Source organism: Rhinoderma darwinii, chromosome 3 (genome assembly GCF_050947455.1).
Source record: "Rhinoderma darwinii isolate aRhiDar2 chromosome 3, aRhiDar2.hap1, whole genome shotgun sequence".
Classification (NCBI taxonomy): Eukaryota; Metazoa; Chordata; class Amphibia; order Anura; family Rhinodermatidae; genus Rhinoderma; species Rhinoderma darwinii.
This window is the reverse complement of record NC_134689.1, coordinates 9,509,534-9,581,622: the sequence shown is the minus strand read 5'-3', so window position 1 is coordinate 9,581,622 and position 72,089 is coordinate 9,509,534. Positions and strand designations below refer to the sequence as shown.

The 72,089-nt window shown below is 45.8% G+C and overlaps 1 protein-coding gene across 1 annotated transcript; it reads left to right on the top strand.

The window, feature by feature from the left end:
- Positions 1–20,274: 20,274 nt before the first annotated feature.
- MTPN (myotrophin) lies at positions 20,275–49,451 on the top strand. The gene is made up of 4 exons (XM_075855853.1): positions 20,275–20,500; positions 30,782–30,895; positions 31,586–31,669; positions 47,004–49,451. Exons 1-4 carry the CDS (start codon positions 20,429–20,431, stop codon positions 47,088–47,090), a joined length of 357 nt encoding a protein of 118 aa, XP_075711968.1. The 5' UTR covers positions 20,275–20,428; the 3' UTR covers positions 47,091–49,451.
- The last annotated feature ends 22,638 nt before the right edge of the window (positions 49,452–72,089 follow it).

Genomic DNA, 72,089 nt, shown 5'->3' with positions numbered 1-72,089 from the left:
TTCTTGTATATAGGAGCAGTATTATAGTAGTTATATTCTTGTATATAGGGAACAGTATTATAGTAGTTATATTCTTGTATATAGGGGGCAGTATTATAGTAGTTATATTCTTGTATATAGGGGCAGTATTATAGTAGTTATATTCTTGTATATAGGGGGCAGTAATATAGTAGTTATATTCTTCTATATAGGGGGCAGTATTATAGTAGTTATATTCTTGTATAACGGGGGCGGTATTATAGTAGTTAAATTCTTGTATATGGGGGCAGTATTATAGTAGTTATATTCTTGTATATAGAGGGCAGTATTATAGTAGTTATATTCTTGTATATAGGAGCAGTATTATAGTAGTTATATTCTTGTATAAAGGGGGCAGTATTATAGTAGTTATAGTCTTGTACATAGTGGGCATACAAAATCCTATACTTACTCAGAATTCAGTTGTTTTTTTTCGTCCATGCCAGCTCCTGGGATGACGTTTTATCCCATATGACTGCTGCAGCCAATCACAGGCTGCAGCGGTCACATGGGATGAAACGCCATCCCAGGAGGCTGGCCTGCAGGACGGCAGAAAGACACGACGCTATGCCTACGTAAGTATGAATTATTATTCTTTTAGGTACAGTTTTCCGCAGCGAACATTCTGTCCAAAAATCTGCACCACAATTTTGTGTTGTGCTACGGCTGGAATTCCCTGCGGGGCCCAGGGCGGATTTGCTGTGTGCTTTTACGTAGCATATTGCCTGTGTGAACATACCCTCATAGTAAATACATTCGTGTCAAAAGAGGGCAGTATTATAATAGTTAGTTCTCATTGTGTGTCAGACCAATAGTTAATTGAGTTGAATGTGGCTCTGTCACTAGTTTAGTATTGCCCTATCTCCCAGCTAATCTGATAGACGCTGCCACACTGATAATACTAGTGAAAATTGTGTCCCAAAAATTTTATTATTTTAAAAGTTATGAGCTTATTTCTAAATATCTAAATGAGGCTACACTAGACAAGAGCTCCTCCCAGCCTCTGACACTGTCCAATCAGCATGAAGCTGCTTCACACAGTGTGAGAGACTGAGGCTGGAAGAAAGGGGGATCACTTCAAGTAGCCACATCTCCGGTTGTGGACCACCTAGAACAGCGGTTATGGTGGCATATGAAAGAGGAGATTCCAGTCTTTCATATGACACCAGGATCACACTAGCTGTGAAATAATCAGAGATATCACCAGTTGAATAGATAGTTGGGAATAGAAGCTGTATACTTACTATGTGATCACGCTGTGTTGCTGGGCAGGGAAGAGGAGAACTGTATGAAGTTGATTGGACAGCGTCCAATTACACCGCCCAGAGTAAAAAGAAAGAGTCACTTCCAATTTGGCTATTAGAGCCAAATTATTATACTTTTTTAAAAAGGCTTTCATCATCCAGATCATACGTGAAACGCCAGTGACAATTCTGCGTAACATGTTCCAGATGAGGACACATGACCTTGTATGTAAATGTTTTATACTGCGATCAAAGCCGGGAATGTGGGCTGATTATTTGCTTTCAGAACAAGGCTGACGGTATTTCTCACACAGCGCAGTTTGTGAACTGTTCGCGTGCTGCTGTAGTGAAAGTGAATCGTGAGTGGACAAATGGCACCATTGGGAATTACCGACGTGGAAACTGCGGAGCACCACACGCCATTGGTGTGAGAGATGAACGTCGGCTACGAAAGTGGGCGAGGGCCGAACATGTGTAGCGTGTTGCTACAGTGGAGCAGTTTAACGTGAAAATCAACCGGGGGCTACCGGACGTGTGTCTAAAACAACAGTTCAGCGAACCTACTGAGTATGGGGCTCCGGAGCAGACGGATGGTCACTGCTCCTATGTAACAAAGGTGCATAGGAAAAAAAGGCTTCAATTTGCCCTGAAGTATCGGAATTGGACCACCGATGATTGGCACAGGTTGTCTTCTCCGATGAGTCCCGTTTTCTGTCAAGCGAGAAACATCAGAGTACAGACACCCGGCAACAATTGCTGGAAGAACACGAGCCGGTGGCAGCAGTGTTATGGTCTGGGGTATTTTTTCATGGCGTTCTCTGGGCCACTCATCCATGTGGAGGGCACTATGAACCGATTTGGGCAGGAATCAATGGTTGCAGATCACGTCCCCCCCTACATGCTGATTGTCTTCCCTGGGACAGATGGCATTTTCCAGCAAGACAATGCGACACGTCACACGGCTAGAAATATCCGACAGTGGTTGGAAGAGCCCGACCAAGACTTCCAAGTACTTCCCTGGCCCGATAATTCACCAGACTGGAACCCAATTGAGCATCTGTGGGACCTCGATCATCTTGTTTGCTCTATGGATCCTCCCCCATGCACCTTCCAGCAAATGTGGGATGTTCTGCAGTTAGCGAGGCGCCAGATACCGGAGACCCCCGACCAGCACCTTATTGATCACTCCCCGTCCGTCTACTGCTGTCCGTGCTGCACACGGCGGTTACTCTGGATATTAGCTGGTGGTCATAATAACGTGACTCGACTGTGTATATGTAGACATATGTAGAAAATGGACCATGTTGTAAAAATGCTCCTAAGTAGAGTTCCCCTTTAAGTGACAACTTATGAGACTGCAGCTGTATGGATGGACTACACGTAAAGTCTTCAATGCCTGATTATCTGCAAAGTTCCAACTTCTTCAGTTTTCTAAGTTTGCCCTCACCCGTCTTCACGTCTCATGAGAGCTGGCAGAAATTTCATCTGTTTCTTGTAATCTTTTTTTATTTTTACTTTTTCATTCTCTAAAGACTGGTTGTGATCTTTAAAGTAATCTGCAATTTCAAAAGGTACTTCAAATATATTAGTGTGTTTTCTCATGTGTCTCATCTATCATCTCATCCATCATTTTTTTGTATCCAGTAAAAAAAAAAAAAAATACAATTCAAAAAGGCTAGTTATAAAAATACTGTCAGGAAGATACAAAGTCCCCTGTGCCCCCCTCCCGTCTCCCTCACTATGCCGCAGCTTTAAGAAAAATAAAATTAAATGGATTTTGATTTTCAGTTACAAATGTGCTGCTTAGTATTATCCACCCCCCCCCCCCCCCCCCACGGATCTCAAGATTAGCGGTACCCACGGAGAACTGGCAACGCATGTGTAATCAATCTCTATTAAAGTCAACAGGAGCTTTAAGGGAACGCTCTGGGCAAAACGATTGCACTGTGTTATGCCCAGTGCAGGGCGTGGCTGGAGGTGCTGACCCAGGCATGTTTTTGGTGTTTTTAGAATCCCTGTGTCATGCTCCGCCCCCTCAGGCCCCGCACTGGGCATTACACAGTGTATCACCAATCAGACGCTTATCTAAATGTCCAAACTTTCAATTATCCGGAAGAGAGCCAACACGTGCGGCACACATAGCGCACCATCACAATTTTTTTTAACAATAAGCCACACCTCTAACCCCGACCAATCTGTCCATACACACCCAGTTCACTTTGTGCCCCCACACATTATCATGCCCCCCATACACAGTATCATACCCCTATAGTACCCCAACACACAATATCATGCCCCCATATGGACACACACAATATCATGCCCCTGTAGTGCCCCCACATAGTATGAACCCACCATTGTGCCCCTGCACAGTACAATGCCCCAATAGTGCCCTCTCACACAGTATAATGCTCCAATAGTGCCCCCACAAAGTATGAATCCCCATTGTGTCCCTGCACAAAATATAATGCCCCAGTAGTGCCCCTTCACACAGTATAATGCTCCCATAGTGCCCCACACATTATAATGCCTTTATAGTGCCCCCCACAGTATAATGCCCCCATAGTACCCCCACACAAAGTATAATGCTCCCATAGTGCCTCCCCACAAAGTATAACGACCCCATAACGCCTACATACAGAGCATTATGCTCCTAAGTTCCCACCACACAGTATAATGCCCTCATAGTGCCTCCCAACACAGTATAATGACCCCATAGTGCCCCCTCCACAGTATAATGACCAAATAGTGCATCAACACACACCATAATTCCCCCATAGTGCCTCCCCACACAGTATAATTCCCCCATAGTGCCTCCTAAAAATAATAAAACTAATTCTCACCAAGCCCCTTTCCCACAATGAATGGAGGAGATTCTTCTGCAGGTCTACTCCGATCTGTGCTGTGCGTGGCTCGGTGCAGGCAGGCGTGATGACGTCACTGCATCGCACCTTCTGTACCAAGCTGCTCACTGTCAAGCTGACGGCTCCCTGCTCCACTATTTTATTCAACTTTATTTGTATCCTGGAATCTACAACTGTTCCAATGGAGCTGGGACGGATGGAAAGTGGAAAGGCATGCTTATTGCTTCTCCTGTTAATATCAGAACAATCCCTTTTTAGATTAAAGGTGTTGTCTAGAATTAGAAAAACAGTGCCGCACATGTCAACAGGTTGTGTGTGGCATTGCAGCTTACTCTCATTCCCTTCAATGGAGCCGAGCTGCAATACCGGACGTAACAAATGAAACAAAAGAGAAAAAAAAAAACACCTTCCAGGACACGTGGATGTAGATGACTGTTTTTTATTTAAAAAAAGCACAAGTCTCAAAAAACACAACGCGTTTCGCTGAATTTTTGGCCATAAATGTTTTCCTCTGTTCTTTTTTTTTTTTTATTGATTTCTAGTCGTAATGCCCCTTTTAGCTCCTCGTGAACTAAATGTTCTTCTATAGAAATCAGTATGTCCCTCGTCAATGCGCTCCGTCACGTACTCTTCTAAACAGCGACTGAGATAAGTGACTGCCAGAAGCGGCGACGATTTGATACTTGTCATGGAGAGAAAGAAAAAAGTAGAACGTCTTGAATGTAAAGTAGTTTGTATTCTGAGAAATCTGCAGTCAGCATTCATCATTACCAGGGTCCCTGCGACACGAGGAGCCGATCGCCGCAATCTTTGTCTTGTAGAGTACACACGACTCAAGGTCACAGCTGAAGCCTACGCTTCTAAATGACTGGATTCCGGACACTTTTATACAAAAAAAAAACGGGAAAAACGCGGTAATTGACTTGTCGCTACAAACCGAGTGTTTCCATTCTACTTCTCTAATTTATCTGAGAGTCTTGAAATACCGTAGGCAGTGCAGAAGATCAAAGGTAATCAGTGGAAGAAAATTGCCTTTGAGAAAGGACATATTGTATTTACTTAAAGGGACACTCCATTAAAATTATTCCATTGTAATCATTCCCTAGGGACTCCTTCGGACACTCAATAAATCAATTCTGGGAGCACTGTTACTACCCAAATAAGCTTGGACGGCTGACAGGCATCAGGCGCTGGCGACACTGCTCGGTCTCCATAGAGAAAGACCAATGTGACTCTATACAGAGAAGCAGGTTTGGATTGGCCCACCAGAGCAGCAATGGATCCTCCGATGGGCCGAGGTGGGCAAAGAGGTTACTGAGACGTACCTGGCCTTGTTGACCACAGCAACCAATAACAGTGCAGCTTTCATTCAGAACGGTAAGCGGAGCTCTGGTTGCTATGGGCAACAAAGCCAGTTTTGATAAATAAGGCCCATTGTTCCTTTTAATGGGAAAAATAATATCCATCCTTTTGTTCAGGGGAGGGGAACCATTTTTCTGCCAAAGGCCATTTGGATATTTAGAACATCATTCACGGGCCATACGAAATGATCAACTCAAAAATTAGCCTGGTATATTTGGTCAAACATTTAATTACCCCCCCCCCCCTAATGTGATGACTGGAACGGCTTCTCTTTGGCGAGGCGTGTCCGAGTAGGGCGCGGCTCGCTGAAAATTAATTTAGGACAGGTCTTAACTCTACGTGAGGCCTCAGCTAAATTTTAGGAGCAGGAGGAGGGCGGACAGAGCCAAGTAGTGAATGACGCAGCGACGGTCTGAGTGAGGTCGGTGCGTGCCGGTCAGGGAGTGGACCAGTCCAGTCACCTGACCGAAGTCACTCAGACCGCCACCATACTTGGCTTCGTCCACCCTCTTCCTGCTCCTACAGGAGAGTGAGGAGGGCGGACGGAGCTAAGTAGTGAATGACGCAGCCGCGGTCTGAGTGAGGTCGTTGCGTGCCGTGCTGGGAGTGGACCAGTCCAATCACCTGACCTAAGTCATCTGACCAAACGTCACTGATGTAAGGTCAGGTGACTGGACTGGTCCACTCCTACGTGGCTCCATCCACCCTCCAAAATGTGAGTGAGGAGGGCATACATAGCGAAGTAGTGAATGACGCGGCGGCGGTCTGTGTGAGGTCTGGTCAGACAAAATGATTTTGCGGGCCTTATACCTCCCACGGACCAGATGGTTCCCACCCCTGCTTTAGTTGATGCTCAAGTAATATAGTTAGGCTGCTGTGTACATTACTACGGTTCAGTTTAATGGTGGGGGGGGGGCCATAACAGACTTTGCTACGAGATCCGATCAATGCTAGTAATGACCTTGCTGGCTAGTACTCATAAGGGCAACATGGCTGACATCGGTGGGTACTGAAGGGTATTTAAAAACATTTGTAGCGGCTAGGGGTTTTTTGTAGCCTTGATTTAAAAAAATCTCCAGCCTATGTGTCTCCATGGTTACAGACTACAAACAAACCCTGTGTAGTCAGATCCTGCAGTCATGTGTCGCCCTCTTCCATCTGCCTCCTCTTCTACTGTGGGTAGGTTATCAAGAGGGAGTAGAGTAAAACATGACTGCAGGATCAGACTACACAGGGTTTATTTGTAGTCTGTAACTATGGAGACACATAGGACTGCATTGAAGCTGTATACACAAAACGGTTGGACATTTTTAATTAAAACTATGTAAAAGGTTGCTTTATTTTTATTTTAGATGACTTTGAGCAATAAAATAATTGGATGCAAAAGTATACATACCCTCGTAGAACCCCTTCATTGTTCATTTCAGACTTTGAAATATTTTACGATGTGCTGTTCCCATGTCTCAAATTCAAGATACAATATCTTCGAGATCCAGATTTGCGCTGACTAGTATTCTAAGATCTCCAATGATAATGGAATTCCCCTTTAAATTTGTATTATGGATGAGGAAGCTCGAGATCTGACAAATCAAACCGTCCTATTCATGGTGAAACGTGCTCGCTTGTATTTTACCTGCTTTATATTCACACAAATTTTTTTTCAAGCGCATAAAAGTCAGTTTAGCAATGAAGCGTAACCCAATCTCCCGGTGTATCAGACCCCACTGAGCTGTTCTTTTATGGAGTGTGACTGCGCGGAAAGTTCTTACACAAATTGACCGATTTTCTCAATACCTTACAGTTTACCCTAAGTAATAATCGGATAAAGTGGATTTAGCAGAGACTGTTATCCTAACTATAGGGATTGTGATGACCGGGACCGCCGTGTTCTGCCTGCTCAGCGCCGTGGCCTGATGTCTGCGAGACACAATACAATCATTTTAATAAGGAAAAAACTAATAGCGGTGATTTTGGACCTCATTCGGTGGAGGGGTGTATAAAAAGGGACCGCAGCCATACACAGGGGCGTAGCTGAAGAATTCAGCTTGGGCCCCCTACCCCTCCCCAACACCACCAGACCCCTGCGCACACATCCCAGCTACCTTGCCCGACAGACCTCATGAATGCCGCCACAGTATAACGCCCACCATAGCTGCCCCCACAGTATCATACCACCACACAATATAATGCCCCCCAAAGCTGCCCCCATAGCAGCCCTCACAGTATAATGCCCCTATAGCTGCGCCCCAGTCTAATGCCCTCCATAGCTGCTACACAGTATAATGCCTCCATAGCTGCCCCCACAGTATCATACCACCACACAATATAATGCCCCCCAAAGCTGCCCCCACAGTATAATGCCCCCATAGCAGCCCTCACAGTATAATGCCCCTATAGCTGCGCCCCAGTCTAATGCCCTCCATAGCTGCTACACAGTATATTGCCACCCATAGATGCCACATACAGTATAATGCCTCCATAGCTGCCTCTACACAGTATAATGCCTCCATAGCTGCCCCCACAGTATCATACCACCACACAATATAATGCCCCCCAAAGCTGCCCCCACAGTATAATGCCCCCATAGCAGCCCTCACAGTATAATGCCCCTATAGCTGCCCCACAGTATAATTCCTCCATAGCTGCCACATACAGTATAATGCCCCTATAGCTGCCCCACAGTATAATGCCTTCATAGCTGCCACATACAGTATAATGCCTCCATAGCTGCCAAATACAGTATAATGCCTCCATAGCTGCCACATACAGTATAATGCCCCTATAGCTGCCCCACAGTATAATGCCTCCATAGCTGCCACATACAGTATAATGCCTCCATAGCTGCCACATACAGTATAATGCCTCCATAGCTGCCACATACAGTATAATGCCTCCATAGCTGCCCTACAGTATAATGCCTCCATAGTGGCCAAATACAGTATAATGCCTCCATAGCTGCCACATACAGTATAATGCCTCCATAGCTGCCCTACAGTATAATGCCTCCATAGCTGCCCTACTGTATAATGCCTCCATAGCTGCCCTACAGTATAATGCCTCTATAGCTGCCCCACAGTATCATACCACCACACAATATAATGTCCCCCAAAGCTGCCCCCACAGTATAATGCCCCCATAGCAGCCCTCACAGTATAATGCCTCCATAGCTGCCACATACAGTATAATGCCTCCATAGCTACCACATACAGTGTAATGTCCTCCATAGCTGCCACATACAGTATAATGCCGCCATAGCTGCCACATACAGTATAATGCCTCCATAGCTGCCACATACAGTATAATGCCTCCATAGCTGCCACATACAGTATAATGCCTCCATAGCTGCCACATACAGTATAATGCCTCCATAGCTGCCCTACAGTATAATGCCTCCATAGCTGCCCTACTGTATAATGCCTCCATAGCTGCCCTACAGTATAATGCCTCCATAGCTGCCACATACAGTATAATGCCTCCATAGCTGCCCCACATACAGTGTAATGTCCTCCATAGCTGCCACATACAGTATAATGCCTCCATAGCTGCCACATACAGTATAATGCCTCCATAGCTGCCCCACATACAGTGTAATGTCCTCCATAGCTGCCACATACAGTATAATGCCTCCATAGCTGCCACATACAGTATAATGCCTCCATAGCTGCCCCACAGTATAATGCCTCCATAGCTGCCACATACAGTATAATGCCTCCATAGCTGCCACATACAGTATAATGCCTCCATAGCTGCCCCACAGTATAATGCCTCCATAGCTGCCACATACAGTATAATGCCTCCATAGATGCCACATACACTATAATGCCTCCATAGATGCCACATACAGTATAATGCCTCCATAGATGCCCCACAGTATATTGCCACCCATAGATGCCACATACAGTATAATGCCTCCATAGCTGCCACATACAGTATAATACCTCCATAGCTGCCACATACAGTATAATGCCTCCATAGCTGCCACATACAGTATAATGCCTCCATAGCTGCCACATACAGTATAATGCCTCCATAGCTGCCACATACAGTATAATGCCTCCATAGCTGCCACATACAGTATAATGCCTCCATAGCTGCCCTACAGTATAATGCCTCCATAGCTGCCCCCACAGTATCATACCACCACACAATATAATGCCCCCCAAAGCTGCCCCCACAGTATAATGCCCCCATAGCAGCCCTCACAGTATAATGCCCCTATAGCTGCGCCCCAGTCTAATGCCCTCCATAGCTGCTACACAGTATATTGCCACCCATAGATGCCACATACAGTATAATGCCTCCATAGCTGCCTCTACACAGTATAATGCCTCCATAGCTGCCCCCACAGTATCATACCACCACACAATATAATGCCCCCCAAAGCTGCCCCCACAGTATAATGCCCCCATAGCAGCCCTCACAGTATAATGCCCCTATAGCTGCCCCACAGTATAATGCCTCCATAGCTGCCACATACAGTATAATGCCCCTATAGCTGCCCCACAGTATAATGCCTCCATAGCTGCCACATACAGTATAATGCCTTCATAGCTGCCACATACAGTATAATGCCTCCATAGCTGCCAAATACAGTATAATGCCTCCATAGCTGCCACATACAGTATAATGCCCCTATAGCTGCCCCACAGTATAATGCCTCCATAGCTGCCACATACAGTATAATGCCTCCATAGCTGCCACATACAGTATAATGCCTCCATAGCTGCCACATACAGTATAATGCCTCCATAGCTGCCCTACAGTATAATGCCTCCATAGCTGCCAAATACAGTATAATGCCTCCATAGCTGCCACATACAGTATAATGCCTCCATAGCTGCCCTACAGTATAATGCCTCCATAGCTGCCCTACTGTATAATGCCTCCATAGCTGCCCTACAGTATAATGCCTCTATAGCTGCCCCACAGTATCATACCACCACACAATATAATGTCCCCCAAAGCTGCCCCCACAGTATAATGCCCCCATAGCAGCCCTCACAGTATAATGCCTCCATAGCTGCCACATACAGTATAATGCCGCCATAGCTGCCACATACAGTATAATGCCTCCATAGCTGCCACATACAGTATAATGCCTCCATAGCTGCCACATACAGTATAATGCCTCCATAGCTGCCACATACAGTATAATGCCTCCATAGCTGCCCTACAGTATAATGCCTCCATAGCTGCCCTACTGTATAATGCCTCCATAGCTGCCCTACAGTATAATGCCTCCATAGCTGCCCCACATACAGTGTAATGTCCTCCATAGCTGCCACATACAGTATAATGCCTCCATAGCTGCCACATACAGTATAATGCCTCCATAGCTGCCCCACATACAGTGTAATGTCCTCCATAGCTGCCACATACAGTATAATGCCTCCATAGCTGCCACATACAGTATAATGCCTCCATAGCTGCCCCACAGTATAATGCCTCCATAGCTGCCACATACAGTATAATGCCTCCATAGCTGCCACATACAGTATAATGCCTCCATAGCTGCCCCACAGTATAATGCCTCCATAGCTGCCACATACAGTATAATGCCTCCATAGCTGCCACATACAGTATAATGCCTCCATAGCTGCCCCACAGTATAATGCCTCCATAGATGCCACATACAGTATAATGCCTCCATAGATGCCACATACAGTATAATGCCTCCATAGCTGCCCTACTGTATAATGCCTCCATAGCTGCCCTACAGTATAATGCCTCTATAGCTGCCCCACAGTATCATACCACCACACAATATAATGTCCCCCAAAGCTGCCCCCACAGTATAATGCCCCCATAGCAGCCCTCACAGTATAATGCCTCCATAGCTGCCACATACAGTATAATGCCGCCATAGCTGCCACATACAGTATAATGCCTCCATAGCTGCCACATACAGTATAATGCCTCCATAGCTGCCACATACAGTATAATGCCTCCATAGCTGCCACATACAGTATAATGCCTCCATAGCTGCCCTACAGTATAATGCCTCCATAGCTGCCCTACTGTATAATGCCTCCATAGCTGCCCTACAGTATAATGCCTCCATAGCTGCCACATACAGTATAATGCCTCCATAGCTGCCCCACATACAGTGTAATGTCCTCCATAGCTGCCACATACAGTATAATGCCTCCATAGCTGCCACATACAGTATAATGCCTCCATAGCTGCCCCACATACAGTGTAATGTCCTCCATAGCTGCCACATACAGTATAATGCCTCCATAGCTGCCACATACAGTATAATGCCTCCATAGCTGCCCCACAGTATAATGCCTCCATAGCTGCCACATACAGTATAATGCCTCCATAGCTGCCACATACAGTATAATGCCTCCATAGCTGCCCCACAGTATAATGCCTCCATAGCTGCCACATACAGTATAATGCCTCCATAGATGCCACATACAGTATAATGCCTCCATAGATGCCACATACAGTATAATGCCTCCATAGATGCCCCACAGTATATTGCCACCCATAGATGCCACATACAGTATAATGCCTCCATAGCTGCCACATACAGTATAATGCCTCCATAGCTGCCACATACAGTATAATGCCTCCATAGCTGCCACATACAGTATAATGCCTCCATAGCTGCCACATACAGTATAATGCCTCCATAGCTGCCACATACAGTATAATGCCTCCATAGCTGCCACATACAGTATAATGCCTCCATAGCTGCCACATACAGTATAATGCCTCCATAGCTGCCCTACAGTATAATGCCTCCATAGCTGCCCCCACAGTATCATACCACCACACAATATAATGCCCCCCAAAGCTGCCCCCACAGTATAATGCCCCCATAGCAGCCCTCACAGTATAATGCCCCTATAGCTGCGCCCCAGTCTAATGCCCTCCATAGCTGCTACACAGTATATTGCCACCCATAGATGCCACATACAGTATAATGCCTCCATAGCTGCCTCTACACAGTATAATGCCTCCATAGCTGCCCCCACAGTATCATACCACCACACAATATAATGCCCCCCAAAGCTGCCCCCACAGTATAATGCCCCCATAGCAGCCCTCACAGTATAATGCCCCTATAGCTGCCCCACAGTATAATGCCTCCATAGCTGCCACATATAGTATAATGCCCCTATAGCTGCCCCACAGTATAATGCCTCCATAGCTGCCACATACAGTATAATGCCTTCATAGCTGCCACATACAGTATAATGCCTCCATAGCTGCCAAATACAGTATAATGCCTCCATAGCTGCCACATACAGTATAATGCCCCTATAGCTGCCCCACAGTATAATGCCTCCATAGCTGCCACATACAGTATAATGCCTCCATAGCTGCCACATACAGTATAATGCCTCCATAGCTGCCACATACAGTATAATGCCTCCATAGCTGCCCTACAGTATAATGCCTCCATAGCTGCCAAATACAGTATAATGCCTCCATAGCTGCCACATACAGTATAATGCCTCCATAGCTGCCCTACAGTATAATGCCTCCATAGCTGCCCTACTGTATAATGCCTCCATAGCTGCCCTACAGTATAATGCCTCTATAGCTGCCCCACAGTATCATACCACCACACAATATAATGTCCCCCAAAGCTGCCCCCACAGTATAATGCCCCCATAGCAGCCCTCACAGTATAATGCCTCCATAGCTGCCACATACAGTATAATGCCTCCATAGCTGCCACATACAGTATAATGCCTCCATAGCTGCCACATACAGTATAATGCCTCCATAGCTGCCACATACAGTATAATGCCTCCATAGCTGCCCTACAGTATAATGCCTCCATAGCTGCCCTACTGTATAATGCCTCCATAGCTGCCCTACAGTATAATGCCTCCATAGCTGCCCCACATTCAGTGTAATGTCCTCCATAGCTGCCACATACAGTATAATGCCTCCATAGCTGCCACATACAGTATAATGCCTCCATAGCTGCCCCACATACAGTGTAATGTCCTCCATAGCTGCCACATACAGTATAATGCCTCCATAGCTGCCACATACAGTATAATGCCTCCATAGCTGCCCCACAGTATAATGCCTCCATAGCTGCCACATACAGTATAATGCCTCCATAGCTGCCACATACAGTATAATGCCTCCATAGCTGCCCCACAGTATAATGCCTCCATAGCTGCCACATACAGTATAATGCCTCCATAGCCGCCACATACAGTATAATGCCTCCATAGCTGCCCCACAGTATAATGCCTCCATAGCTGCCACATACAGCATAATACCTCCATAGCTGCCACATACAGTATAATGCCTCCATAGATGCCACATACAGTATAATGCCTCCATAGATGCCACATACAGTATAATGCCTCCATAGCTGCCACATACAGTATAATACCTCCATAGCTGTCCCATACAGTATAATGCCTCCATAGATGCCACATACAGTATAATGCCTCCATAGATGCCCCACAGTATATTGCCACCCATAGATGCCACATACAGTATAATGCCTCCATAGCTGCCACATACAGTATAATGCCTCCATAGCTGCCACATACAGTATAATGCCTCCATAGCTGCCACATACAGTATAATGCCTCCATAGCTGCCACATACAGTATAATGCCTCCATAGCTGCCACATACAGTATAATGCCTCCATAGCTGCCACATACAGTATAATGCCTCCATAGCTGCCTCTACACAGTATAATGCCTCCATAGCTGCCACATACAGTATAATGCCTCCATAGCTGCCCCACAGTATAATGCCTCCATAGATGCCACATACAGTATAATGCCTCCATAGCTGCCACATACAGTATAATGCCTCCATAGCTGCCACATACAGTGTAATGTCCTCCATAGCTGCCTCTACACAGTATAATGCCTCCATAGCTGCCACATACAGTATAATGCCTCCATAGCTGCCCCACAGTATAATGCCTCCATAGATACCACATACAGTATAATGCCTCCATAGCTGCCACATACAGTATGCCTCCATAGCTGCCCCACAGTATAATGCCTCCATAGATGCCACATACAGTATAATGCCTCCATAGCTGCCACATACAGTATAATGCCTTCATAGCTGCCCCACAGTATAATGCCTCCATAGCTGCCCTACTGTATAATGCCTCCATAGCTGCCACATACAGTATAATGCCTCCATAGCTGCCACATACAGTATAATGCCTCCATAGCTGCCACATACAGTATAATGCCTCCATAGCTGCCCCACATACAGTGTAATGTCCTCCATAGCTGCCACATACAGTATAATGCCCCCATAGCTGCCCCATACAGTATAATGCCTCCATAGCTGCCACATACAGTATAATGCCTCCATAGCTGCCCCATACAGTATAATGCCTCCATAGCTGCCACATACAGTATAATGCCTCCATAGCTGCCACATACAGTATAATGCCTCCATAGCTGCCACATACAGTATAATGCCTCCATAGCTGCCACATACAGTATAATGCCTCCATAGCTGCCACATACAGTATAATGCCTCCATAGCTGCCACATACAGTATAATGCCTCCATAGCTGCCACATACAGTATAATGCCTCCATAGCTGCCACATACAGTATAATGCCTCCATAGCTGCCCCACAGTATAATGCCTCCATAGATGCCACATACAGTATAATGCCTCCATAGCTGCCACATACAGTATAATGCCTCCATAGCTGCCACATACAGTATAATGCCTCCATAGCTGCCACATACAGTATAATGCCTCCATAGCTGCCACATACAGTATAATGCCTCCATAGCTGCCACATACAGTATAATGCCTCCATAGCTGCCACATACAGTATAATGCCTCCATAGCTGCCACATACAGTATAATGCCTCCATAGCTGCCACATACAGTATAATGCCTCCATAGCTGCCACATACAGTATAATGCCTCCATAGCTGCCCCACAGTATAATGCCTCCATAGCTGCCACATACAGTATAATGCCTTCATAGCTGCCCCACAGTATAATGCCTCCATAGCTGCCCTACTGTATAATGCCTCCATAGCTGCCACATACAGTATAATGCCTCCATAGCTGCCACATACAGTATAATGCCTCCATAGCTGCCACATACAGTATAATGCCTCCATAGCTGCCCCACATACAGTGTAATGTCCTCCATAGCTGCCACATACAGTATAATGCCCCCATAGCTGCCCCATACAGTATAATGCCTCCATAGCTGCCACATACAGTATAATGCCTCCATAGCTGCCCCATACAGTATAATGCCTCCATAGCTGCCACATACAGTATAATGCCTCCATAGCTGCCACATACAGTATAATGCCTCCATAGCTGCCACATACAGTATAATGCCTCCATAGCTGCCACATACAGTATAATGCCTCCATAGCTGCCACATACAGTATAATGCCTCCATAGCTGCCACATACAGTATAATGCCTCCATAGCTGCCACATACAGTATAATGCCTCCATAGCTGCCCCACAGTATAATGCCTCCATAGATGCCACATACAGTATAATGCCTCCATAGCTGCCACATACAGTATAATGCCTCCATAGCTGCCACATACAGTATAATGCCTCCATAGCTGCCACATACAGTGTAATGTCCTCCATAGCTGCCACATACAGTATAATGCCTCCATAGCTGCCCCACAGTATATTGCCACCCATAGATGCCACATACAGTATAATGCCCCCATAGCTGTCCTACAGTATAATGCCCCCATAGCTGCCCCACAGTATAATGCCTCCATAGCTGCCCTACAGTATAATGCCCCCATAGCTGTCCCATACAGTATAATGCCCCCATAGCTGCCACACAGTATAATGCCTCCATAGCTGCCACATACAGTATAATGCCTCCATAGCTGCCACATACAGTATAATGCCTCCATAGCTGTCCCATACAGTATAATGCCCCCATAGCTGTCCCATACAGTATAATGCCCCCATAGCTGTCCCATACAGTATAATGCCCCCATAGCTGCCCCCACACAGTATAATGCCTCCATAGCTGCCACATACAGTATAATGCCCCCATAGCTGCCCCACATACAGTGTAATGTCCTCCATAGCTGTCCCATACGGTATAATGCCCCCATATGTATGTACCTAATAGAAAAATAACATAATTACTTACCTATCCCCGTTCCCACGACAGGTGGAGGATCCTTCTCCTCCTCTGCACTGTGCTGTGCTGTGGGTGACTCAGACAGGCGCGATGACGGACCCCCCACCAATCAAAACTTCTGACATGTCACTATGACATGTCAAAAGTTTTTTGAAAGTTTATTTGCCCTTTAATGGTCGCCATGTAATACTACAAATGGTCTCATCACAGACATTGCTGGCATGTCATTAGGCTATCGCTGTGACGCTCGGTGATCTCTAGACCAAAGTGACAGCGGCACCAGGAAAGCCCCCGGCAACTTCCACTCTTGTTGGCTCCGGGCAGACGCATGGTCGGCCCTTCTGTAAAAAGGTCGACTATGCAGACGCCCAAAAAAAGCTGAGCAGAGCCGATAGGAAACTACATGGCAAAGCACCTTCCTAGTACGGCTGCTACTAAGTTCTAGCAATCTGTGGGGGTCACAGTGGCGGTAATCCCCCCGCAGGACCTGACGATCAGTACCGCTGGTGATGCCCTGGCAGCTGGTGATGCCTATAGTTTAAAATCAATGGAGTGGAAGACTTGTGCAAAGGTTCAGCGCCCGATACATCACTGCGGCCCATTCTGTTTCGGAGGTCAGATGCACGGTCTAGAGGGTGGAATTCCCCTTTAAACACTGACTATGTTCTTAAAGGGCACCTGTCATTTTCCGTTTACATTTTTCACATTTTGGGAACCTCTACATTTTAAAGGGTAATTCCCACCTTTGGCATTACCATCTCAACTAACGGACGGGGCGAGTGACCATCTCAACCAACCGGGACGGGGCGAGTGACCATCTCAACTAACAGGGACGGGGCGAGTGACCATCTCAACCAACCGGGACGGGGTGAGTGACCATCTCAACCAACCGGGACGGGGCGAGTGACCATCTCAGCCAACCGGGACAGGGCGAGTGACCATCTCAGCCAACCGGGACGGGGCGAGTGACCATCTCAACCAACCGGGACGGGGCGAGTGACCATCTCAGCCAACCGGGACGGGGCGAGTGACCATCTCAACCAACCGGGACGGGGCGAGTGACCATCTCAGCCAACCGGGACGGGGCGAGCAAAAGTTGCGCGCATGCCGTGCGTCACATTTATTAAGTGTTTTTGCGCCTCTCTAGACACCTTTGTAGAGTCTCTGGAAAAGAGGGTGTGGCTAAGCAGATTCGTAAAACGCGGCAGATTTATTAATGGCGTGCACTAAAATTTTGCCGCAAATATTGGTATAAAGTAAGCCAACCGATCGATGGCGTAACAAACTGAAAAGTGTCTAATCTGTAGCAGGATGCGCCAAATCTATCGCACACCGTGCGCCATAAGGATTCATTTGGCGCGTCTTCTGCCTGTCGCGTATTTTAAGCGGGAACAGGCAGAAGATGCGCCAAATTTATTTTAGTGACGCTCGCTGCGTGATAGATTTGGCGCAAGTTGCTGAACACGTTGACACTTTTCTCTAACTTACGCCTCCTCTTGACTTTAGACCAGTATTTTGCGCCAAAACTGAGGGGCACGTCGTTAATGAATTTGGCGCATTTTAGGACTCCACTTAAACACGCCGTATTTTTCAAAAAGTACCTAGTATGGCGTAACAAATCTGGCGCACGGCTTGTATGCCAGTTTTTTGGCGCATTTGCGTTTTAATTCCTCATTGTGTTCAAGATCTCTGCTTGCTGCCAAGGTAAACAAGGCTTCTAGGGTAGAATACGCGGGAGCACCCACCGTACAGCGGCGCACACGTCTGCCTGCAGCTCCGTAATACAGACCCATAGGGACTCCTTGTGCTGCCATACTGGTCAATACTGATTATGGCGCCTGAAGGGTTAAATGGCCACAATTTTGATAGTCGCCACTGAAGAGTTCCTGTTTATTTCTGCTGCCCCCTTTAAGGGCACAACTATCGTGCCTGTGTGTTCTCCAACGATGGGTTAAGTATAAAGAATTGCTGGTCAGCGTGGAAAAGTCCGGCAGATTCATAAATAATAGGAGGAAATAATCCACTAAAAGTCAAATAAAATACAACGCTGTCGAATTCTACAAAAATCCGGTCTCCTGCCGCCCTTTCTACAGTCCAATGTGATGACGCGTAGTCCTTAGTGACATCACGTGAGGCAGGCAGTTACTGGGCACCACGGTGATGTCACCACAGCAGCCGCCACCGTCATGTGACGTGACCCACTGGGAAAATACAACGTTTTATACTTTGGGCATTAAAGGGTTATTCCCACCTTAGACATTCATGGCATATCCCGTGTCTGATAGATGCGGGTCCCGAGCTCTAAGACTCGCCAATCTCCTGAACGGGCAGGTTTCCTCCGACCCCCGTCCCACCTGGCATAGAATGAATGGGGGAGGTGGTCGCGCTCTCTCTATTCTGTTCTATGGGTGTTACAGAAACGGCTGAGCAAGCGGGATCGGTTGTTTCGTTTCCGGCCATAGAAGTGAATGGGCAGCGCGGCCATCTCTCAATTCATTCTCCACCTGGATACGGTGGCCAGCGACCATCTCAACCAACCGGGACGGGGCGAGTGACCATCTCAACTAACGGATGGGGCGAGTGACCATCTCAACCAACCGGGACGGGGCGAGTGACCATCTCAACTAACGGACGGGGCGAGTGACCATCTCAACCAACCGGGACGGGGCGAGTGACCATCTCAACTAACAGGGACGGGGCGAGTGACCATCTCAACCAACCGGGACGGGGTGAGTGACCATCTCAACCAACCGGGACGGGGCGAGTGACCATCTCAGCCAACCGGGACAGGGCGAGTGACCATCTCAGCCAACCGGGACGGGGCGAGTGACCATCTCAGCCAACCGGGACGGGGCGAGTGACCATCTCAACCAACCGGGACGGGGCGAGCGACCATCTCAGCCAACCGGGACGGGGCGAGCGACCATCTCAACCAACCGGGACGGGGCGAGCGACCATCTCAACTAACAGGGACGGGGCGAGTGACCATCTCAACCAACCGGGACGGGGTGAGTGACCATCTCAACCAACCGGGACGGGGCGAGTGACCATCTTAACCAACCGGGACGAGTGACCATCTCAGCCAACCGGGACGGGGCGAGTGACCATCTCAGCCAACCGGGACGGGGCGAGTGACCATCTCAACCAACCGGGACGGGGCGAGTGACCATCTCAGCCATCCGGGACGGGGCGAGTGACCATCTCAACCAACCGGGACGGGGCGAGTGACCATCTCAGCCAACCGGGACGGGGCGAGCGACCATCTCAGCCAACCGGGACGGGGCGAGTGACCATCTCAACCAACCGGGACGGGGCGAGTGACCATCTCAACCAACCGGGACAGGGCGAGTGACCATCTCAACCAACCGGGGCGAGTGACCATCGCCCGTTCCGGTGTTACGTAAGAGTCCCAGAGCTGGGACCCGCATCTGTTAGACATTTATGGCATATCTCGTAGATTTCAGCCAGAATAAGATAAATGCTGCTGTTGCCCAAAGCAACCGACCTAATTCCGGCAGCCATTATTGGACTCAGGCTTGGAAAAGCTTCTATCAGGTCTCCAAGAGCTTCATGATCCTCCCGTCCCCAGTGCACCTCCGCCGTCAAATGCGGCTAAGCCGGTCGTTGCTAGGAGACGCGTTCTAGGCTGCGTCAGGCAGTCACGTGAGCCGTGCGCGGTGACGTCACGACGCAGCGAGAGGGCGGGGCTGAGCGGTCCTGTGTGTGGGAAGTGGATAGATAGAGGCCCCGGAGGCTGCTGTCACTGCCAGGCCCGCGCTGTGTGTCTTCTTCTCCCGCCTGTGACGCCGCCGCTTTCACCACCAGCCATGTGTGACAAAGAACTGATGTGGGCGCTGAAGAACGGGGACCTGGACGCGGTGAAGGAGTTTATTTCCGGGGTGAGGAGAAGTCCTGTCAGTCCCTGTGTATATAATATGTATGAGGGGGAGGGTTCTCTTTTGGGAGCGGGACAAGTTAGACCCTGAGGGGGGGGGGCAGAAAAGTCACAAGTCACGTGATGCAACATATCACCCAGTAAACTTTTTTTTTTGCAACTCTCATATATAAGGAATTGGGAATGTCACATGACTGTGACGGCCACGCCCACTTTACACTGACTTGTATGGAGGACGAAGTGGTGGATGGCGCAGAAGTCCCTATATAGTCCCACTACGCTGTCCGACACTCTCCAGAAAGGAGATGATGATTGTTGGGTGTCCCTTCTCCCTTCCCGCCTCCAAAGCAGATTCACTTAAAGGGGTTGTCCACCCAGCAGGACCCCCCCTTTTGTGAGGCAGCTCCCCCTAGTGTTGAGCTTGTCGCTGGGGAGCTTGTTTTAGGGACCACCTCTATGTACCCTCAGCCCCTTTTAGCCCTGCTGTGATATGACTTGGGATACTGGTGGAAATCCAGTGCGGTCGCCTCCATAAGTGGGGTCTTTTCCAAGATGGCTGCCTAATCTAGTCTAATTTTGGAGTAGTTTTCTGGCCCAGTGCTTGTAGTGATTATTTATTAGTACGTTTTGAGGACTTTCTGATAACTGTTTTTTTTTGTTTTTTTTTAATGGAGCTCCCCTTTAAATCTGGTGGGTTGTGTGGCCCAACTCAGTGGGTGCAATGTTCTGCAGAATAAGGGATGTCCATCGTTCAGCATTATTTACACACCCCATGAATCGACATTAAAAGTCTGTACTTATTATTGATTCAGTCTAAGCCCCCGTGCACACGACCATAAAACCGCGGACGACCCATTCGGTTCTGTTGGTTGCGGACACCTTTCCGTAGCGCTACGGATGGGAATTATGGAGCATGTCCTATTTCTCGTATTTTACGGGCCGTCCTTCTATACTTTGTAAAGGAGCACGGCCTAAAAAATGCGGGCGGCTGTGATTATGGGCACGGTCGTGTGCATGGGGCCTTAGTCTGTCCAGAGCTGCATTTAAAATTCTTCAGAGCTGAAATCTTCCTGTCCAACCTTTGACTCTCTTGCTGTTCTGAAACTACAACTCCCATCCTGTCCTGACCGTTCTGCTGTTAGTTGTAATTTTGCAACAACTGGAGAGCCACAGGTTGCTGCTGCCCAGCCCCCGACTCTGTAGCCCATGGGGCTTTTCTGGTCTTGTATTAGGGAATTTCTAGTTGTGCGATTACCTGGTACAATCATTAGTGACTCCCGCCCGAGGCTCCGCTATTATAGAGCGTTTATCTGTCTCCTCGCAGCTAATTTTACACATTACATCAATAAGGGAAGCGCTGGAGGATTATGTGATCACTTACTGCGGGAATCCCGGCATCCATAGGCTGTAAGTTTAGAAGGAGGAGGACGAAGCGTTTATTTATAATGTTCCAAGCTGTGGACAGGTTATACGATATCTGACTCAGACCAAACAATGAGCAGGAAAAGCACAGAGGTGGCTGCTGGGAGGTTTATAGATGTATATTATGTTGTCACTGTGTACATTACTGATCCTGAGTTATATCCTGTATTATACTCCAGAGCTGCACTCACTATTCTGCTGGTGGAGTCACTGTGTACATACATTACATTACTTATCCTGTACTGATCCTGAGTTATATCCTGTATTATACTCCAGAGCTGCACTCACTATTCTGCTGGCGGAGTCACTGTGTCCATACATTACATTACTTATCCTGTACTGATCCTGAGTTATATCCTGTATTATACTCCAGAGCTGCACTCACTATTCTGCTGGTGGAGTCACTGTATACATACATTACTTATCCTGTACTGATCCGGAGTTACATCCTGTATTATACTCCAGAGCTGCACTCACTATTCTGCTGGTGGAGTCACTGTGTACATACATTACATTACTTATCCTGTACTGATCCTGAGTTACATCCTGTATTATACTCCAGAGCTGCACTCACTATTCTGCTGGTGGAGTCACTGTGTACATACATTACATTACTTATCCTGTACTGATCCTGAGTTACATCCTGTATTATACTCCAGAGCTGCACTCACTATTCTGCTGGTGAAGTCACTGTGTACATACATTACTTATCCTGTACTGATCCTGAGTTACATCCTGTATTATACTCCTGAGCTGCACTCACTATTCTGCTGGTGGAGTCACTGTGTACATGCATTATATTACTTATCCTGTACTGATCCTGAGTTACATCCTGTATTATACTCCAGAGCTGCACTCACTATTCTGCTGGTGAAGTCACTGTGTACATACATTACATTACTTATCCTGTACTGATCCTGAGTTACATCCTGTATTATACTCCAGAGCTGCTCTCACTATTCTGCTGGTGGAGTCACTGTGTACATACATTACATTACTTATCCTGTACTGATCCTGAGTTACATCCTGTATTATACTCCAGAGCTGCACTCACTATTCTGCTGGTGGAGTCACTGTGTACATACATTACATTACTTATCCTGTACTGATCCTGAGTTATATCCTGTATTATACTCCAGAGCTGCACTCACTATTCTGCTGGTGGAGTCACTGTGTACATACATTACATTACTTATCCTGTACTGATCCTGAGTTACATACTGTATTATACTCCAGAGCTGCACTCACTATTCTGCTGGTGGAGTCACTGTGTACATACATTACATTACTTATCCTGTACTGATCCTGAGTTATATCCTGTATTATACTCCAGAGCTGCACTCACTATTCTGCTGGTGGAGTCACTGTGTACATACATTACATTACTTATCCTGTACTGATCCTGAGTTACATCCTGTATTATACTCCAGAGCTGCAGTCACTATTCTGCTGGTGGAGTCACTGTGTATATACATCACATTACTTATCCTGTACTGATCCTGAGTTACATCCTGTATTATACTCCAGAGCTGCACTCACTATTCTGCTGGTGGAGTCACTGTGTACATACATTACATTACTTATCCTGAGTTACAGAATAAATTAATCTTTATTTGCTGAATTGTGACAGATAAGTGGACAATTACCCTGTGAGTCACCCGGTCGGCTCTAAGAGCGGCCAATAGCTTTGAACCATCTATAGACGATCAGTTGGATGTTGAACCTTCGGAGATAACCGGCCGGATCCGTACGAACATCACGTCAGTCACCGTGTTTCCTTGTAAGGGCAGGTTCACATGTAGCAGATTTCTGTTGCCACGTGTGAACGCATCCTCAATTGGCTCTGGACAAGAAATGGTCATCAGGTTGACCAGTCGAGACTGTCTACTGGGTGTGTCACTAATGGAAAGTAGAAGGTCTGCTGTGACTACTGGGGGGGGTCACTAATGGAAAGTAGAAGGTGTGCGGTGACTACTCGGGGGGGGGGGGGTCACTAATGGAAAGGAAAAGGTCTGCAGTGACTACTGGGGGGAGTCACTAATGGAAAGTAGAAGGTCTCCAGTGACTACTGGGGGCCACTAATGGAAAGGAGAAGGCCTGCTGTGACTATGGGGGGGGGGTGTCACTAATGGAGAGGAGAAGGCCTGCTGTGACTACTGGGGGGTAGGGTTTAGTGCTTTGGCTTCCTAGAGACTGCGGGGGACACTATTTCAAGTTACACATCAGGCCAGGTTTTTTAGTTTGTCAGATTATCAAATTCCAGACTAAAGGAATTTCTCTGCACTGTGAATAAAACCCGCTATTCTGGGGAAACTCCTAAAACGTTCATTAGGGTTCCTTTTGGATATGCTAATGAATCATTTTATTCGCTTCTCTGTTTGGCCGTGCTGTTGCTTAGCGACAGAGGACACAGCCAGCAAGTGACTACATGGAATCTACACGCTCTTGCGGGGGTCCGGAGTTCTCACGCACAGTAAAAGGGAGGCTGGGGTGTAATCATTCACCGTCTCCTTGTAAAGCCTTCCCTGGAGGTTCAGTCCGTGAACCAGGATCCTCAGGATGAGCAGTCAGATTGGTGGGATGGGGCAGGGCATGGATCATCATCCGTAATACTTTTAGGACACATTAGACCTGATTCTTTAGCTTTTATGAATCACCGTCCAGCAAGAAGTCCCTGTCCTGCTTGTAGGATTAACCCGACGTCCGCGATGTCTCATCGGGTGTAGTTATCGCGGGTTTAGGAAGCTGAGATCTGGGCTGCTGTATGCAGGGGCTGTGTAATTGTCATTATCGGGGTCTTCCACGATTTGCTCACGACAGAGGATACGTGTGTGACCGGGGCCTAGAACCGCATCTCAATGCTCGGCTTCACTTATTTTGTACTGATTGAGTTACATTAAGTTTTCTTCTCTAATCACAACTAAAGCAAAATTGGCGATTCTATGGGTTACCAGACAGCAGGGCATTGTTGGACGGTAGAGGAGTTTGGACAGATAGAGATTAACTGATAGGTCACGTGTCTGAGAATTGGGAGGAGCTAAACGATGGCCAGCTTAGCAGCTTTGGATGTGACTGGAGAGCACATCATAGAATCGTGAAATGTCATTAAAGGAACACTTCAGGAAAAATATTGTTATGCCTAGTCCAGGGCCTGAATCTGAGGGGGAGGGGCATGACACAGATTCAAAGACATGCTCCGCCCCCTCAGGCCTTGCACTTGGCATATGTGTATTGGCTGGAGTGTCCCTTTAATAAGTGGTGTTAACAGGTCCGTGCTGGGGATGAATGTGACGAGATCTATATCATCCCCCTCCCCACAACTTTCTCAAGTATAACTTCCCCTCCGCTCTTTTATTCGGCGGTTTCGGTGTTTCGCTTGTGGTAGAATGTCGTTTGCGAATGTCACCCATTTATTGTGGGCAGGGATGGTACATGTTGTATCCAATCCCATCACAGGAGAAGGAGAGGACAGCACAGAGTATTTCAGGAGAGGAGTGTGTGAATGTGACAGGGGCAGTGTAATGATGTGGGGGGATGGGAGAAAAGTGGGACGTCACAGACAAACGGTGGAAGCAGCAGCAACCTTCAGCCGCACAGAGTATTTCAGGAGAATAATGTGCTGATTCTGAGCCAGTAACCTGCCCTCTTGTGGTAATGATGAGGAGGGGAGGGGAGACAAGTAGGGGGTTCACGGGCTGGAATAAACATGGTTTTCAGCAACACAGAGTATTTCAGGAGAGCAGTGTGCCGCTGTTTGCGGCAGTGACCTATCCACTCGTCTCGTCAGTGAGGACCGAGCTGCGTTTCTCAGAACTCTCATCCTGTCCCCCTACACAGGGAGGATGGTGGTTTTACTTTCTCACCGCCTCCATCTCTTACCGCGGACTTGTGGGTCTTGTGATACGTCTGAAAGTTTCTCCCATTTGATTGAATGGAATCCCTCAACTCCTCTGCATCTGCAGTACAATATAACACAACCTATTGCTTCCTGTTATCAGCCATTGCAGGCTGGAGAGACGTGTGACCGGCAGTGCAGACGTCCCCGCCGCTCGCTCCCTGCTGACGTCCCACAATCGTCTCCTGGACGTCATGTCAGTGCGGAGGGGTGAGGTGTGACCGGACAGGAGCGCGGTCAGTACAGTAAATATATCGCAGAGCTTAAAGGGGTCGCCCGGTCTCAGAAAATTAATGTTTTTGCTTTTTTTTTTTTTTATAATTAATTTATACAAGTTTCCAATATAATTTCTGTATTCCTCACGGTTTTCAAGATCTCTGCTTGTTGTCATTCAGTAGGTCTCTCTGAAAACCTGAAAATTGGGGCTGGATAATTTTTGGGTATTCTATTGAGGTCTGTAAAAGTCCTTATTGTGGGCCTCATAAAATCAGTGACCCAAGTGACTCCCTCCTTTTCTTTGCCTCGTTCGTTCGTTCGTTCGTTCGTTCGTTCGTTCGTTCGTTCGTTCGTTCGCTCTCTCCTTTTCTCGTGTGTTATGTGTCTCGGTCTCCTTTCCTCTCCTCTTACCTTTCCTCTCCTCTTACCTTTCCTCTCCTCTTACCTTTCCTCTCCTCTTACCTTTCCTCTACTCTTACCTTTCCTCTACTCTTACCTTTCCTCTCCTCTTTTTCCTTTCCTCTCCTCTTTTTCCTTTCCTCTCCTCTTTTTCCTTTCCTCTCCTCTTTTTCCTTTCCTTTCCTCTCCTCTTTTTCCTTTCCTTTCCTCTCCTCTTTTTCCTTTCCTTTCCTCTCCTCTTTTTCCTTTCCTCTCCTCCTCTTTTTCCTTTCCTCTCCTCCTCTTTTTCCTTTCCTCTCCTCCTCTTTTTCCTTTCCTCTCCTCCTCTTTTTCCTTTCCTCTCCTCCTCTTTTTCCTTTCCTCTCCTCCTCTTTTTCCTTTCCTCTCCTCCTCTTTTTCCTTTCCTCTCCTCCTCTTTTTCCTTTCCTCTCCTCCTCTTTTTCCTTTCCTCTCCTCCTCTTTTTCCTTTCCTCTCCTCCTCTTTTTCCTTTCCTCTCCTCCTCTTTTTCCTTTCCTCTCCTCCTCTTTTTCCTTTCCTCTCCTCCTCTTTTTCCTTTCCTCTCCTCCTCTTTTTCCTTTCCTCTCCTCCTCTTTTTCCTTTCCTCTCCTCCTCTTTTTCCTTTCCTCTCCTCCTCTTTTTCCTTTCCTCTCCTCCTCTTTTTCCTTTCCTCTCCTCCTCTTTTTCCTTTCCTCTCCTCCTCTTTTTCCTTTCCTCTCCTCCTCTTTTTCCTTTCCTCTCCTCCTCTTTTTCCTTTCCTCTCCTCCTCTTTTTCCTTTCCTCTCCTCCTCTTTTTCCTTTCCTCTCCTCCTCTTTTTCCTTTCCTCTCCTCCTCTTTTTCCTTTCCTCTCCTCCTCTTTTTCCTTTCCTCTCCTCCTCTTTTTCCTTTCCTCTCCTCCTCTTTCCTTTCCTCTCCTCCTCTTTCCTTTCCTCTCCTCCTCTTTCCTTTCCTTTCCTCTCCTCCTCTTTCCTTTCCTTTCCTCTCCTCCTCTTTCCTTTCCTTTCCTCTCCTCCTCTTTCCTTTCCTCTCCTCTCCTCCTCTTTCCTTTCCTCTCCTCCTCTTTCCTTTCCTCTCCTCCTCTTTCCTTTCCTTTCCTCTCCTCCTCTTTCCTTTCCTCTCCTCCTCTTTCCTTTCCTCTCCTCCTCTTTCCTTTCCTCTCCTCCTCTTTCCTTTCCTCTCCTCCTCTTTCCTTTCCTCTCCTCCTCTTTCCTTTCCTCTCCTCCTCTTTCCTTTCCTCTCCTCCTCTTTCCTTTCCTCTCCTCCTCTTTCCTTTCCTCTCCTCCTCTTTCCTTTCCTCTCCTCCTCTTTCCTTTCCTCTCCTCCTCTTTCCTTTCCTCTCCTCCTCTTTCCTTTCCTCTTTCCTTTCCTCTTTCCTTTCCTCTTTCCTTTCCTCTTTCCTTTCCTCTTTCCTTTCCTCTTTCCTTTCCTCTTTTCTCCCTCCACCCAGTCTGCAATTCTTTATTGCCGGTTCTCCATGTTGTCCTCTCATACCTCCACGTCCTGCAGCACCTACTGGAAGGGCATACCTCATAGCACTGTTCATCCTGAGACTCCTGGTGCATAAATAGAATACCAGCACTGCAATAAGGACAGACACCTGCGTAGGCAGAGCAGTAAGAAAGAGCAGAGGTAGGGGGGATAACTTAGGATGATCATTTAGATTTTAATGCCATTTGTGGTCCATGGAAAGCTGGGTGGTCGGAAGATAAGGAAAAATTCTTGTTTAGTAAACTGGGGGCGCTTGTCCCATGTTGTATCCTTCTGCTTTACTGCCTCGTTCCCTGTACTGCGCCCCCATCTCCTCCTCCACGGTAGTTATATGGTGCTCCGTTTAATACTCCTTCGTTCTTCCACTTTTTCTATCCATTTGTGGTTAGATTGCAACCAAATGGGAAACTGTATTGCTGCACAGGTTATTACATAACGGTTATTACGCTTCTCGTATTTATAACAACCCAGAGAAGCAACGGACAAAGAACAGCGACCAAGATACTGATCACCGTCCTGGATACTCTTCATATGCCGGATACCATGACGCACCACATTGACTTCTAACGGGTTCTGCAGGATTTCTGCCGTGGTATCCAGATATTTAGGGGAAAAATAACGCTTCATATCTAAATGGGTCCAAACGTTCTGTGCTGACATCTTAATATATATTTATAGCGGTCAGTTTTCCTGAAACAAAGCTCCAAATCCCCCTGTAGAGAGAAATAATTAAACTATTCTGCACTGCCTGCAGCCACCACTAGAGGGAGCTTACTGCATACTGGTTTATTATTGTGTTCAATGTATAATCGGTATGCAGTGAGCTCCCCCTAGTGGCGACTGCAGGCCGCCAGCATCATATCATTACCTAACACTGAGGTCTCATACAGAAGGCATAAACTAAAGTACTTTGGCGGAAAATGCGCCAAATTTATTAAGAAGCGCGAAGCTGGATCTGCACAATCATTTATTCCAATTTCTGGTATTAATAATGGTAAATCTGCCGATCTGCAAGAAGCCACTCCCAAATTCTGTTCATCCGTTTCTGGGAAAGCTGGGTGGCAGGCATTTAATGGCAAGAACGTAAATCAGTATTGGTGCTTAACAGTACAACAATATGTACCTCCAATATTTTGCCCTTCAGAAGCCCGGGAAAGTTGGGTAATATCCATTTTTGAAGCTAATGTGACTTCCATTTGGTTCTCACACAGCTCTCCCAGAATCGGATATAACTTATTTTTGTTTTTGCAGCTCTCGGGTTGTCATCCCGCTTTCCTAGGACTCTGAATGGGGAATTAATGCAGTAAAACGGTAGTAGGGAGTATATTCCTGCCGTCTCTGGTACAAGGCGCGGTTGCAACGCTGAACGAGGCAGATTTTAAAGTCTTCCGTTTTTTTCGTATTCGCGCCGCTCAGGTTTTATCTCTGCTCACAGCCTCTCGTCCTGCGTTGTGAACGGGCGAGTGCCCTTTGTGCTTGGCGGCAGGTCTGGACCTGGGGCGATAAGTGCAAATAATACAAACTGCCGATTCATGTAATGCAAATTCTGCTCCTCTGCTAATAATTACAACTTTATAGGTGGGGGATGGACCACCGCTCCTTGTATACTCCGTACAAGATCTTCAATGGGTTCTCACATTTATCATTTTTGCACCAATGGCAAATCTTAAATTACAGAAAAATTCCTTTAATCCGGCATCAATGTGACTAGACAGGTGCCGGATTATCAGGCCATAGAAAAGGGAATTAAACTTATATTTAGTGAATACATTTGTAGTTAAACTTCAGATCTGTGCTGGATAATCGCGCTTTCTGTGTTGTCTGATGCCGGATTAAAGGACTTTCACTACCGATTGCGCGTGTGCTTCCGTGATGTTTCGTGTCTCCTAAGATTCTTGTGTGTTTGTTTTTTTGCCTGGGTCTGCTACACAAATGATGGTTAAAGGAACACACTGGTTTACTTCTGTTATGATTCGTGCAGGGTCTGAGGGAGGCGGAGCTTGACACTAAATAGAATCCCTGTGTCATGCTCCGCCCCCTGAGACTTGCACTGGGTATGACACCGTGTAACCGTATGGTTTGGAGTGCACTGCAATGCTCACCCATGTTCTATCTTCAGGGCAGGCGCCGCCGCCGCTCATTAGTACAGCACCGGCCACCTCGCCTCATGCTGACCGCGTGCATACGCTTGTCAGAAGTGGGGCAATGGCTGTTATTACATCTGATCACTGCCGCTATTCCCTTGAATGCTGCGAGCAAAGCTGACCACAGCATTCAAGGGGAAAATGAGAAGGGAGGGATCCCTGTGACACGATCGAGGGCCATACCATATATGGGCAGGCAACCCATGGTCCATTGAAGGATCCCAGTGCCGTCTGACCATATTTCCTGTTAGGGCTGCAAACTCTCCTGTGCTGATCTTACATTTCGTTCTGTCTCCAATCACCTCCAGAGCTGCATTCCGAATACTGCACCTGCGGCTTGAAATCTGTTAGCCCTCTGGTTCTATAATATTGTAAATCCCACCGTGTAGTTTTATGCACCGTGCTCCTGCAGTGTAACTTTCTCTGTACAGACCCTGAACAAGCAGGTGGTGCCTAAGATATGTTAACTCTGATATTAAAAACCAGCAGAATGCAGCTCTGGAGGTGCCTGGGATCCCGATGTAACGAAGGGTCTTATGTAGAGAGTAGATTGCCTCAAGTAAACTGGAAAATACTGTTGTAATCTCAGGAATCTGTCGCAATCGCTGCTTTGTATGAGGCAGATTTGTATCTTAATTTTTTAGTGTAAGATAGAAATAGCATTTTTTTTTTATTTTATTTTTTTTACAGTTATATCAATTTCTGTGTTTTCTACATTTTAGGGTGTGGATGTCAACCGGATGCTGGAGGGGGGACGGAAGCCTCTACATTATGCCGCAGATTGCGGGCAGGATGAAGTCCTGGAATATCTCCTGGCAAAAGGAGCGGATATTAATGTAAGTCACTAGTATATGGACAAAAAAAAAATGGCTAAAGTCGTGGGGGAATAAAAAACATGACACAATATCCTCTTTCACCTCCTTCATGGTTTATCCCATAATCCAATGGAGGCGAAAACCAAGTCTTCTATATGTGTCCCAGGAGCTGACCATGCTAGTGCTGGTGAAGAAAGTGTAGAAAAAGGGGCGGGGTTCAGGCTGGGAGGCGGCTTGCTGCAGCAGAAATCTACTTCTCTGTCTGCAATGGACACTGAGGCTAATGCTCTGTTCACACTACATTTGGCCATACGTCTGACGCTTTGGAATAAATCTAAAAGGGGTGTTCTCATTTTGGGCGTCTATGGCTTCTCCACCTTTTGGGAGCCGCACCTATCAAGAGAACGGTGGTCTGGTGATCTGTCGCTTCCTGGTCGCTGCTTTCTCCATACACTTCAATGGAGCGGTGACCGTGCTCGCGTGTGACCCTCTCCATTGAAGCCTATGGAAGATTAGGAGGCTCACAGATATTGGATGTTTAAGGTGTTGTTGGAGTTCCTACGTTCCCTGAACATCTTTTAAGCTGAGCCGTCAATCGCCCTCCTTCTTCCCAGTATGGTCTACCCCACCGCGGTAGTCCAGCAGTAACGTTTGTGGCTTTTTATAACCGCTGATGGTGTTTTTGTTTCCGCTGTTTTTTTTTCTTTCTAGGCTGCAGATAAACACAGCATCACCCCTCTTCTGTCCGCCTGCTACGAGGGTCACTTCAAAACGGTCAAGCTGCTTCTAGAGAGGGTGAGAAATTCTACAACATTCACTGATGTAAAGGTGATCTTACAGGACGTGTATCCCCTAACCACAGGAAATGTGTGATCGCTGAGATCCCCTCGATCACTAGAACTGGATCACACTCGATCGAGTCAAACTCCTCCTCCTTGACACTCCCATTCTAGCGATAGGTGGGGCACCCGGCGACCATCCTATGTATCTCATAACCCCTTTAAAGGCCCTTAATAATTTTTGGGGGTTAATACAGGAACAGCACCACTCTTGTTCATAGGTTGTGCCTGGCATTGCAGCTCAGCTATAGTTACGCAGAAGGATCTGACCTGCAATACCAGGCACAGCCCATGAAAAAGAGTGGCGCTGTTCCAGGATAATAAGCTGACGCAGCTTTAATGTTTCTGAAAGTTACAAGTAACCCAGTGACCGTCTCTGATCTGGTAGGATTTAGATTTTTAACCCCTTAATGACCAGCTACATTTTTCCGTTTTTTACCTCTGCATTTCAGCAGCCATAACTTTTTTTTTTTTTTTATATATATATATATATATTTTTTTGTCATTGCCGTGGCCCTATAAGGCCTTGTTTGATGCGGGAGAAATGGAATTATTTGTCATAGTTTTGGAGGTAGAAAGAATTAATTTTTACGGCATGAATATAAGAAAAAGCGATTCTCCGCATCGTTTTTCTTTTATTTTTTAGCCCGTTCACCTTTCACGCTAAATAACCCGTTACATTTAACTCTTCAGGTTATTACGGTCGTTTACATACTGAATATGTGTAGGTTTTTATTTAGCGTAGGGACAATAAAATATATTTAATGCAAAATTATGACTTTTTTTTTTTTTTTTTTTTTAAATCCCATTAAGGGGTAACTTTTATTTATGACTATTTTTTACTTGTAATGTATTAGAATACTCCTGTATGCGAACAGCAGGCAAACTGAACAGACAGCCTTGGGGTCCTTTGTAGGTCCCCAGGGCTGACTGCAGAGGGATTCCCCGGTGTTTGATCGCGTCATTGGGTTTGCAGTGACGCGATCAAAGATGGAAGTTCCCTTTAATCATGCCGTGGTCACGGACTGCGGCGATCAAAGGGTTAAACAAATATTTTTTTACGCATTGATCACGTTTCCACCTCGGCCCGTTCTTCTTCGTTTCACGTGATTTTTGACTCATTTGTCTAATCCAATGTAAGCCTCTTCTGAGACGTCCCCGCTGTGCAGCCGGAGAGCTCACCGGTCCCACAAGTTAAAAGGCGTCTTAGAAAGCTGAACTCCCTCGGCGGCGACCTATGAGAAGGACGGGGTTAATGTGCTCAGGGGAGTTGCGGACCGCGCCGTCTGCTCGCGGCGTCCAGTGCGAGGAGTGCACAGATTATTTTTAATATCATTTTTTTTTCTCCCCCTCTATTAATAAAGATTAGGGCGCTCCTGGAAGTGATTTGCACCCGTCGTAGTGTTAAAGGATTAATTTATCCCGCACATTAATGTGACTCGTTTTATCCGATGACTCGAGTGTAAGAGATTAAAATCGTCATTCCCACGGCAGCCGGCGCCAAATGTGTAGGAAATGGAAATGCCTTCCCGAGAAAATCCGAAGTGTTCTTAGTGTCCCTCCGAGTCTGATCTCCCATCCTATTCATTCTAATAGGCCCCGTGCACAATACTCTCCGAGCGTCGTGCAGTTGTACCGCCCAGCGTGTGCTAACGTCTACACCGATGGGAGATCAGAATTGGACGCGTCGCTGTGGTTTATTTATTTGTTTTTTTAAATCTAAAGAAGTAAAAATTGTGTGCTGATTCATTTCATCATAATTTTCTAGGGGTCGGAAATGCCATCCAAATCCTCTGCTTCCTTTTACACAGTCATGCAATTACATACCGCCTCTGCCTCTCTTCCTCTCAGCTTCCACCTCTCGCCTTCTGCCTCTCTTCTTCCTCTTGCCTTCTGCCTCTCTTCTTCCTCTCGCCTTCTGCCTCTCTTCTTCCTCTCGCCTTCTGCATCTCTTCTTCCTCTCGCCTTCCCGCCTCTCTTCTTCCTCTCGCCTTCCCGCCTCTCTTCTTCCTCTCGCCTTCCCGCCTCTCTTCTTCCTCTCGCCTTCCCGCCTCTCTTCTTCCTCTCGCCTTCCCGCCTCTCTTCTTCCTCTCGCCTTCCCGCCTCTCTTCTTCCTCTCGCCGTCCCGCCTCTCTTCTTCCTCTCGCCGTCCCGCCTCTCTTCTTCCTCTCGCCTTCCCGCCTCTCTTCTTCCTCTCTCCCTCTCGCCCCCTCTCCCTCTCGCCCCCTCTCTCCCTCGCCCCCTCTCTCCCTCGCCCCTCTCTCTCCCTCTCTCCCTCGCCCCTCTCTCTCCCTCTCTCCCTCGCCCCTCTCTCTCCCTCTCTCCCTCGCCCCTCTCTCTCCCTCTCTCCCTCGCCCCTCTCTCCCTCTCTCTTTCGCCTCTCCCTCTCTCTCTCGCCCCTCTCCCTCTCTCTTTCGCCTCTCCCTCTCTCTCTCGCCCCTCTCCCTCTCTCTCTCGCCCCTCTCCCTCTCTCTCTCGCCCCTCTCCCTCCCTCTCTCGCCCCTCTCCCTCTCTCTCTCGCCCCTCTCTCTCTCTCGCCCCTCTCCCTCTCTCTCTCTCTCTCGCCCCTCTCCCTCTCTCTCTCTCTCTCGCCCCTCTATCTCTCCCTCTCTTTCGCCTCTCTCTCCCTCTTTCGCCCCTCTCTCTCGCCCCTCTCTCTCCCTCTCCCTCGTAAAAAATAAACTATTGAATATGTATATCTTGTCGGCTTTGCACCATTCCAGCGCCACTTGTCTCCTCAGTTCTCCGCTGCTCTCTATTAATAATCCTACATGGTCCCGTGTGGTCCATGTTGGTGTCACCGCAGCGATTGTCCGCTTTAGGCAGGTGACATGTCGTTATTTATTGATGCTACGTAACGACTGGATGGCGGGAGACCACGGAGACACGTACAATGCAAAGTGTTCCACCTCTGGAGTGACACCAGCAGAGCATCAACTGCACCTGACACTTTTTTTATTTCTTTTTTAACTTCTGCAGAAGTTTTTTCTCTTTTTTTTTTTTTTTTTTACTATTTCTGATTGAATTCATAAAGTTTTGTAACCCCCTTCCCCCCGGAGCTCCACTATTACACAATGTCTCTCCTTTTTTCTTCTTTTTTTTTTTTTGTATCTGCTTCTCTGTATTCTTCGTGCACCGCGCGTCCAAATCTAATTAGATTTTGGCGCATTTCCGTGGCGTTGGGGCTTTTGTCTTTCTTTTTGTTTTTTAGCCCACACAGATCCAATTCGTGTTAATACTTTGCTGCTTTTCTGAACGGGCCAGTGGAGCACAACGTGACCCTCGTTATAATTCTCTCTGCTCCATTGTAATACTGCGTCCGGGGTGCCAGCGTCCTCTGCCAGTTCTCACTCGCCGCTGTACGGCTATGTCTTTAATCTCCAATTGGCGGTGCTGGAATTAGTGGTTAGGCGTATTCCAGGATCTTACCGTAGGCAGCCTGGCGTCTGGCCGCCTTATCTTATTCATTTTATGCTTAGATAAAAGCGTAGAAGGGGCCGCAGTGTAACACGGTCGTTCTGCTATTATCAATCCCGGATTATAGGAGCCCCCTCCTCTCCATCGCAGCCACGGATTCTACATTGGCTACTGATTTTATACATTTGAAGCCCTGTCCTCTCGCCGATTCCATGTAACACTGTTCATCCTGAGCCTCCTGGTTCATGCCAGAACTACGGACACGTGAAGCAGATTCTGTATAATGGTGCAGGTTTTGTCATTCAGGGTCTGCGGAAAGCTGGGTGGTCATCAATTGCACTATTATAACCCACTGACTTCAGAGTTAGTGGCCCTTTAAGGCAAGCCGCCGGCGTAAGTCTAGGCTCCCTTGCGGCTCTACCGCCGCTTCTCACCCAATATTTCACTTCTTATGAGTAATTATGATTCTATGTAAATTTACTCGCCGCCCACGCTCGCTCCAGTGACAGATCTGTGTACGGAAGCGGGAGCTGCGGCGCTCAATCTGTTTAGTAGGAGACACATTATGGCAGCGTGAGGTTTACGCTAAAAAACTGTTGCGGCTCTAGAGACGGGCACCGGGGGTTTTGCATTGGCGTAGGAAAATCTGTGAACGGACGGCGACCTGCATGGTGTCCCCAGTGCAGAACACAGCTCCATCTATGTCCATGTGGCTATGTCTGGTACTGCAGCTCATTTAGAGCCCAGCCCCATTGATTGCGCTGCAATACCAAGCATAGCCATGCCCAGGCGCTGTGTCGGGAACTGCAGTAAACGGGCTGCGGCACATCATTCCCTTTGCTAGCCTCACCAGAGTGGATTCTGGGAGTCGGACCCCCACAGATTATACATTGATGGTCTATCCTAAGGATAAATGTTAGTGACTGTGCGAGCAGCCGCCTTTTTGCAAGCAAGGGCCAAACCTTTCTCTAGATCAGTCAATGTCTTTCTTGTTGAATTTGTCAGTGGTTGAAACTCCTGGCAGAATAACACCGCCAACAGATACCAGCTGGAGAGCTGCTGACCTCGTGCCAATGGTCCTTTTTAAGTTCTGCTAAACCATACAGTGAGAAAGACGCTAAAAAGCCCGTTTGCCGTTAATTACATGGGAGTCCCCGGAGCCCAGAACCATCTGTAACGTTGGATTGGGTTCGGGCTTAATCAAGAATATGTTTCCAAAGTGATTGGAGATATTGAAATGTGGCAATAAATATGGATTTTGTTTATAACTACAAAATTCAAGTGAGAAAATCACTGTGTACATACATTACATTACTTATCCTGTACTGATCCTGAGATACATCCTGTATTATACTCCAGAGCTGCACTCACTATTCTGCTGGTGGAGTCACTGTGTACATACATTACTTATCCTGTACTGATCCTGAGTTACATCCTGTATTATACTCCAGAGCTGCACTCACTATTCTGCTGGTGGAGTCACTGTGTACATACATTTCATTACTTATCCTGTACTGATCCTGAGATACATCCTGTATTATACTCCAGAGCTGCACTCACTATTCTGCTGGTGGAGTCACTGTGTACATACATTACTTATCCTGTACTGATCCTGAGTTACATCCTGTATTATACTCCAGAGCTGCACTCACTATTCTGCTGGTGGAGTCACTGTGTACATACATTTCATTACTTATCCTGTACTGATCCTGAGATACATCCTGTATTATACTCCAGAGCTGCACTCACTATTCTGCTGGTGGAGTCACTGTGTACATACATTACATTACTTATCCTGTACTGATCCTGAGTTACATCCTGTATTATACTCCAGAGCTGCACTCACTATTCTGCTGGTGGAGTCACGGTGTACATACATTACATTACTTATCCTTCACTGATCCTGAGTTACATCCTGTATTATACTCCAGAGCTGCACTCACTATTCTGCTGGTGCAGTCACTGTTTACATACATTACTTATCCTGTACTGATCCTGAGTTACATCCTGTATTATACTCCAGAGTTGCAGTCACTATTCTGCTGGTGGAGTCACTGTGTACTTACATTACATTACTTATCCTGTACAGATCCTGAGTTACATCCTGTATTATACTCCAGAGCTGCACTCACTATTCTGCTGGTAGAGTCACTGTGTACATACATTACTTATCCTGTACTGATCCTGAGTTACATCCTGTATTATACTCCAGAGCTGTACTCACTATTCTGCTGGTGGAGTCACGGTGTACATACATTACATTACTTATCCTGTACTGATCCTGAGTTATATCCTGTATTATACTCCAGAGCTCCACTCACTATTCTGCTGGTGGTGTCACTGTGTACATACATTACATTACTTATCCTGTACTGATCCTGAGATACATCCTGTATTATACTCCAGAGCTGCACTCACTATTCTGCTGGTGGAGTCACTGTGTACATACATTACTTATCCTGTACTGATCCTGAGTTACATCCTGTATTATACTCCAGAGCTGCACTCACTATTCTGCTGGTGGAGTCACTGTGTACATACATTTCATTACTTATCCTGTACTGATCCTGAGATACATCCTGTATTATACTCCAGAGCTGCACTCACTATTCTGCTGGTGGAGTCACTGTGTACATACATTACATTACTTATCCTGTACTGATCCTGAGTTACATCCTGTATTATACTCCAGAGCTGCACTCACTATTCTGCTGGTGGAGTCACGGTGTACATACATTACATTACTTATCCTTCACTGATCCTGAGTTACATCCTGTATTATACTCCAGAGCTGCACTCACTATTCTGCTGGTGCAGTCACTGTTTACATACATTACTTATCCTGTACTGATCCTGAGTTACATCCTGTATTATACTCCAGAGCTGCAGTCACTATTCTGCTGGTGGAGTCACTGTGTACTTACATTACATTACTTATCCTGTACAGATCCTGAGTTACATCCTGTATTATACTCCAGAGCTGCACTCACTATTCTGCTGGTAGTCACTGTGTACATACATTACTTATCCTGTACTGATCCTGAGTTACATCCTGTATTATACTCCAGAGCTGTACTCACTATTCTGCTGGTGGAGTCACGGTGTACATACATTACATTACTTATCCTGTACTGATCCTGAGTTATATCCTGTATTATACTCCAGAGCTCCACTCACTATTCTGCTGGTGGTGTCACTGTGTACATACATTACATTACATTACATTACTTATCCTGTACTGATCCTGAGTTATATCCTGTATTATACTCCAGAGCTGCACTCACTATTCTGCTGGTGGAGTCACTGTGTACATACATTACATTACTTATCCTTCACTGATCCTGAGTTACATCCTGTATTATACTCCAGAGCTGCACTCACTATTCTGCTGGTGGAGTCACTGTGTACATACATTACTTATCCTGTACTGATCCTGAGTTACATCCTGTATTATACTCCAGAGCTACACTCACTATTCTGCTGGTGGAGTCACTGTGTACACACATTACATTACTTATCCTGTACTGATCCTGAGTTACATCCTGTATTATACTCCAGAGCTGCACTCACTATTCTGCTGGTGGAGTCACGGTGTACATACATTACTTATCCTGTACTGATCCTGAGTTACATCCTGTATTATACTCCAGAGCTGCACTCACTATTCTGCTGGTGGAGTCACTGTGTACATACGTTACATTACTTATCCTGTACTGATCCTTAGTTACATCCTGTATTATACTCCAGAGCTGCACTCACTATTCTGCTGGTGGAGTCACGGTGTACATACATTACATTACTTATCCTGTACTGATCCTGAGTTACATCCTGTATTATACTCCAGAGCTGCACTCACTATTCTGCTGGTGGAGTCACTGTGTACATACATTACATTACTTATCCTGTACTGATCCTGAGTTACATCCTGTATTCTACTCCAGAGCTGCACTCACTATTCTGCTGGTGGAGTCACGGTGTATATACATTACATTACTTATCCTGCACTGATCCTGAGTTATATCCTGTATTATACTCCAGAGCTGCACTCACTATTCTGCTGGTGGAGTCACTGTGTACATACATTACTCTAACAAGCCCTGCACCTTTGCCAGTTGCCCATAATCTGGATTAATTTCAGAGTGAATATTTGCGTTTACTGACTGCAAGCAGGGATCTTGAAAATGTCAAGAAATTAAAACCGACCACCAAATCCCTGGTGTAGATATGTTACATGATATAATTCTGTAGTCACCACCAGGGGGAGCTAATTGCATACTGACTATACATTAAAGTCAATAATAACTCCGCAGTAAGGCTCCCCCTAGTGGTGACTGCAGGAATCCAGAATCTTTTTTAGCTCTAGGTTTATGCAGAGGATTTGGAGCTCTGTAAATGGGTTGAAAGTGGACAGTCCAAGATGTGACCAGCTTCATGGGGAGATCATGGACTTCAGGTTCCTTGTTCCAATATTGTACGAACTTTGGGGAAAGGTGTGTTTTTTGTTTTTTTTGTTTTCTCTCTCCCATCCAGACATTATATCATACAACCCTGTGAGGAGCCTTTGTTTGGCCGGTCGGGTTGAAGACACATTAATAGCCGCTCGATGGCTTTCCAAGAGGTTACAGCCGGATGACGTCCCCTTATCTCCTCCAGTATAAGCGGCACATAACAAACGATGTGTCTGGCAGCAGAGACGCTGCGAGGAGCGATACTATCACAGCACACGGGGAGCTCTCCATCTTTCCAGTAACGCGGCAGCGGCTGGCCGGAGCGGGGTGAGCCTCCTCCTGGTCTTACTTGACCGACGTTTCGTGGAAAGCGTCTGATTGGCAGAACGGACGTCGTTCTCCGCAGATGATGAAGGTTGATGCTCTGAGAGCTGCAGCCGGCCAGATAAGGAGAGGACGTCATAGATCAGGAGCGTGAGGCGAATCCTAATGTCCGTCATCGGTACGTGACAAGTGGTCCCCGGCTGCAGCCTTATAGAGGAAACGATTGAAGGAGATGATTGCCATCGGTTCCTTTAAGGGGGAGGACTGATTAAGACCCCCCCTCTCCATGGGCAGCGGACCTACTGGACTGATGTCTTCATGGTTTATAGACCTAGACCGTGTGAGGGTCGGATCTCCGTAGACCGAAATGGATGAAAAGGGTGTACAGAAGTCTTCCTTGGACTCCACGGCGACTTTAGGTCACGATAAAAGTAAGGCATTCTCTTGTTTTCCAATGGCGGGGGGAAGTTGCGCAACAATAAATAATTTTGATCGCCGCTGGTCACGACCTTTTCCATGACATGGAAACATTGGGGTCAAGTCGCTGCAATGCTGCGTTTTTACCGCTAATTGTGATTGACCAAAAACCACTCTGGTGCCCCAGCCTTAGGCCCCATCCACACGGCCGGAATTACGGTCCGCAACTACGGAAGCATTCACTTCTATTGTTCACCGACGCCTTTCCGTTTAATTATGGGACGTTGTCCGGGCCGTAGAGGTATACCGCAACAGATGGGACGTGTCATATCTTTTGCTTTTTACGGTCCATGCTTTGTATGGGAGCACAGCCTGAAAATGCGGGTGGCCGTGCCCGCAATCGCGGCTCGTGGTTACAGGCGCGGCCGTGTGCATGGGGCCTTAGCGTTATGTTTAGACTTCTGCTTTTCGTCTCCCTAAAATTGCCCAACCTAAGGCCCTGTTCACATGGTTTTTTGCAGGCAGAAAGAATCTGCTTCAGAATTCTTGCCTGCCTGCACGTATTTTCTTATTTCTTCAGGTTTTTTTTTTCGCCCTCGGCAATTGAAGGAAGGACCGCGGGTAAAAAACACTGCGTAAAACACTCAGAAATGAGCGCCGTGGCTTTATTATAGAGGCGGAAACTGCGTCAAAGGCCATGCCACCTCCCCCCCCTACGAGTGGTCAAAAGCCAACTGGGAAAAAACAGTCTCTGCCTCGCGTTGAAATCAATGGGGGCGATTTCGGAAGTCTTTTGGTGTTGATTCCGACGCGGTTTCCACGACAAAATCGGCGGCAAAAAACTCTGAACTGACCCGAATTATTTCCCTAGGAGAGCAGGATATCCATGCTTGAATTCCTGTGATTGTGGCACGACCGCGGGCGGCTCCCACCGCACTGCTCATCCTGAGCTGCCTGGTTCATGAACAGAATGCTAGAATCTTACACAGGCCAGGCTGGAAGGGAGAACCATATAACAGGGCATATATTAATGCCAATCGGGGTCTGTAGAAAGCTGGGTGACACTCTGGCTGTGGTCGTCGTCCCCCCCCCCCCCCTACACTGGTAAAGGAAACGACTATTCTATACTGCGTGGAACTCCTAGTTACAGGTATCAAGAGAGACGGCAATTTAATGGTCTTGTTTACAGAAGGCTCTTGATGGTAGAAATGTGACTGACGTGCCCGCATCCTGCACCAAAATAAGCTAATAAAGTCCCAGAAATAATTCATGTCTTTCATCGCTTCCTGTTTTTGATTCTCCGATTTAATCTTGTTGCGTTCGGGACGTCTCTGTCAATCTTCAGCGTTATCGCCAGTGTCCTTCAAATGTATAGAAATCCCGTTCCGGTTGTTTTTTCTTCTCCCTTCAAAGTCGCGCTTTTATTTCTAATTAGTTGCCGGTCGAATTATTTACAAAGCGGTGAAGCTTCAGATATTCCGAGTGTCGATCCCACGTTACAGATCAAGATGTGGAGGCTGGAAATGTGAGATTATAAAACGGCACTTCAGCTGTGTGCGGCATAGGGCTAGTTCACAGAGTATTTTGTCGCTGGTTTTTGACGCGGAAACAGCGCCAAAAAAACTCTCAACCAACTCCCATTGATTTCAAGAATTTTTAGGCAGATTTTGATTTAGCGGTAAAAGCGCTTGCGGGAAAGCGACATGGCGTTTCTTCGGGCGTTTCCGTTTCTGACCTACCATTGATATCCATTTGAGGCAGAGATCGCGTTTTGGGCCGCGGGCGAAAAATGCAGCAAATGTTCTGCCGGCATGTCAAAATCTGCCTAAAAATTCTTGAAGGAATTTTGAGACTTTTTATTTTTTATTTTTTTTTTATTTCCCGCCTGCAAAAATACGGTGTGAACGAAACATTTCCTTATACTGGGTCACAAATTTTATTTTAAATTATATTTATATGTGCGCCGATCAGCCAGAACATTACAACCACGGCCTAATCTCGTGTAGTCGCCCTGGGGCCGGTATATCCGCTCTGACCCGTCGCGGCCTGGACTCCACGAGACGTCTGCAGCAGATCCTTTATATCCTGTAAGGTGTGAGGTGCGGCCTCCAGGGATCGGACTTGTTTCTCCAGCGCATCCCACAGATGATCGATCGGATTGAGATCTGGGGAATTTGGAGACAAGTCATCACCTTGAAGTCTTTGTCATGTTCCTCATCATTCCTGTACAATGTCTGCAGTGTGGCGGGGGCATTATCCTGCAGTGTGGCGGGGGCGTTATCCTGCAGTGTGGCGGGGGCATTATCCTGCAGTGTGGCGGGGGCATTATGCTGCAGTGTGGCGGGGGCGTTATCCTGCAGTGTGGCGGGGGCGTTATCCTGCAGTGTGGCGGGGGCATTATCCTGCAGCGTGGCGGGGGCGTTATCCTGCAGTGTGGCGGGGGCATTATCCTGCAGTGTGGCGGGGGCGTTATCCTGCAGTGTGGCGGGGGCGTTATCCTGCAGTGTGGCGGGGGCGTTATCCTGCAGTGTGGCGGGGGCGTTATCCTGCAGTGTGGCGGGGGCGTTATCCTGCAGTGTGGCGGGGGCGTTATCCTGCAGTGTGGCGGGGGCGTTATCCTGCAGGGTGGCGGGGGCGTTATCCTGCAGTGTGGCGGGGACGTTATCCTGCAGTGTGGCGGGGGCGTTATCCTGCAGTGTGGCGGGGGCGTTATCCTGCAGTGTGGCGGGGGCGTTATCCTGCAGTGTGGCGGGGGCGTTATCCTGCAGTGTGGCGGGGACGTTATCCTGCAGTGTGGCGGGGGCGTTATCCTGCAGTGTGGCGGGGGCGTTATCCTGCAGGGTGGCGGGGGCGTTATCCTGCAGTGTGGCAGGGGGCGTTATCCTGCAGTGTGGCGGGGGCGTTATCCTGCAGTGTGGCGGGGGCGTTATCCTGCAGCGTGGCGGGGGCGTTATCCTGCAGCGTGGCGGGGGCGTTATCCTGCAGCGTGGCGGGGGCGTTATCCTGCAGCGTGGCGGGGGCGTTATCCTGCAGCGTGGCGGGGGCGTTATCCTGCAGCGTGGCGGGGGCGTTATCCTGCAGCGTGGCGGGGCGTTATCCTGCAGCGTGGCAGGGGGCGTTATCCTGCAGCGTGGCAGGGGGCGTTATCCTGCAGCGTGGCAGGGGGCGTTATCCTGCAGCGTGGCAGGGGGCGTTATCCTGCAGCGTGGCGGGGGCGTTATCCTGCAGCGTGGCGGGGGCGTTATCCTGCAGCGCGGCGGGGGGCGTTATCCTGCAGCGCGGCGGGGGCCTTATCCTGATGAAAGAGGGCGCTGCCATCTTGGGCGCCCATGATCCGGTCGTCCGTCCTTGGAGCACTTTTGGTTGGTGATCTATAGAACTGTGATGGATGTGATCTGCGCTAGGCATCATGGGACATGTAGTTACCAGAGCTACTTATGGTGGCAGACAGAGGCCGGATTGTTCTCTTCTAAAAAAACGAATTAGAGGAGCCATAAATGTGTGATCAGTCGGGGTCCAATTGCTGGTACAAAGGATCTAGACTTCTCTTTAAGCCGATGGGACTTGGCGCTCGATATACCGTCCATACACCGCTCATAAATGCGTAGAAATAATTTGCAGCGTTATTTAAAGTCTTGTCTTTTACTCCATTCACCTCTAGAGCTGCATATCAAATTCTGTCTTAGCAGTAGTAAGCTTGCTTGTCATCCCTGCGCGGCCAGACATACAACTTCACAACGTTCCTGTCATACAACGTATCTGTAGTAGTCGTCGTCGTCTTCATGCATCAAACTATTGTGTAGTGTTAGTGTAAAAATGACATCACATTCACCGCGGCAGATCGACTATGGCCTGTACAGATACCGATCCTGCAAGTGGCATCGGTGAAATGTGAGGTAATGCAGCCTGACGGCTAAACTGTATGTTTGAATGCAGCTTTGGGTGTGATTGGGGTATGATCCATGATCGCCACAAGTTAAATAAAGCAAAGCGTTAAAAAGATTCCATATTTTTGTGAAGATTTAAACGCTAAAATATTTCATACTAGAGCAACATGATAAAGAACTAGAAGCCCAGAGTCAGTCTGCTGCTGTAAAGCCGAATAGTAAGAGCTGACTCCTCGCTCCTCCTGGACTCATTTTGCCTCTTTTTACCCAAACCGCATGTGCAATTTACTCATCACGACCTAGATGCGGAAATTCATGTTTTTTTTGTTTATTACATCCTGGGCGAGACAATATTCGATCTACGAGCAAAATCCGAACCCTTTGAGGTCTTCTGACTGGAACGTACAACGCTCTACCGCAAAACCAATTTCCCACCGCAGTGTAAAATGATGCTGAAACTAATTACTGTTCTTTTAAAATCAATAAAACTCCCTGGTCCCGGTGCCGGCACCAGAAAGCAGCGGCGGTATTAACCACCATTCTTATTTCTTTATTATTTTTTTTCTCTTATGCTCCAAGAGATTTCCTGTAACTCATAAAAAAACAAATACGTGACTTCATTTACAGATATTGTATACGGCATCGAGAGCGTGGAACAAATCCATATTCCCGCTTCCGTTTTATGCAATTTTTTTTCTCATAAAAAGCAGGTTAGTCGCAACTCGGCAAGGATCTAATAAAAAACGGTTACTTAAACGGTTGTCAGGCGTCGGCTCTAAGTAATAAAACCCCATGAGATATCAACCGTTCCCTAAAGGTTAAAAATGAGTTCTCCGATTTGATGTCGCTGTCCTTAAACCCCCCCCCCCCCCCCCGTACCTCAAGTTAAAGGATATGTCTACCTGTTAACACCATGGGTTTGTTTTTTTGCTTCAGCTTTCTGTGCTGATTTGATTTATTAATATATCTTTACAGCAGTCCGAGCACCGTTTTTCTGATAGAGCTCCAAATCCTCCGTAAAGATATCAAATTAAATGATGATCTGCACTGCCTGTGGTCACCACTAGAGGGAGCTCACTGCATACTGATTACACATAGAAGTCCATAAGAAAGCCGTATGCAGTGAGCTCCCCCTAGTGGAGGCTGCAGGTAGACAGATTTTTTTTTATCATGATCTGGAGCTCTGACCACTATAAAGATATATTCAGAAATTAATCTGCACAGAATCTTGGACTTATTTATATTATGAAATAAAAAGTTTAAGGCTATGCAGGTCTTAGGCTATGTTCACACAGAGTATTTTGGGGGAGGAATATCTGCCTCAAAATTCCGTTTGGAACTTTGAGGCAGATATTCCTCTCCCTGCACGCCGATTTTCGCGGAGTTTTTCGCCCGCGGCCATTGAGCGCCGCGGGCATAAAACAGCGCGAAATACACTTTCTCTGCCTCCCATTGAAGTCAATGGGAGGTCAGAGGCGGAAGCGCCCGAAGATAGGGCATGTCGCTTCTTTTTCCCGTGAGACAGTTTTACTGCTCGCGGGAAAAAGACGCCGACGCCTCCCATTGAAATCAATGGGAGGCGTTCTCGGGCCGTTTTTGCCGAGTTTTGCGACGCGGTTTCCGCGTCAAAATACCCCGTGTGAACATAGCCTAAGGGTGGAAATCGCTTCAAGCCAAACTGGACAAATCAAAGACCCCTGAAGTCCAACTTTTTTTTATTTATTTTTTATTTTCCCTTTTTGAAGGGGTTGTATGAGATTGCAAAAACATGGCTGACGTCTTCCAAACGCCTCGACACTTGTCCATGGGGTGTCTGGTGTTGCAGTTCAGCCCTATTCATTTAAATGTAATTCCAGTGCCAACCTATGGACAAGAGAAGGCGCTGTTTCTGGCGGAAGGCAGACTGGTTTTTCTGATTTCATACAACACCTGTAAGGAAAGAAAATTCAAACCGGCTCCTGGAGGGTCCAACTGCCTAATGTCCAGCCTGACGTCCAACCAGGACTGGACAGAATTTCTGGAGACAGTGAACCCGAAAATTGGGGCTGGATAATTTTTGGGTATTCTATTGAGGTCTATAGAAGTCCTTATTGTGGGCCTCATAAAATCAGTGACCCAAGTGACTTTTTCGCTCGCTCTCTCTTTTACTTTTCTCTTTCTTTTCTCTTTCTTTTCTCTCGCTCGCTCTTTCTTTGCTCTCGCTCGCTCTTTCTTTGCTCTCGCTCGCTCTTTCTTTGCTCTCGCTCGCTCTTTCTTTGCTCTCGCTCGCTCTTTCTTTGCTCTCGCTCGCTCTGCTCTTTGCTCTCGCTCGCTCTGCTCTTTGCTCTCGCTCGCTCTGCTCTTTGCTCTCGCTCGCTCTGCTCTTTGCTCTCGCTCGCTCTGCTCTTTGCTCTCGCTCGCTCTGCTCTTTGCTCTCGCTCGCTCTGCTCTTTGCTCTCGCTCGCTCTGCTCTTTGCTCTCGCTCGCTCTGCTCTTTGCTCTCGCTCTGCTCTTTGCTCTCGCTCGCTCTGCTCTTTGCTCTCGCTCGCTCTGCTCTTTGCTCTCGCTCGCTCTGCTCTTTGCTCTCGCTCGCTCTGCTCTTTGCTCTCGCTCGCTCTGCTCTTTGCTCTCGCTCGCTCTGCTCTTTGCTCTCGCTCGCTCTGCTCTTTGCTCTCGCTCGCTCTGCTCTTTCTTTTCTCTTTCTTTGCTCTCGCTCGCTCTGCTCTTTCTTTTCTCTTTCTTTGCTCTCGCTCTCTTCTTCTCTCCCAACTTGTACTTTGTCGTCGTCTTCACTTTTCCTCGGTCTTTGTCCCTGCAGGGAGCTGACAAGAACGTAAAAGGACCTGACGGACTGAGTGCCTTGGAATCCACAGACGACCTGTCTATTAAGGAACTTCTTCATTGATGGGACTGGAGTTTGTCTGCGACGTTTGCCTCTCACTGCTGTCTTATTCTGTTCCTTTTTTTTTTTTTTTTTTTTTTTTCTGCCGTTTGATTCAACCATCTCTTAAATCTGAGGACACAAAGTAAGGAGAGCAGCGGCCGCCTCAGTCACACCAAGTACCCAAGCACCATGTTAGGCTTTCGAAGATTGGCGAATGTACCACTGTCGCAAGCGGTGTTGGGTGTTTGGGGATCGCCCCATAACGATCATCTCTGGTTAACTAGAATTCCCCATCCACCGGGATTGTGTGCGCTGGGCCCATGACCTTCTTATTTAGTATAATGAGTGGTATGAAGCAGTTCTTGGCTTTGGCGCCATGTTCTATACAGTTTAATAAAAAGTTTCACCCGACGCAGTTTAATGAGGTTTTGTATCATCTTAAACCATAAATCATGACCCAAAGCCATGAATCAAAATGTATTTAAAGGAATAAACCATTTTTACCAGCATATTACAGTTAATATCCACATACGATGCTGAGTAACTTTGCAAGACTTTATTTTGTCTAGACCATTTTGACTTGCATCACGTTTTGTACTCCAGTCACCTCCAAAGCAGCACATTTTATACTTTAGTCACATCCGAAGCTGCAGTCTGTTCTATTTGCAAGCAGAGCATTCATTTGAAGGTGAACTATAAACATAATTTATTTTTTTTACTATCCCCTTGGATGCGTCTGGAGAAGAAAACTTGCCGTAACTCAATCTGTACAGAATACGTAAGCAAAGTTACTTAACATTATGGAAGATTTCTGTAAAAAAAAAGTGGCGTTTCCTTTAAGCGATTTGCTTACTAATCAAAAACCTTTATTCTCTGCAGTTGGTTGGAATTTTTGTCTTTTCTATTTTTCCCTTTGCCTATTATGTGCATTAAAGGGGTTGTCCAGGGTTAGAAAAACATGGCTGCTGTGTTCCAAAAACAGCGCCACATCTGTCCATGGGTCCTATCTGGTATTGCAGCTAAGCTCTATTCATTTTAATAGTGCTGAGCTGCAATACCAAACAGAACCTGTGGACAGGAGTGGCGCTGTTTGTGGAAGACCACAGCCATGTTTCCCTAATCTTAGACAACCCCTTTAAATCATTTGCGGTGCCGCTTGTGGACTACTTTGCATAGTGTATTTTTGTATTTGTACATTGGGAGAACGGCGTCAGGACTGTAGTAATGTATCTTATTATGGACAGATATATAATACTTGCTCCTGTGCGGTCAATTATTTTTGGCCCTATAGGACCCCTACAATTCGTAGACTGTACCGTTTTTTTATATGAGCGAACATAGAGACTTTATTGTAACTCGCCAAATTCATTTTAGTGAACTAGCTCCTATTTCCAGCTGGCTGAACTACAACTCCCAGCATTCCCTGCCTCCTACAGTCATTAAGATAAACTGGGACAAGCCAGACTAGACAGCACTATCTCAGTATGCCGGTCCCGTAATCACTGTTTTCTTTCCTGCCACTTTTAAGGGGTTGTTCAGCCTAGGAAAAACATGGCTGCTCTTTTCCAAATGTGACTGAGCTGCAATACCACAAACAACCTGTGGACAGGTGTGGCGCTATTCTTTGAAAAGTAGCTATGCTCTTTTATAAGTGGCGTTTAAGGTGGCAGTAGGCCCTGGCACGAAAGAGTCTTGACACGCCGCTTACTTGTCCTGCGATTGGCTACATTAATATGTTGCAGGCTGTAGCTTCAGTGGGCCTTTACTTGGCCTTTTAGATTTATTGTCACCTCCTCCATAGATCTCCTTCCCACTGATGCCCCAAACCATTGATTGTGGCAGTAATAGCGATTGTGTCCATGTCCCATTTTTGACCATTCCCGTCACTCCGAGGCCGTTGGCGCTTCCTTCCTGCCGCTCCAGGACTTTGGCTGCTATAATCCCTCTCTACCCTGCGAATGACGCCCCCTTGCTTTTTCTATTTCTGACATTTATTGGATGTTGCTTAGAAGTGATGAATGTATTATGTGCATGGGGCCCCCTATGGATGCTCAGGGGCCCATCATACCCAGCACCCGGGGTCATTCATATCTGAGGCCTTATAATTCAGACCCCATGAAAAGCTTCATAGTAAGAGGCTGGATTCAAAAGTTACATCTTTTTACTTGACCCCTGACTTTTTTTTTTTTTTTTTTGTCTTTTCTTCTATTTGCTTTGCTTGAATTAAATCGATAATTTTTTTTTTATTGTTATTTTGAATAAATTAAATCTCTGCAGTCGCTTTAATCTTTTGTTTTTATTCTGTTTGTAAAACTTTTTGCTTCCATCTGGAAGTTCACTCCAAAGGAAAAAAAAAAAAGAATAAATAAATGTTAACAACTCTATGGTGGTCATGTCGGTAAAATGTTGTCCTTATTTATAGGGGGTTGTACTGAATTTTCGTATAAGAATAAACGGCCGTCTGAAATCTTAAAGGGGGTTGGACAAGGTTAGAAGATCGTGCCTGCTTTTTTTTTTTTTTTTTTTTTTAAAACAGCGCCACATGTGTCCGCAGGTTGTGTGCGGTATCGCAGCTGAGTCCAATTCATTTCAATGGAACTGAGCTGCAATACCGGTCACAACCTATAGAGACATGCGATGCGATTTTGTGGAGTAAAGCAGCCGTGTTTTTCGGTCTATTGATTGTGACTAGGATTGCAGCTCAGTTTATTTGAAGTAAAGGGGGCTGAGCTGTAATACCACACACAACCTGTGGACAGGTGTGGCACTGTTTGGGGAGGAAAGCAGCCATGGTTTTCTAATCTTGGACAATCACTTTAAAACTGACCGTAGACTTAAAGGGGTTTTCCCACAACGCATGCATCCCCTAGCCACAGGATCGGGGAGACGTGTGATCGCTGGTGGTATGACCTCTGGGACCCCCATTGATGAGGAGAATGGGGGACCGAATATGCCATAGAAATTAATGGAGCCCTGGCCAAGCATGCACATAAGCACTCCATTCTCATGGAGCGCTTCAGGGGAATTTCTGTTCTCATCACTGGGGGTCCCACCTGTTGAACCCCCAGTGATTGCACATGTATCCTGTGCATGGGGGATACAGGTGTATTGTGGGAAAACACCTTTAAAAAAAAATGCAACTCATCAGATCGGGGTGGTAATATTTTTCTGGCAGTTGGGAACCCTATATTAAGAGCGCCACTCTTGTCCATGTGGCTGTGTCTGGTATTGCAGCTCAGCCTCATTGACTGTTTCTAGGAGGGAAAAAAAAACAAACACTCTTTTTACTCTCATGCAACCTCTTTAATGATGGGAGGAGAGAGAAGACCCCCCCCCCCCCCCCCTCTGGTGGTCTTATACCCTGGGCTCCCCCCTTTTAAAAACTATACGCTTTGTCTGGTTGATTTTAATTCATGAGAAAGTTGCACTTGACTGGGGCTTTAGGGCTTGTTGCTTTGTCGCTGAGGATCGTTCAGTTTTTCCTTTCACAGCAGCGCTCCTGTCCACTGCCAGCCCCATTGCACTGGTTTGATGTCATTTCTTGTCCCCAGTGGGACCCAACTTTCATTCTCCGGTTTGGTGGGGATCTCGGCTGTCGGTCGGCAGCCTGAATATGGAATTCTATAGCTTCCTTAGAACTCTCTAATAAATCTGTCTTCACCCAGCTCCCCCTAGTGGTGACAGCAGGAAGCCAGAATTGTTTCATTTACCTCTGTGTCAAGCGAAGAACCAAAAAATAGTGTATATACACCCCCTAGTGGTCATTTAATGGAAATCTAGTTTTGGGACTAGGTGTGATGAGTGCCTTGAGGAAACTGACTGTTTTCTGAACACCCAATCAATCAGTTCTTGATTTCTCATCTTTCTGGACCCTTGTGAGTGTTACATGGAGGGAGTCTGATTATTGGGGGGGTTTTACTCCAGTTACGGAGAGCTGCCATGTAAGACTGATAGGGGTTAGAGATGCTGTACCTGCGACAATCTTGGCTTTTATTAAAAAAGGAAGGGTCTTCAGGAGCCAACTACTTTACTGGAGCGGAATTGCAATACCAGATGTGGCCTGGTATTGCAGGAGTGGCGCTGTTTCTAAGAAAAAAAAAAATTTTTTTTCTAGTCTGGACTACTCCTTTAATGCATGCCATCCAGCCTTCACAGCAGCAACTTGACAGAAGAGGACGTGGAAGGAGGGCTCTTGATAGTGCGCAGTGCCCTTTAAGGGTCATTGGCCATAAAACCCGGTGTTACGCTGGATGAGGACAGCGCCTCCTGAGGATTAGAGTCGATGTGAATCCAGACGTGTATCTTGCCCCTACAGAGGATTTCCTGGGCGCTGACGTGTAAGAAAACGAAGGCGGTAATTGCTTGTTGTTTCCATGTTGCGGGATTGATCTGAATCCTTAGATTTCCTTTATCTTCGCCAAAATCGCTTTTCTTCGTTTGTCTAAATACAATTGAAGGGCTGAGTTTGTCTCGTTGACTGTTCTGCAGTGAAGCCTTACGGAGTCTGTGAATAGAAGGTGTAAATGGCAGTCGCCTCCCGTCACTCATAAGACAGGCGGCGGATCTCCAGATCTCGGTATTAAGGAGCAGCCGCCACTCCCATGCCTGCCGGAAGGCGGAAAGCTTCTTGTGTTGGGGGCTGTACACATGTCAGGTCCGTTACGGTCGTCAACCTGACGTTCGGATGCGGGTGTTAGGGTATGTTCACACGTAGTCAACAAAAACGTCTGAAAATCCAGAGCTGTTTTCAAGGGAAAACAGACCCTGCTTTTCAGACGTTTTTTTACCAACTCGCATTTTTCGCAGCGTTTTTTACGTCCGATTTTGGAGCTGTTTTCATTGGAGTCTATGAGAAAACAGCTCCAAAAACGTCCAAAGAAGTGTCCTGCACTTCTTTTGACGAGGCTGTATTTTTACGCGTCGTCGTTTGACAGCTGTCAAACGACGACGCGTAAATAACAGGTCGTCTGCACAGTACGTCGGCAAACCCATTCAAATGAATGGGCAGATGTTTGCCGACGTATTGGAGCCGTATTTCCAGACGTAAAACGAGGCAAAATACGCCTCGTATACGTCTGAAATTAGGCCGTGTGAACATACCCTTAAAGCTAATCCTATAGACTCTTCCAAAAATGCCTTGCTTTTGAATTGCTCAAGATCTCTGCTTGCTGTCCAATCCAGAGGCTAAAAAACACAGACCTAATACTTCACAGCTGAGAATCTGCTACAATTGTATCCAGTCTAGACCATGTATGAGGCAGCAACTGACCGGTCAGTTCTTGAAGTTGGGAGCAGGAAAAATGGAGAAGTGTAAAAATCTGAGGGAATGGGACGAGGGCCAAAGTGTGACGTGTAGACGACTGGGTCAGAACATCTCCAGAACGGCCGGTCTTGTGGGGGGCTCCCGGTATGCAGTCATTGATACCTAGCAAAAGTGCTCCAAGGAAGGACGACTGGTGACCGGCGACAGGGTCGTGGGCGCCCGAGGATCATTGATGTGCGGAGTGAAGGCTAGCCCGACTGGTCCGATCCCACAGAAGAGGTACCACAAATTACTGAAAAAGTTACCACTGGTTGTGATAGAAGCTGTCAGGACACGCAGAGCATCGCAGCTTGCTGTATATGGGGCTGTGCACCCGCAGACCGGTCCGAGTGCCCATGCCGACCCCTGTCCACCGCTGAAAGCTCCTACAATGGACACGTGAGCATCAGAACTGGAGAATGGAAGAAGACGCCTGGTGTGATGAATCATGTTTTACATCCTGTGGACGGCCGGGTGCGTGTGCGTCACTTACCTGCGGGCGGGGGGGATGGCAGCAGGATGCATTATGGGAAGAACACAAGCCGGCGGGGGCAGGGTGAAGATCTGGACAATGTTCTGCTGGGAAACCTGGTGTCCTGACATTCATGTGGATGTGTCAAGTACCCCCGACCTAAACATTCCTGCAGACAAGTGCCCCCTTCATGGCAGCGGTATGCCCTAGTGGCAGCGCCCTCTTCCAGCAGGATAACGCCCCCGCCACACTGCAGGATAACGCCCCCGCCACACTGCAGACATTGTACCGGAATGATGAGGAACATGAGAAAGATTCAAGGCGATGACCTGTCTCCAAATTCCCCAGATCTCAATCCGAGCACTCATCTGTGGGATGTGCTGGAGAAACAAGTCCGATCCCTGGAGGCCGTCTCATGGAGTCCAGGCCGCGACGGGCCAGAGATGTTTTTACTCTCCGGTTGGCTGCTCTGCACTCGGAGGCGTCTCATGAAGAAGAGAATCAAGGGAAGACCAGTGTCGGACTATGAGGTCAATTTCTGCTTCTCCGCCATTGGGACTATTGTCTGATGATCAGGATTTCCGGACTATTGGGTGACCGACTAATGGACTTTTACAGTGTTATATTCTACTGGGATTGGTCATTTCCGGGCAGCATCTCAATGAGGAGAGAAATGTACAATAATGTTCCCCTCGTCCCCTTTCCCCTCGTCTTGTTCTGCAAACAACTTGTAGATCTTATTCTCCAGAAGTTCATGGTGGTCGGCTGGCAGCAGATCAGTGAAACACTTCCCCGACCTCGTGAGAGAGACCGCCAACGTCAGGTGCATACCAAACACTGCGCTCATTCTTCCGGCGGGGCACAGGGGAGCGCGGGAAGAGACCAGCCGGAGATTGCTACGCTGCTTCTGGTGTTCTCTGAAAATGATTAATGATTTTAGTGGAGCAGAGAAAAAGGAAAGCGCTATGTGGTAACTCGGCTTTATTACCGCAAGGCACAATGTAATATACAGGGCGCACAAACATTGGGGGATTAATGTCACGGCAAGAATAGAATATGGACGCCGGCGAAAGAAGCGCAATGAGTCATAATAATTCATATAAAATACAATGTCCCTATCCGGGGGTATTATGTAGAATGTCGGAGGAGGTTCCTTGACGTCGCTGCTACATCCCTACGTGTCTAACGACTCTCCGCCACCTAAACCTGGCAGTGTTATCAGAGGAGCGTATGATATTAGTCACACATATGGAAGTAGATGTTTCCGGAGGTTCTTCGCACTGTGAGACATCACACCGTATAGTATATAATATCCAAATAATACTACCGTATAGTGCCCACATAATCTATAATATCCAAATAATACTACCGTATAGTGCCCACATAATATATAATATCCAAATAATACTACCGTATAGTGCCCACATAATCTACAATATCCAAATAATACTACCGTATAGTGCCCACATAATCTATAATATCCAAATAATACTACCGTATAGTGCCCACATAATATATAATATCCAAATAATACTAGTGTATAGTGCCCACATAATATATAATATCCAAATAATACTACCGTATAGTGCCCACATAATATATAATATCCAAATAATACTACCGTATAGTGCCCACATAATCTATAACATACAAATAATACTACCGTATAGTGCCCACATAATCTACAATATCCAAATAATACTACCGTATAGTGCCCACATAATCTATAATATCCAAATACTACCGTATAGTGCCCACATAATATATAATATCCAAATAATACTACCGTATAGTGCCCACATAATCTATAATATCCAAATAATACTACCGTATAGTGCCCACATAATCTATAATATCCAAATAATACTACCGTATAGTGCCCACATAATCTATAATATCCAAATAATACTACCGTATAGTGCCCACATAATATATAATATACAAATAATACTACCGTATAGTGCCCACACATAATATATAATATCCAAATAATACTACCGTATAGTGCCCACATAATCTATAATATCCAAATAATACTACCGTATAGTGCCCACATAATCTATAATATCCAAATAATACTACCGTATAGTGCCCACATAATCTATAATATCCAAATAATACTACCGTATAGTGCCCACATAATATATAATATCCAAATAATACTACCGTATAGTGCCCACATAATATATAATATACAAATAATACTACCGTATAGTGCCCACACATAATATATAATATCCAAATAATACTACCGTATAGTGCCCACATAATCTATAATATCCAAATAATACTACCGTATAGTGCCCACATAATATATAATATCCAAATAATACTACCGTATAGTGCCCACATAATATATAATATCCAAATAATACTACCGTATAGTGCCCACATAATATATAATATACAAATAATACTACCGTATAGTGCCCACACATAATATATAATATCCAAATAATACTACCGTATAGTGCCCACATAATCTATAATATCCAAATAATACTACCGTATAGTGCCCACATAATCTATAATATACAAATAATACTACCGTATAGTGCCCACATAATCTATAATATCCAAATAATACTACCGTATAGTGCCCACATAATATATAATATCCAAATAATACTACCGTATAGTGCCCACATAATCTATAATATCCAAATAATACTACCGTATAGTGCCCACATAATCTATGATATCCAAATAATACTACCGTATAGTGCCCACATAATCTATAATATCAAAATAATACTACCGTATAGTGCCCACATAATCTATAATATCCAAATAATACTACCGTATAGTGCCCACATAATCTATAATATCCAAATAATACCGTATAGTGCCCACATAATATATAATATCCAAATAATACTACCGTATAGGGCCAACATAATCTATAATATACAAATAATACTACCGTATAGTGCCCACATAATCTATAATATCCAAATAATACTACCGTATAGTGCCCACATAATCTATAATATCCAAATAATACTACCGAATAGTGCCCACATAATATATAATATCCAAATAATACTACCGTATAGTGCCCACACATAATCTATAATATCCAAATAATACTACCGTATAGTGCCCACATAATATATAATATACAAATAATACTACCGTATAGTGCCCACACATAATCTATAATATCCAAATAATACTACCGTATAGTGCCCACATAATATATAATATACAAATAATACTACCGTATAGTGCCCACATAATATATAATATACAAATAATACTACCGTATAGTGCCCACATAATCTATAATATCCAAATAATACTACCGTATAGTACCCACATAATATATAATATCCAAATAATACTACCGTATAGTGCCCACACATAATATATAATATCCAAATAATACTACCGTATAGTGCCCACATAATATATAATATCCAAATAATACTAGTGTATAGTGCCCACATAATATATAATATACAAATAATACTACCGTATAGTTCCCACACATAATCTATAATATCCAAATAATACTACCGTATAGTGCCCACATAATCTATAATATCCAAATAATACTACCGTATAGTGCCCACATAATATATAATATCCAAATAATACTACCGTATAGTGCCCACATAATCTACAATATCCAAATAATACTACCGTATAGTGCCCACATAATCTATAATATACAAATAATCTATAATATACAAATAATACTACCATATAGTGCCCACATAATATATAATATACAAATAATACTACCGAATAGTGCCCACATAATCTACAATATCCAAATAATACTACCGTATAGTGCCCACATACTATATAATATCCAAATAATACTACCGTATAGTGCCCACATAATCTATAATATACAAATAATACTACCGTATAGTGCCCACATAATATATAATATACAAATAATACTACCGTATAGTGCCCACATAATATATAATATCCAAATAATACTACCGTATAGTGCCCACATAATCTATAATATACAAATAATACTACCGTATAGTGCCCACATAATCTATAATATCCAAATAATACTACTGTATAGTGCCCACATAATCTATAATATCCAAATAATACTACCGTATAGTGCCCACATCATATATAATATACAAATAATACTACCGTATAGTGCCCACATAATCTACAATATCCAAATAATACTACCGTATAGTGCCCACATAATCTATAATATACAAATAATACTACCGTATAGTGCCCACATAATCTACAATATCCAAATAATACTACCGTATAGTGCCCACATAATCTATAATATACAAATAATACTACCGTATAGTGCCCACATAATATATAATATACAAATAATACTACTGTATAGTGCCCACATAATATATAATATCCAAATAATACTACCGTATAGTGCCCACATAATATATAATATACAAATAATACTACCGTATAGTGCCCACATCATATATAATATACAAATAATACTACCGTATAGTGCCCACATAATCTATAATATCCAAATAATACTACCGTATAGGGCCAACATAATATATAATATCCAAATAATACTACCGTATAGTGCCAACATAATCTATAATATCCAAATAATACTACCGTATAGTGCCCACATAATATATAATATCCAAATAATACTAGTGTATAGTGCCCACATAATCTATAATATCCAAATAATTCTACCGTATAGTGCCCACATAATCTATAATATCCAAATAATACTACTGTATAGTGCCCACATAATATATAATATCCAAATAATACTACCGTATAGTGCCCACATAATCTATAATATCCAAATAATACTACTGTATAGTGCCCACATAATATATAATATCCAAATAATACTACCGTATAGTGCCCACATAATCTATAATATCCAAATAATACTACCGTATAGTGCCCACATAATATATAATATCCAAATAATACTACCGTATAGTGCCAACATAATCTATAATATCCAAATAATACTACCGTATAGTGCCCACATAATATATAATATACAAATAATACTACCGTATAGTGCCCACATAATCTATAATATCCAAATAATTCTACCGTATAGTGCCCACATAATATATAATATACAAATAATACTACCGTATAGGGCCAACATAATCTATAATATACAAATAATACTACTGTATAGTGCCCACATAATCTATAATATCCAAATAATACTACCGAATAGTGCCCACATAATCTATAATATACAAATAATACTACCGTATAGTGCCCACATAATATATAATATCCAAATAATACTACCGTATAGTGCCCACATAATATATAATATCCAAATAATACTACCGTATAGTGCCCACATAATATATAATATCCAAATAATACTACCGTATAGTGCCCACATAATCTATAATATCCAAATAATACTACCGTATAGTGCCCACATAATCTATAATATCCAAATAATACTACCGTATAGTGCCCACATAATATATAATATCCAAATAATACTACCGTATAGTGCCCACATAATATATAATATACAAATAATACTACCGTATAGTGCCCACATAATCTATAATATCCAAATAATACTACCGTATAGTGCCCACATAATATATAATATACAAATAATACTACCGTATAGTGCCCACATAATCTATAATATCCAAATAATACTACCGTATAGTGCCCACATAATCTATAATATCCAAATAATACTACCGTATAGTGCCCACATAATCTATAATATACAAATAATACTAGTGTATAGTGCCCACATAATCTATAATATCCAAATAATACTACCGTATAGTGCCCACATAATCTATGATATCCAAATAATACTACCGTATAGTGCCCACATAATCTATAATATCCAAATAATACTACCATACAGCGCCCACATAATATCCAAATCCTACTCCCATGTAGCACCCACATAATATCTCCATTCAGTATCCCAATAGTATTACCATACAGTGCCTCCATATAACTCTGCCATTCAATGCACAAATAATGGTGCCAACACTGCAACATTATCCTGGTCGTCGATTAATGTTAATATCCCTAGTGGTCTAGGGTGGTGAAGGATTTGATGGAGACATCCGTGGTGTCTCGGGTGGTAAATGGGTGAATGGAGACATCCCTGGTTGCCTGGGGCATTAAACGGGTTAATGGAGACATCCCTTTTGGGGTAGGATGATGTATGGGTTAATGGAGACATCCCTGGTTGTCTAGGGCATTAAACGGGTTAATGGAGACATTCCTTTTGGGGTAGGGTGACGAACGAGATAACGGAAACATCCCTGGTGGTCTAGGGCGGTAAAGGGGTCAATGGAGACAACCCTATTAGTGTAGGGTGATTAATGGGTTAATGAAGACATCCCTGGTAGTCTAGGGAGATTATAGAGTTAATGAAGACATCCCTGATGGGCTAGAGCGATAAAGATGTTAATGAAGACATCCCTGGTGGTCTAGGATGGTAGAGGGCTTAGTAGAGACACCCTTATTGGTGTAGGGTGATGAATGAGTTAATGGAAACATCCCTGGAGGTCTAGGGCAGTAAAGGGGTTAATGGAGACATTCCTTGTTGTCTAGGGTGATGAATGGGTTAAAGCACACATCACTTGTGGTCTAGGGCAGTGAAGAAATGAATGGGGAAATCCCCGGTGGTCTAGGGTGGTCAAAGAGTTAATGGAAACATCTCTGGTGGTGTAGGGTGGTCAAGGGGTTAATGGAGATATCACTGGTGGTCTAAGGTGGTAAAGGGGTTTAATGAAAACATTCCCTGGTGGTCTAGGATGAGGAATGGATTAAAGGTCACATCACTTGTGGTGTAGGGCAGTGAAGAAGTTAATGGGGACATCCCTGGTGGTAAAGGGGTTAATGGGAACATTCCTGGTGGTCTAGGGCAGTACAGGGGTTAATGGACACATCTGTGGTGGTCTAGGGTGAGGAATGGGTTAAAGGACACATCACTTGTGGTCTAGGGCAGTGAAGAAGTTAATGAAGACATCCCTGGTGGTCTAGGGGTTTAAATAACAGAAATAGCTGATCACAGTGAACAATAGATTTCTTTCAGCTGTGCAGTAAATGGTAAGAGAAGAGATTTTCCATTCAGTGTCCCTTTAAATTTCATTTATTCATTGCACACTGTGAGAAGAAGGCAGCTCTATAAACTGATAACATTTAGGAGCTCTGAATTAAAGGGGTATACCCCTGGGACCCCCGCTGATGCCTGGCATATGAATGAAGCAGCGCTGCGATCGTCCTCCCGTCTGAGGCTGTAATCTGCTCATATTGATGTACATATTGGTATCTGCTATATGGGAGAAACCGGAGTTGCATTTCAATATCCTGGTGTGAATAGCGCCTAAACCTGTGTTATACATCGTTACCCCCTCCCCCCTCTCTCCTCTGCCTCTTCTCACATAAGTGTCAGTTTTCACTGTCGTTCTAGCATTCTATTCTTCAGAATAAATAAAGCTATAGCGGGGCTTCCAATGAATTCTTGTTATTATTACGTGTGACTTCAGTCTATGGGGGTCTTGGGGTTGCTCTTTAACATTGAATATTTACCTCTGCAGGATCCGTACAATGAGCACGCTGCGTCTTCGTACTGTCTCTTGATTGACATCTCATCAATGATTCACAGAGGAAGAAATACATCTGAAAACAGGCGGATTCCCGATTGATCGCCGGTTAGTCACTTAAGTAAATGGCAGAATTGGCAGCAATTAAACGCAGCATATAGACGATACATCACGAGCTGTGTACTCAGTCTGCTCTTACTGCAAAAATCCCTGACAAGAATAGTTACCTGATGTCTATTAATATTGACAGGTGTCAAATGAGGTTTAGAATCCTGTACAGCCGGGTCGCCTATAGGGTGTCCAGCGGTGCGGTTGAAGACTGTTGGTGCCTGGTCTATGGTAAGGCTTAGAAAATCTTATTAGGAGTTTCCAGGGGTCTCAGGACCCTCATCTACCAGCTGGACCGGAGAGCACCAAAGTGTCCTTCGCTCTGAAGAACCCGTCACATCCATGCATTACACTGACGGGCCATTGATTTCAATATGAATTGTGTAATACTTAATTACCCCTGCGGGAGTGCTATAGGGAACACTTGCTGCTAGGTTGCCCGGTTGATCGCTGGGGATCCTATCAGCATTGTAGCCCGTGATCAACTAATTACAGGTAACCCTTTTACCAAAACAGGATTTTCCAAAACTGAGGACCAAAACTGCTAACATGCTGCCCCCTGAAGTAAGGAAAGGGTACTGTTTGTCTTGGCTCAAGTATGATGCAGTAATGTCGATGGTGATTAGGATCCATGTAATGTCACTATGACAAGGCTGAATTGCCATAGCTTAGACAGGGAGTGTTGTCATGGACCTGGACGTGGACTTACTGAGTTATTATTGGATTTAGCTTCAAGGGATTTTCCACAATTAGAAAAACATGGCTGCCTTCTCCCCAAAACAGCACCACACCTGTCCACAGGCTGTGTGTGGTATTGCAGCCTAGCCCCATTCACTTCAATTTAGCTGCAATACCAGATACAACCCATTGACAGATGCGGCGCTGTTTCTGGAAGAAAGCAGCCGTGTTTCTGTAATCCTGGACAACCCCTTTAAGGATAGACTGGGGAGCAGCATCTAAGGCATTGTACATTTTCACAATCCTTTGCAAGGAGAAATAGACTTTATGGGATGAAATCTTCAGGTCGCTGCACCCAGAACTGTTTCTTGTTGCAAATGCTGATGGGGACATAAGCAGGGACGTCAGTAGGAGGCTAGCATGGATCATGTCGACAAACAGGGACACAATAAGAAAGATGACCCTGCATAGAAACCTTAAAACTTAATTGCTCAGACACCGAAGTGACAATTTACTATGTACCGGCCCTTTAAATCCAAAGAAGTGACAACCGTATGAGCTTAGGCCAAGAAATGGCAGTGGCAGCCTATGGGTGTTATTATACATCGTTACCCCCTCCCCCCTCTCTCCTCTGCCTCTTCTCTTATAAGTGTCAGTTTTCACTGTCTTTCTAGCATTCTATTCTTCAGAATAAATAAAGCTATAGCGGGGCTTAGAATCAAACGTTATTCTTACCTCGGCTATGTTCACACGGGGTATTTTGACGAGTTTTTTGACGCGGAAACCGCGTCGCAAAACTCGGCAGAAACGGCCCGAGAACGCCTCCCATTGATTTCAATGGGAGGCGTCGGCGTCTTTTTCCCGCGAGCAGTAAGGGTATGTTCACACGGCCTATTTACGGACGTAATTCGGGCGTTTTTGCCCCGAATTACGTCTGAAAATAGCGCCTCAATAGCGCTGACAAACATCTGCCCATTGAAAGCAATGGGCAGACGTTTGTCTGTTCACACGAGGCGTATATTTACGCGCCGCTGTCAAATGACGGCGCGTAAATAGACGCCCGCGTAGAAGAAGTGACCTGTCACTTCTTTGGCCGTAATTGGAGCCGCTATTCATTGACTCCAATGAATAGCAGCGCTAATTACGGCCGTAATTGACGCGGCGTTCAAGCGCCTTCACATGCCGGTACGGCTGAAATTACGGGGATGTTTTCAGGCTGAAACATCCCCGTAATTTCAGCCGTAACGGACGCCCTCGTGTGAACATACCCTAAAACTGCCTCGCGGGAAAAAGAAGCGACATGCCCTATCTTCGGGCGCTTCCGCCTCCGACCTCCCATTGACTTCAATGGGAGGCAGGAGAAAGCGTATTTCTCGCTGTTTTATGCCCGCGGCGCTCAATGGCCGCGGGCGAAAAACGGCGCGATAATTGCCGCGAAAATCGGCGTGCAGGGAGAGGAATATCTGCCTCAAAGTTCCAAACGGAATTTTGAGGCAGATATTCCTCCCCCAAAATACTCCGTGTGAACATAGCCCTAGGGTCTTGGGGTAGCTTTTTACTACTGAATATTTAGCCCCCGCTGGTCGAGTCTTCAGAAACAATGGTTCTCGCCGGAGAGAGGCACACGCTGTTGCTTTCCAAATTAGCTCTTGGGACAGCGCCAGCCTATGGGTGTTATTATACATCGCTACACCCTCCCCCTCTCTCCTCTGCCTCTTATAAGTGTCAGTTTTCACTGTCGTTCTAGCATTCTATTCTTCAAAATAAATAAAGCCATAGCAGGTAGGAGAGAGAAGAAGGTGCATATCCTGACAACTTTAATGAGGCTTAAATGGATTTAAAAAAAAAAATCCTGGTAAAAAAAACCTTCAAAATGCTCTGAATATCCTATAAACACCGAACAATACGATGGTGGGCAGCCCAGACCAATAGGAAATGAAATCCTGGCACATAATGGTATGGCAAAAGCGGCACGATGACTGTAATATAGATAGAAAGTTCTGATCTTATCAAATTTTGCAAGGTTGGGAAAAATGAAAAAGAGGTCACCGGTGGCTGCGACGCAGGAGCACTCCGACCCCTTCCTATTAAACAAGATGTAAGATCTCTGCACAAAGCCTCATATCTGAATGGTTCTGTGTAGGGCAGAGGCTCTAATGGCAGTGATATATGGAGGCAATAGCCGAGACCCTACATTGTAATAACCGCCTCTCTTTTATCACTGGAATCATTTCTTTTTCTTTTTTTCTTTCATCCCAGGGGAACGGAGAAATGAATTTGAAAATGTGAGTCACTTTGCCCGTTCCCGATTTATCTTCTGCATTGCAACTACACATGTAGCCCGGTCTGAATTAAAGTCTGTATAGGTTTCTGAGATTTACTGTAGCAAAATATTATCATAGTACTACTCTGATACTACCACATATTGCCCAATTAATACAGTATATATAGTGCCATACAGTGCACAAATAATGCTGCCATATAGAGCCAAGTAACAGTCCAATACAGTGCCCACATATTACCACCATAGAGCACCGAAAACATCCCACTACTCCGAGCCAAACAACAGTGCTAAACAATGCCCCAATAATAGTACAGTCCGCAAATAATGCTGCCATATAGAGCCAAATGACAGCACCATAAATATAGTCCCATACAGTGCACAAATATTACCACCTTGGAAAACCAGTACCGTACTGTGCCCTCATAATACCACCATACAATACCTAAATCACACCACTATACAGAGCCGAATACAGTGCCAAATAAATACCACCATAAAGAGACAAGTAGTAGAGTCATACAATGCACATGTGATAGCGCCAAACAGGGCCAAGTAACAGTACCATACAGTGCCCACATGTTAGCACCTAAACCATCTCAACCATAGAGGGTCAAACAATAGTGCTAAACAAAAAAATGCTCAAATAATAGTGCTTAAAAAATGCACCATACATATAGTCCCATACAGTGCACAAATAACAGCACCATACATATAGTCCCATACAGTGCACAAGTAATAGCACCATACCAATCCAGTGCCATACTGTGCCCTCATAATAGCACTATACAATACCTCAATCATACCACAATACAGAGCCAAATACAATGCCCAAAATTACAACCATAAAGAGCCAAGTAGTAGAATCATACAGTGCACATGATATAGCACCAAACAGAGCCAAGTAACAGTACCATAGAGCACCGAACCCACCCCACCATACGAGGCCAAATAACAGTGCTAAATAATTCTCAAATAATAGTGCAGTCCCCATATCATGTTATTATATACAGCCAAATAACAGTACTACACATATAGTCCCATACAGTGCATATATAATAGCACCAAACAGAGCCAAGTAACAGTACTATACAGTGCCCACATATTACCACCATAAACCGCCTAAACCATCCCAATACACCTCTCCAATTATATAGTAGTGTCCAAATAATGCTGCCATATAGAGCCAAATAACAGCACCATAAAATACCGACATAATACAGTACACAAACCAGGCCAAGTATACAACCAAACAACAGTGCCTAACAATGCCACTATATATGCTGCCATACAGAGCCCTCATATCATTACCCTACAATACTTAAATCATACCGCCATCCAGAGCCCAATAACAGTACCATAAAAATCCCACCACCGTATAGAGCCAACTTACAGCCATACAGCGCCTGCATTACCGACACTGCTATATAGCACTCAAATAAAACCACAACAGCTAGAGAGGAGGTTTAGATTGGCCATCGATGGTGAAAACAGGTGAGTTGAACTGTAAACACATTCAGCTCTGCTATATCTGTATATTGTAATCTAATATCCCCCGTATGGTTGAGTTTGAACACAGGATTTAATATTTCATTTCATATGTTAATTGCTTATTGTGGGTAAATGATACCACCATGCAAAAAACTGCCATACAGTGCCCCCATAATACTGCCATACATTGCCCCCATAATACTGCCATACAGTGCGCCGATAATACTGCCATACAGTGCCCCCATAATACTGCCATACTGTGCCCCCATAATACTGCCATACAGTGCCCCCATAATACTGCCATACAGTGCCCCCATAATACTGCCATACAGTGCCCACATAATACTGCCATACAGTGCCCCCATAATACTGCCATACTGTGCCCCCATAATACTGCCATACAGTGCCCCCATAATACTGCCATACAGTGCCCACATAATACTGCCATACAGTGCCCCCATAATACTGCCATACAGTGCCCCCATAATACTGCCATACATTGCCCCATAATACTGCCATACAGTGCCCCCATAATACTGCCATACAGTGCCCCCATAATACTGCCATACATTGCCCCCATAATACTGCCATACAGTGCCCCGATAATACTGCCATACAGTGCCCCCATAATACTGCCATACTGTGCCCCCATAATACTGCCATACAGTGCCCCCATAATACTGCCATACAGTGCCCCCATAATACTGCCATACAGTGCCCACATAATACTGCCATACAGTGCCCCCATAATACTGCCATACAGTGCCCACATAATACTGCCATACAGTGCCCCCATAATACTGCCATACAGTGCCCCCATAATACTGCCATACATTGCCCCCATAATACTGCCATACAGTGCCCCCATAATACTGCCATACAGTGCCCCCATAATACTGCCATACATTGCCCCCATAATACTGCCATACAGTGCCCCGATAATACTGCCATACAGTGCCCCCATAATACTGCCATACTGTGCCCCCATAATACTGCCATACAGTGCCCCCATAATACTGCCATACAGTGCCCCCATAATACTGCCATACAGTGCCCACATAATACTGCCATACAGTGCCCACATAATACTGCCATACAGTGCCCACATAATACTGCCATACAGTGCCCCCATAATACTGCCATACTGTGCCCCCATAATACTGCCATACAGTGCCCCCATAATACTGCCATACAGTGCCCACATAATACTGCCATACAGTGCCCCCATAATACTGCCATACAGTGCCCCCATAATACTGCCATACATTGCCCCCATAATACTGCCATACAGTGCCCCCATAATACTGCCATACAGTGCCCCCATAATACTGCCATACATTGCCCCCATAATACTGCCATACAGTGCCCCGATAATACTGCCATACAGTGCCCACATAATACTGCCATACTGTGCCCCCATAATACTGCCATACAGTGCCCCCATAATACTGCCATACAGTGCCCACATAATACTGCCATACAGTGCCCACATAATACTGCCATACAGTGCCCACATAATACTGCCATACAGTGCCCCCATAATACTGCCATACTGTGCCCCCATAATACTGCCATACAGTGCCCCCATAATACTGCCATACAGTGCCCACATAATACTGCCATACAGTGCCCCCATAATACTGCCATACAGTGCCCCCATAATACTGCCATACATTGCCCCCATAATACTGCCATACAGTGCCCCCATAATACTGCCATACAGTGCCCCCATAATACTGCCATACATTGCCCCCATAATACTGCCATACAGTGCCCCGATAATACTGCCATACAGTGCCCCCATAATACTGCCATACTGTGCCCCCATAATACTGCCATACAGTGCCCCCATAATACTGCCATACAGTGCCCCCATAATACTGCCATACAGTGCCCCCATAATACTGCCATACTGTGCCCCCATAATACTGCCATACTGTGCCCCCATAATACTGCCATACAGTGCCCCCATAATACTGCCATACAGTGCCCACATAATACTGCCATACAGTGCCCCCATAATACTGCCATACAGTGCCCCCATAATACTGCCATACATTGCCCCCATAATACTGCCATACAGTGCCCCCATAATACTGCCATACAGTGCCCCCATAATACTGCCATACAGTGCCCCCATAATACTGCCATACTGTGCCCCCATAATACTGCCATACAGTGCCCCCATAATACTGCCATACAGTGCCCCCATAATACTGCCATACAGTGCCCCCATAATACTGCCATACAGTGCCCCCATAATACTGCCATACAGTGCCCCCATAATACTGCCATACATTGCCCCCATAATACTGCCATACAGTGCCCCCATAATACTGCCATACAGTGCCCCCATAATACTGCCATACAGTGCCCCCATAATACTGCCATACAGTGCCCCCATAATACTGCCATACATTGCCCCCATAATACTGCCATACAGTGCCCCCATAATACTGCCATACAGTGCCCCCATAATACTGCCATACATTGCCCCCATAATACTGCCATACAGTGCCCCCATAATACTGCCATACATTGCCCCCATAATACTGCCATACAGTGCCCCCATAATACTGCCATACAGGGCAGAAGGATACCACAAGGAGTAGATGTGCTAGAAAGAAAGTTTAGAAATGACGTAGGACGATAGTAGAGCCCATGGGGCAATAGCCCTTTTGCCTCTGCTATAATCCAGCATTGGATGTAGCAGAGCTGAGTTTGTCATTTGGCACATTTATATTATAACCCATCATTGTTCTATGTTTTGCTTCGGATTCTAGATTTAGATAGAACTTACTGCTATTGTATATTGTCACACATGTATTATAGGATGAAAATGAGAAAATACAAGGCAGCTCTGCAAAACCGGTGCTAAATTGTCTCTCCTTGCGCTTATCTGGTTTCGAGGCCTCATTATTTAACACGGGGGGGATGGAGTCACGTCTTTTATATGTACAATATATTTTTTTCCGCACACGCAGTCACGGGGGCTACTGACAAGGAGAAAGAATTAAGATATACGGGGGGAAAAAAACGACGGCAGTGAAATGATTCTGCAAGACGTAACTAGGAACGATATTAGTATGCGGCCGCGGGAGACGGCGCTGGTAAAGATAAATGTGTTTTCGTTTTACCTCTTAAAAAGGGAAAATGTATTTGCTGCACTCGGAGACCTCAGTACAATAGCTGCTTAATGGCCAGAAAATTGGGTCTTGTGTTCTTTTTCTCCCCAGTAATAACCCCTTCCGATACCACAATTAACCACTAGGTGGCGATGAATGGAACATTTCCTAAATAATGATTTGTTAATATGATCGGGGGGGCGTCTGTACATCCGCTGCCCCCTCATGTCTCACCAACTATTCCCGTAAATCGCTTTCTAAAAGGATTTACTGGGTTTTTTGAAGATGTTTAGACCATTACGTACCTTTTTTTTTTAGTCACTTCTAGGCCCTGTTCACACTGAGTTTTTTTTTGCTGCGGTTTTTGCCGCAGAAACTGCATCAGAAACCGCCGCAAAAAACGGCCTAAATGGCCTACCATTAATTTTGGGGGAAAGATAAGCGACATCCACTCCCTATCTTGAGGCGTTTTCCCCCTCTAAAACCCCAATGTGTTATGCCAAAAACCGCTCGCAGTTTTTTCCTTTGCCTGTTGAAGAAAGAGGTAAAAACGCGTCAAAAAGCCCAGCAAAAATCGCAGCAAAAAACGCATGTAGCGAAGCAACGTAAAAAAAACTGAGCTTATTTTTTCAGGCAGAAAAAGGCCTTGTGAACAGGGCCTTAAAGTATTGCATCATACCTAGGAGGATTTACATTTTGCTGTCTATTAAAAGCTGGATAATTGCTCCACTGGGATATCCAAGGATGTATCACTGCATTATATTTGCGCAGTTTGTTGGCTCACATATTGGTAATATATCTTTGTTACTTTTTTCCGTTAAATTTCACAAATTTGCTATGTGGAAACCATCAGCAAGCTGATGTTGATGGATCTGTTATTCTTGATATGTGTCTTTATTTTGTACTTTGGTTGCCTATTTGCTTAGAATCAATGGGTTGTCTGTGTAATGTGTTTAGAAGCTGAGCTGTCCAAATTATACAAGCCATCCTTAGGCCTCATTCACACGGCAGGGTTTCCCGGCCGGGTGCCGGCCGTTCATAAATCGGCCGGCACCCGGCTGCATTAGGAATAATAGACCCCTAATGGGGCTATTCACACGACCGATTTTTTGACGGCCGGAAAATCCGGCCGTCAAAAAATAGGACATGCTCTATCTTTGCCCGGACACCCGGCCGCCCGGCTCCCATAGAAGTCTATGGGGCCGGGTATTACACGGCCATCACCAGAATGTGTTCCGAGTGATGGCCGGGTTTCCCGGCGCTTGCGCTCTATCTCCTCCTCCTCACAGCGCAGAGGGCATGTCAGGAGGAGGAGTTGATGCCATTCTGACGAATGGCATCGCTGTACACTGTGTTGCAGGGCCGGGGTGTACAGCAGGTGGAGGGAGCGCTGCGCTGGCTCCCTTCCCCTGCTTGTTAAAAGCACCCTGGCTCGGCGACACCTTCGATGGCGCCGCTAGTAGCAGCAGCTGCTGCGGCTGCTACTACTGCAGCGACGCCACTATAGCAGAGCAGGGAGGTATCTCCCCGCTCTGCTATGTGCTAGCCGCACTTTAGCTCCTTGAAGGAGCGGAATCCCCGTCTTTTCGGGGATTCCGCTCCTGGACAGAGCGCTTGATGTCTCTGTCCATATCTGGGCAGTGACATCAGGGGAAACTCCTGAAGCGGAATCCCCGAACACATGGGGATTCCCCTTCAGGAGCTGCCGCTGATGTCACTGTCCGGATCTACCCGGCCCGGCACGGATGCATAAAACTTTATGCAAACCGGCCGGGCAAAATGGCCGATTTTACCGGCCGACACTCGGGCTCGGGAACGACCCGGTCGTGTGAATCCCGCCTTAGAATAAAAAATGAAGCCATGAGAAAATCCATCAGCAGCAGGCAGCCTACATGTTGATGGTTTCCACTTTTTTGATTTATTTGTAATTTTTTTACGATGACGTGTTCTGTGGAGTGACGCTTCTCTATATGACGTGTTCTGTGGAGTGACGCTTCTCTATATGACGTGTTCTGTGGAGTGATGCTTCTCTATGACGTGTTCTGTGGAGTGACGCTTCTCTATATGACGTGTTCTGTGGAGTGACGCTTCTCTATATGGCGTGTTCTGTGGAGTGACGCTTCTCTATGTGACGTGTTCTGTGGAGTGACGCTTCTCTATATGGCGTGTTCTGTGGAGTGACGCTTCTCTATATGACGTGTTCTGTGGAGTGACGCTTCTCTATATGACGTGTTCTGTGGAGTGACGCTTCTCTATGTGACGTGTTCTGTGGAGTGACGCTTCTCTATGTGACGTGTTCTGTGGAGTGACGCTTCTCTATATGACGTGTTCTGTGGAGTCACGCTTCTCTATATGACGTGTTCTGTGGAGTGACGCTTCTCTATGTGACGTGTTCTGTGAAGTGACGCTTCTCTATATGACGTGATCTGTGGAGTGACGCTTCTCTATGACGTGTTCTGTGGAGTGACGCTTCTCTATATGACGTGTTCTGTGTAGTGACGCTTCTCTATATGACGTGTTCTGTGGAGTGACGCTTCTCTATATGACGTGATCTGTGGAGTGACGCTTCTCTATATGACGTGTTCTGTGGAGTGACGCTTCTCTATGACGTGTTCTGTGGAGTGACGCTTCTCTATATGATGTGTTCTGTGGAGTGACGCTTCTCTATATGACGTGTTCTGTGGAGTGACGCTTCTCTATATGACGTGATCTGTGGAGTGACGCTTCTCTATGTGACGTGTTCTGTGGAGTGACGCTTCTCTATGACGTGTTCTGTGGAGTGACGCTTCTCTATATGACGTGTTCTGTGGAGTGACGCTTCTCTATGACGTGTTCTGTGGAGTGACGCTTCTTTATATGACGTGTTCTGTGGAGTGACGCTTCTCTATATGACGTGTTCTCTATGACGTGTTCTGTGGAGTGACGCTTCACTATCTGACGTGTTCTGTGGAGTGACGCTTCTCTATATGACGTGTTCTGTGGAGTGACGCTTCTCTATATTACGTGTTCTGTGGAGTGACGCTTCTCTATATGACGTGTTCTGTGGAGTGACGCTTCTCTATGACGTGTTCTGTGGAGTGACGCTTCTCTATGACGTGTTCTGTGGAGTGACGCTTCTCTATGACGTGTTCTGTGGAGTGACGCTTCTTTATATGACGTGTTCTGTGGAGTGACGCTTCTCTATATGACGTGTTCTCTATGACGTGTTCTGTGGAGTGACGCTTCTCTATGTGACGTGTTCTGTGGAGTGACGCTTCTCTATGTGACGTGTTCTGTGGAGTGACGCTTCTCTATATGGCGTGTTCTGTGGAGTGACGCTTCTCTATGTGACGTGTTCTGTGGAGTGACGCTTCTCTATATGACGTGTTCTGTGGAGTGACGCTTCTCTATGTGACGTGTTCTGCGGAGTGACGCTTCTCTATGTGACGTGTTCTGTGGAGTGACGCTTCTCTATATGACGTGTTCTGTGGAGTGACGCTTCTCTATATGACGTGTTCTGTGGAGTGACGCTTCTCTATGTAACGTGTTCTGTGGAGTGACGCTTCTCTATGTAACGTGTTCTGTGGAGTGACGCTTCTCTATATGACGTGTTCTGTGGAGTGACGCTTCTCTATGTGACGTGTTCTGTGGAGTGACGCTTCTCTATATGACGTGTTCTGTGGAGTGACGCTTCTCTATATGACGTGTTCTGTGGAGTGACGCTTCTCTATGTGACGTGTTCTGTGGAGTGACGCTTCTCTATGTGACGTGTTCTGTGGAGTGACGCTTCTCTATGTGACGTGTTCTGTGGAGTGACGCTTCTCTATGTGACGTGTTCTGTGGAGTGACGCTTCTCTATATGGCGTGTTCTGTGGAGTGACGCTTCTCTATGACGTGTTCTGTCGAGTGACGCTTCTCTATATGACGTGTTCTGTGGAGTGACGCTTCTCTATGTGACGTGTTCTGTGGAGTGACGCTTCTCTATATGACGTGTTCTGTGGAGTGACGCTTCTCTATGTGACGTGTTCTGTGGA

Excerpts from the sequence above, each read along its gene's own strand:
- MTPN (XM_075855853.1), top strand. The coding sequence starts at position 20,429 with ATGTGTGACAAAGAACTGATGTGGGCGCTGAAGAACGGGGACCTGGAC. Across the intron at positions 20,501-30,781 it reads TGAAGGAGTTTATTTCCGGG|GGTGTGGATGTCAACCGGAT; the intron begins GTGAGGAGAAGT and ends TCTACATTTTAG. Across the intron at positions 31,670-47,003 it reads TCAAGCTGCTTCTAGAGAGG|GGAGCTGACAAGAACGTAAA; the intron begins GTGAGAAATTCT and ends TTGTCCCTGCAG.